The sequence below is a fragment of the Musa acuminata genome, chromosome BXJ3-4 (genome assembly GCF_036884655.1).
Source record: "Musa acuminata AAA Group cultivar baxijiao chromosome BXJ3-4, Cavendish_Baxijiao_AAA, whole genome shotgun sequence".
NCBI classification, from domain to species: domain Eukaryota; kingdom Viridiplantae; phylum Streptophyta; class Magnoliopsida; order Zingiberales; family Musaceae; genus Musa; species Musa acuminata.
In genome coordinates, this window is record NC_088352.1 from 28005074 (window position 1) to 28075459 (window position 70386).

Here is a 70386-nt window from a genome sequence, read left to right on the forward strand (position 1 = left end):
GGTCCTAAGGAACATGGGAGGCTGACCTTTACGGACGGACACGCAAGGGTGCCGCATGATTTAGGCAAAATCAGCTAAGGACATGACAATATGTCCACTATTTTTTTTTTTTGTTAAAACTTAATATGAAGTACCACGAGATGATGCGGAGGTTCGGCTTGCAGCAGTTTGAAACAAGGGAAGGCTGCTTGATGAAGAACTGAGAAGGGGCACGGTGGCACAGCGCCCTTTTGCTTCTTCGTACTTATCAATATAGTGTTGTTCACAGGTTGTCACTGTAAGAGGAGAGAGCGGAGAAAGGGATAGCGTAAAACTCCGCCGAAGTCAGAATCACCGGAGGTAGCAGTTTGACATTGCCGGATTGACTAGATCTGTTGCGCTGCGTTGATGGCTGCAGATCTGTGAGCAATGTGAGAGATCGACAGCGTCAAGATGGGTCCGATGGCCAACTTCAGAATCAGGGAGAACTGCCCCATGGACGTCGCTCCACACACGTCCACCGCCTACTCAATCCCTACTATTGGGATGCGAGGTTAGCCGCTGAGGGCGAACAGGGAGATCAAGGTAGAGAGCGCTCGGAGCAGTGATATGCGACGGTTGATGAGGAAGAAGAGGGAGCACTTCGCTGGAGTGTGACTAGATCTGGGGTAGGGAATAGCGTCGGAGGAGGAGGAGGAGCAGATGGAAAGCAGCGCCGGTGAGCCCAGCACTAGAGGCGCCGCAGCTGGGAAATCGATCACAGTAGAGGAGGAGCAGCATCGGAAACTTTGACCTTACCGGGATTGCTGTCCATATCTTTGATACAATGTGATGAAGAAGATTGTATAATGAATAATATTTATATAGATTTAGAAAGAGTTAGAAAAGAAAGATTTCTTCTAATCATATCTTCTACCAAATCCTACGTCGACAGCCTTCCATATCTTCACCTATCTAGTGGGTCAAAAGATATGCAAGGGGTCAACAGTTTCTGGGGAAGATGACTAAGCAGAGCCAAGACACATCCTGCATGCAAAAACACTATGATTTGGGTCTGTGAAGAGAAGATGGGCACGAAGTCATCCAAAGGTACAAGAAATTAATATCTGAATTCAGTGTAACGTCGGAGGATCAATTGCTGGAAAGCAAACAAGCATAAAAAAAAAAGAGAGATGGATTATTTAGGGTTAGCGTAAGCTAGTCGAAGAGTTCCCAGTTGTTGGTAATCCAATCCCCTCCCTGGGAGACTTGGACGAGTTGTAACTGAGCGCTCGGGGCTTACCAAACCAGATTCAAACGTCTGCCGTTGAGTTGTAACTGAGATTTCTTCTTGCCTTCAGCAAGTCCAATGAGAAAGAATACGGCGAACCTGAGAAAGAATTTTCAAAGGTCAAATGAGACTTTTGCGCAACTCATATTAACCAAGAGAGATTTCGTATAGACTTCTTAAAAGGTATTATATTAGAGAAAATTTTCTTACTTACTACAAGTACAATACTAATTATGTTAGTTCCTGCAAGTAAATAGGCTATTTTCGTGTCTCATTTGAAATATCTATAATGGAACCTAAGCCGACGGGGTTCTCCTTCTCATCATGATCCAGGACATGGACAAAGAGACTTTGGAGATCTTAACCATTCCAGACTAAGCTCAGCGAAACCCAGCATTTTCTTGTCTTCACGGCCACAACTACTACTTTTTAGTAACTTCTTGTTATATTTAACACACTCTCGAGTTATTTAGGATAATCGTATCCACATTAATTATCGGTAGCTGTAATTATGAAGACCGCAAAAGACGTACCATCAACATGCTATATTATACGCAAAAACATGAAAGTTTGACTCCATAACTGCAATTGGAACTATATATTGATTTAATTGGAAGAAAAGCTCGAGAGGGATGTTTCATAATTCAAGAGTACCTCGAATCTCCTCCGCGTTCTCGCTTCCCCCTCTGCCTCGACGCTGTCTGATTTCAGCAGTTGCACCATAAGCAGCTCAGTCAAATCCGCCAACTCTTCGTCCGCAGCCTTCATGCTTGCGTGCACGCAAGTCTCCGAACTCGATACCTGCATTCTAATCCGATCGGTTCCGAGCAGCGACTGGAAAGTTTCGAGATGATCGCAGGGAACCCACCGACCTTTGCAGCGAGCTTGTCCACCGCAGCTCCGACAGCGGCGATCGTCTCAGGCGCCTGATGCCGATTCATACGCTCGAGCTTCCTCTCCTTGCTTGCCGGGTCCTCCAACAGGACCAGCTTGGACATTTCCACGATCCCAGCCATGTGCAGGCGCTCACCGTCGTCCTTTTCCTTTCCCCTGAACAACAGCCTCTGCTCTCCAGGCTGCAGAGCGGTGTCTTGTGCCAGAACCCTTTTCAATTCCCCTTCACATCATTAATCGTCAAAACGTCACCTTTATCGAAAGATCGGAGGAACAGAGAAGAACAAGAGTCCCAAGGGGGTCTACCGAAGGTGGAGTGGGCAGGGACGGAGAGCTGATGCTGGTAGGAGCCATGGGAGACCTTGATCTTGATGAGGGGCTCGGTCGGCATGCCAGCCACGTTGCTCCGCTTCTGTACCACCATCCCTCCGGGGCGGAGCTCCCACTCTGTCATCCGGCAGCTCTGGCTCTCCCTCCCACCCACCATGCCATTTGATCTCGATTTCCTCATCCTTGTATCGAACAGAGACGAAGCGAGCAGGAAAGGAAGGCACAGGGTGTTGGTCGAGCGAGTGCCACAGCTTGTGACAGCTTCGAAGTGCACAGCGGAGGAAGAGGGGACAGCCTTCAAAGATTTCATATGTTTGTGTTTGGTTAGTACGGAATCAATGGAATGGAAGGAGACGACGTTGGTGCTATATATATATATATATATATATATATATAAACGGTAAGTGAGGAGACGGATTCGAATCATAATGATCTGATGATGTTTTTTATTGGTCGGTGGTGACGGGTTGGATTCGGTGTTGAGAATATAGAAGATGCAATAAATAGGTGAGCCGTGTGGGTGTCCACATCACATGTTAGGAAGGGAGGTGGAAAAGGTAATTGCATGCATGGCCTTTCACATGCAAAGTGTGGACACCGCTTCTGAATTGACAAGTGGAAATTCATCTTATAAAACGGAAGCAGGAATCACAGCCATAGTTGCTGGTTGTCCTGATAGAGATTTAAAAAAAAAAAAAAATTCATAAATCTTCTTATTTAATTCTGATGCTAGTGGTCAAGTATTTCCTTTTGTCTGGTAGTGATCATGATTTTTTTTTTTTTTGCCCAATTGCCCCCATTTGGTGTCTGATAATGTGTCCCATCATGTGATGTGGATCCTTCCGTTTTTATCTTCTCCTCTTTTGATATCACACCATCATTTTCATTTTTTTTCCTGGACCATTAAAAATTGATCTGTTCACCTGTTTTTTAATTATTATTTTTTTTCATACATACTAAAGCAATGCCTGTACTTGCTGTCTTTTTTAATACATATTTTCTGTCATTTAATTCATGTTTATAATGCATATAATTTTATATGCTTTTTTCTTGCATGATTTTTAGAATTTGCGTTGGGAAAATTCGGTTGGTTTGCGAAGATTTAGGTATGAAAGTTTTAGCTCCCATTGGTTTAACATCAATCTCTTTGTATGGGAACATTCTTTGTGTCGTTAGCAATACGTTGCTTACGTGGAACATTCTCTCTACCCCTGCGAGGGAGGGAGAGGGGAGAAGGGTACAGATATATTTAGAAACAAAATATTTGTTAGATGAAACAATCAAATTGTACATACACAAGAGAGCAAGACATATATAATATTACATATGAACCAGACGCTATACACAATTGACGACAGAGTCGAATAAATTATTATGAATACATAATAAAATATAATAATATATATGTTATAGGGATGCACTATGGAAGACCACAGTAACAAATGAACTGTGTAAATGATATATGTTATAGAGAGATCGTAAGGAAGACTACAGTGACAAATGGACTGTACCCCTAACTCAAAAAGCTAACAGCTTGTTTATTGCTGTTTGTTCGCAACAATATTATAACGTAAATCATAAATCATAAAATTATAGTGGATTAATATACCACCAGGGAAATCTAACCACCGACGAGAGAGCAATATACCAATATATGAAGTTTGCAATTATGTGTTCAAGCAAAAAATGCAGTTCAACTGTTAAAAATTAAATTAAACTGATTAATAAAAAAAAATAATCAGTATAATTTGACTAGAAGACGAACTCATGCATATTTGGAAATAATAGAATTATGACATTGTGATCAAATAGAAGACAGCATATTATAAGAACACAAATCACATTATACATCAGAATGAAAGGAAAATATATATCTGCTATTATTTTAGCAGTGGTTATAATTGTCAATGCCCACCATTCAGTTTTCATACATAGTAAAGGACACTTATCTCTTCACGTTCTGCTTCCATTTCCTCATATGTTAAAGCTTGCTTCTTTTCGACATGCATTTTTGTTTGTTCGATAACCTGCCAGCAGGATAAGGAGAATAGGAAACCATTTGTTATTAACACTAGCGACAGAAGGTCAGAACTTCAGCATAGTCATGGTAGTACATTATGCATATTAATTTGGATATGTGATGCAGATACAGGAAGAACAAGCAGCATTTAGATTCTAAGTTGTATTTCTGAGTAAATATGATAGTTTCTAAGCATGGTTCCAATTCTGAAAAGTTTCATCCATGCTGTAAAGTCACCCTATGACCTCAGCACAGAACTAATGTTGTGCCAAAAGTATGCCCACAAGCCTGAATAAGCAATGGACCATGTGCCATAGAGCTCTGGTCAATGTCAAATCATGCCAATTTATAATTAGCATGGGGCATGCTGGCCAAATTAAAACAAAGTTTTATCATAATTGACCAGTGGATGGGCTGTCCCTTCTGATTGTGCAAACAGAAGTAGTAAATCATTATTCTACTAGAGCCAAAAGGTGGGATGATGCAGTTAGACCTCAGTCTGCCCATAATGAAATATAATACCACCCATGTAATTTCTTGACACCAAGAAATGTTCTTCATATAATGACTGGTATGCACCAGTACTGATCAAAGCTCAAGTTGTTAAAATGAGAAACTGAATGTCATCAACACCCATTTCCGATAGTAGCATGGCAATTGAAAATAGTGAACTTGTCAAGGCATGGTTAAAATGAGCATTTATTGTCGTCCTTCAAAACATAATCAAACATAAAGAAAAACAAAAATAATGAATTGCATAAATAAATATATTTTCACCAACCACACATGATTCAAGAGACCAACCTCTTTCAGCAACCCACATATCCGTTCCAACTTTGCCACCATTAGAGCTACTAGTTTCTTGGAATTCATCAGCTCTGCAGCACCATTTTGCTGTGTGCTACATGAGCCTCTGGCAAAATATTTTCCATCCAGTTGCTCCAAAGGTGTGTTCTACACAAGACGCAAGCAGGCATTGAATAAAGTTTTTAAAGCATCTATTCAAATGACACAAAAGACTACTCACATTCAAAAATACATACAGATAACATACACAGATCAGGATAAGGATACATACATCATCTTTAACAGATAAACATATGGAAAAGAAATCAAAATTTCATCACATCAGTCATTAATTCAAAATTTCGTCATCATGTATGTTAGGATCAACATGAATACTAAATGGCATTTGTAATCCTACAACCATGTACAGACAGTAAATTAACGTGAATTCACAATATTAGGAAATATGTTGTACGTCAACAATCTTAGACGGAGACAAAAATAGACAACTAGATTCTTTAAGGTCTTCATGGAACCTGCTAAGCTAAAAAATGTTATGGGTTCTCATTATGGAGAATAAGCTTAATGGATTGCTCCCTCTCGTTCCTCTTTTCTCACCTTTTCTTATTCCATGCCAGAATTAGCTGAAATCAAGTGACACTCAACTGGTGTCAACTGATCCAGCTGGTTTACAGGCAATTCCATCTGTTTTCTCTAGATACTAAAAACAAATTTGAGAGATCAGATTGCCCTTGGCCAATCTCAATCCAACTTGACCAGTAAAGATCCAACAGCAGAGTTCAAAAAGTATGAGTGACAGCGAAAGAGATACTATGAGAAAGAAAATGAACAACAAAAGCAGACGTATACAGAAATTATTCAAACACGGGAAAGATGCAAATATGAAAAGTACTTCAAGTGCAGAATGACTTAACATTGTATCATAATCATCTTTATGCCATACTTGGGATAATTGTCCAACCAAAAAGACCCACTTAGAAAGAAAGTTCTTTTAACATTATTCTGATCTTCTGAAATTTATCTCGTTTCAAGAGCAAGGAAACCAGAAACAAAACAATACCTGGTTTCTGCTTTATGCTAGTTATGAAGTATTTGTATAACCTCCAGCAAAGAGATTGCAAGATGCAGAAACAAACAAACAGAAAGAAAAGAAAGCAAATATAAGACGATAAACAACTTTAATGTTAATTGAGTTCATAATTGCTTATATATAACCAAAAAAAAGTGAGCAAACAATTAAAGGAATCACTCAAGAGAGTAATTGAGTTCCTGAGGCTTTAATGTTAATCATAGATCCTTATCTAGACCACTGGATGCCCCTAAGAAATGTATTATGACCCAAAGACCACTTGCTTATCATAGATCCCTAAGGTCTTTGTGTTACGGTATTCAAATAGATTTCTTGGTCAATTTAGAAATCTGGTTTACCTCAGTACTTTTATATCTTTTTTAAACAGAAAAATTTTGGTACTCACAAGATGACTAAAACAGGAAATCCCCAAAAGTTCAAACATCTCAATTTACCTAACATAACTCTGAATTCAGCGATGAATTTAAATCTAAACTATGATAAGGTAAGACCAATAAGGCATGCCTCACTATCTTATTCATAGACTGGCTGTTTACCCATAACGAATGACTTCCAAAACAAGAAATCTTATTCTTGTATTTTACCAACCAACAAATGTAAAATTTTGCCCTATCTTGGGACATCTCTGCACTTTATTTCAGCTATAAAAGAAAAGGGTAAAAACTATAACCCCACATAAATTGGAAAGCACCAAGACATTTTTGCAGCAGGATACTGGTATTACCACTAGAAACATCCTTAAGTCTTAATCAAATAGTACATATAAATGGGAGATAAACAAGAAGCAAAAGAGTTTCATGAACAGTTGTGCCACAAAAAATTAAAATAACAATTTTGAGTAAAAGTGTACAACCAGGACATAGATCTGTGCATAATAGTGAAGATGAGAAAAAAAAATCATTTACAATTTTACAGAAACCTTTGTCAAAAAAAACCGCTCTGCTCACTGCTGAAGTGTGCCACCAGTTTGCAATCCCCGAGCAGCCAAAGACTAAAACGTGAACTTTTTATTAGCATATCAAGTGATCAACCATTAATACGGAAGGGTCAAAAATATTTATTTTAAAATTGCTAAGATGATTACAAATATGCTACATAATATCAGAGAAGCTCAATCGTAAAAAGCATCACGAGTCTGTATCACAAATTGGCTTGACTGACCTACTAACAAAAACAGGATAAGATATGCCTATAGAGATTGACAAGGAGGTTGATCAACCTATTGCCGTAAACAAAACAGAAATTGACAAGGAGGTTGATCATTCCTATAGGGATTTAGAGACTCAAGAATTAACAAGGACATTGACCATTCTGCTTTGATTTCTGTATGGGAATTTAAATTAGACAAATCCACAAAACACTGAGAATGAGACACTATGGTTGCATTAGAAGCAACTCAAACAAGACCATATACAAGATTCAACTCTGCATAAATATACAGTAGGAACTTGTTAAACTTTTAAAAGTTCTAACCATGATATTAAAAACGGATTGTAAAAGACTGACAAATGAACCAACAAAAACTTTTCAGGATTGCTTTTCGGATTCAGAAAGATAATACAAATCCAGAGAACCGGTTTCTCTGCCTCAGGCAAACAGCATTTTCGTCTTAGAAATGAATGTGCTACTCTAACCTAAACCGTTATCACCAAATGTGAAAACCAGAGATATCTTTTTTCCCAGTCTCTTTCTCTTTTTTCCCTCCCCGTTTTTTTATTTTGGTTAGCAATAAGAGATGGCATCAGGGCCGCAGTCACTGCAACTGCAAAGATGCTCATCCTGGTTAGTAGCAATAACCAGCTGCTGATGGCCATTGCCGCCTCACCCCATGTTAGCAGCAGCAACTGATGCTGCTTCTCCATTAGTTACAAGCTATTGATGCCAGAGGCCTCAACAAGTTTAATAATGCCTGTCGCTAACAGTTTTGAATAGCTGAACAAATATATGTAACCACACTAGACATATGACTACCCTAGAGGATGTGTCTTCATATCATGGTATGCAATTTCGAATAGTACCGCCCGGTACAGGCAGTACGTACCGATCCGACGATATACCGGTACGCAGATCGCTCGTTACCGGACAGAACGTGCTACAGTGCTATACTGTAGTACTGCTACAATGCTACAGTAAGAGGAAGAAATATTTAAAACCACTCGGTACGCCCTGGTATACCGAGCGGTATATGGTACCATACCGTACCGTACCGAGCCAACCTTGAAACACCGATACGATACGGTATTACATACCTTGCTTCAAATAATGATAATATTGCTCCTTTGTGACCTAAAAAAAAAAATTGAGTCATGCAAATAGTCTCTCTAAATAAGACTGCGTACATTGACCCTCACACATTAGCAAGAGCTTCATATACTAGGAGATCAAAATTTGAGTCCCGCAAATAGCCTCTCTAAATAAGACTGCATACATTGACCCTCACGCATTAGCAGGAGCTTCATACATAGCAAGAGCTTCATACACTAGGTATGCCCCTTTTCTTTTCTTTAATAGAAATATCACACATTACACCTCTCAGTAAGGCATTCCTAGGACAGCTCCTAAATGTGCTCTGCACCTTTCACAATACCGGCTGACATATTTGATACAAATGTCCACTTAAACCTCTCACCAAAACACTGTGTTCATAATATCATAAGTAAGAGTGATTAAATATTTAAGGTGGATTTGCGTTATTCTCTACAACAATGATAATAAATGAGGTCCCAATTATTTGTGGCTGGTTAGAAAATTATCCATCTCCTCCTCATCCTCACCTCAGAGATTTTCTCACCACCCAGCTCCCTACTCAACCAAATTACTGCTTTTTTGTCTCCTCATTCCAACAAGGCATGCAGAAGAATGTCCAGTTATAAGGAGACCATAAGCTGCTTCTGAGTTTCATCTCACTCCATCTACCAAGACAAAAAGGTGGGCTGCCAGAAATATAGAAAAGGTACAATGGGATTTTGATCAGATTTAGTATGGATCATACATCATGGATGATCCTGCCACTGAGTTCTGCTGTGGACAACAGAGATACATGTTCATACAGTTGACAAAACCTTATAATGCCTATCAGCTGCCTAACTCAACACACTCCTTTATCAAGTCTTGGAATGGCGCTCAATGATCTAACAAAAGCTCAGTGCAGCAAAGTATTACCTTCTGGTGCATGTATCAGTAGACATTCCCAAGTCGATGCTGCTGCAAAAGGCAAGAGAAAAGCTTTTATGGATCATTCCCAGCACCCAACCTCTCTCTTAGAACTGCTATGGAGGTTGACGCTAGGAATTTTCACTATGCTATATAAAAAAGATAAACAATGAAAGAGCTATCTGAACAAACAGATAGGTCTAATTCACAATATCTATATTTGTAAATATATAAGCAATAACAAGGAATGACAATGTTTAGGAAAAAGACTACTGGAGTTAATCATTCTATGAATATCACATAGTTAAGAAGAATGCATTTGCCCATCAAATATATGCATCAATGTGACTTTTTATTGGGTAATGCAAGATGACATGAAAACTACAAAGATAACTCACATGCTAGAAAACCTGCTAAAATAGATAGGAAGGGGCCAACAAACTAACCTCTTTCAATTTCGCAGGACCAACTTCCATGAGCTCTTCATGGGTACTGCAATAATCAAGATCAATCACGGCCTCTTGCGACTGAATAAGACCATTTTCTATACCCTTGTTCTACCATTCCAGAACCTTTTCATCAGCCCGCTGCTGTTCAAACTCAGTTTCCACCTGTTGCAGCACAAAAAACATCAGTTTTCCAACACGAAAGAAAAATGGTAACAAGATTAGAGTATGCAACCAACAGATTTCCCTCTTTTCAGTTAGCAAGGTTGTCACCAATATCCTAAATCTCAAAAACAAAGCCAGAGGCTCAAGTGTATCCTCGCATGAGCACACAGTTAACAGCATATCTAGGACAATGGAAAAACATTGTCATTTATTCACAGTGCTCAACTGATCTAAAATGGCTTTTACTAAGTAATTGGATAAAAAAGGGATACAGATAAATAGACACCTAACACATATGAGGTGCAGTCGGTACTTATTCCAAAGTTGTACCCATACACTCAGCCCTCCAACATTGTAATCTCTTACTTAATTTGGCATCTCAAGCAGAGAAAAGATTTATCCAACTAATAAGAAACAGCAACTCAATGGGAGATGCAGCCCAGGTTAAAGAATGAAAAGTTATACTCCTTGTTTATGCATCCAAGTATACAGGTCAAACAGATAAATGAAGTCTGCAGATAAATGGATAACCTAGACATAGAGGACTTTGCATCATGTTAAATCCACTAGAATGTTCAACCGATTGATACCAGAAGTACAATCTGAATAAATTTATCTAGATCAGTTAGATCAGAATATAAGAAGAGACCTATGCAAATAGCTTATCCAGATGTTGAAGGGGTTGTGTGCATTCTAGAAATGATATTAGGCATTCCAGGACATGCTCCAAGTATTCTCTGAATTGTCTGCAGGACACAACAAGAATTACCATCAGATTTGTTGTAATCCATGTAACCATTTCAGCCACAGTTGAATCAATAATACCCCACAAGTTGTTTAGAGATTAGCTGGCCAACACCACAATTAACAAATTTTAATAAATCAAAGTGCCCCTCCAACCTTCCAGCACACATGACAACAAGATAGCAGGGATGCATAAATAACACAAGAAGAAACATGCAACATACTGGAGAACAGTGACTACCATGCAGTTCATTCTGTTAAGAATGTAGACCAGACTCTTACCTAGTGAATTTCAGATTGCAAGGAATTTTTTCAGTTTGAAAAAATGAATCCATGGGCTCCCCAAATTTTGAATTGATGTACTCATTCATGCATGTCTAGATACCGACCAAAAGCTTACTACAAATCAATCAAAATTGAGAAAAAAGGCTAAAATAAAGTGGCACTTGCAAAAAGATTATGACGTACATAAATTCCAAAAATATATAGGAAGGCACCATAGTTTCAACATGCATAACCAGGCATCCACCAATAGGACATAAAGAGTAACAAAAAGCTTTGTGAAATTACACATAAGACCAAAATCCAAAAATATTGTAAATGAAGGCATCAAATATGTAAATAAATGGATAAATAATTGCCTACATCTTACTATGCATGCCAGCATGATCCTGCATGCAAAATAATAAAATCCTGCAGAAATTAAAATACAAAAATCACAACAGAGATTCATCTCATTTCATGTTGTGATGTTTGCAAATATGAAAAAGAAATAACAAAATTGCTCCTCACAACAGTTTCATAGGCATTAACAGACAACAAGAAAAATAAAGCTATACATGAATTTAGCCTTTTCTTTGACATAAGTATAACTTGATGTATTGAAAATAAGTCAATTTTGAACTACCACATAAATTTTTACTCATGGGGACCAGTGAATATCAATAATCTTATACCTGAATTTTTCAACCAGAAGTTGAAGCAGAATTCAACCACATTTACAGACTTCTAACTTGCATAAAGTAACTTTAAAAACCTGGACTTGTACGAGATGACCATCGTGCCCATATTGGCTTGAGTAAAAAAAGGATTTCCAAACTGAAGAGTATTGCATGAACATTTCAATAAAACTGAAGAGTAATTCATGGACAGTACATAATGGGAAGAAACAAATGTAAGCAAATGAAGCCTAATCAAGAAGAACAGGTGTGTAAGATAGCACAGATCTCATAACAATAAACAGGAGGGTTATCAAAAGGTCCCCCTAATAATCGCCATGATAGTGAATTAGTTAAAAGAAAGGAATAGACATTTTGAATTCACCAAGAAGGCAACTATATAACAGCTATTAGAGCGGTATGGTAACTATATAATGGATGGTGTACCGACACATGCCATGTGGTATAACTAGAAAAATCAAAAAAATCAAAAAAATAAATACCAAAGGTACCAAAGTATATGTACCATCACTGGTTCCTAGTTAAAGCAATAAAAAACTCACCAAAATGTAATGGGCAGATCGATATTTTAAACCATGATCCAATTATTATCACATATTGCTACAAAAGTCCTGCAGTGGTTAATTCTTATTCCGAGGCATAGTTTATAGTTATCCCTCAGTTGTTCAGATAGGTAAGTTTAAGAATAGACCAGTAGATAACTTAAATCATGGAGCTGTCACCACATGAGTTTGCAATGGTACCCTAGCAAAGAAATGGAATCGAACCTAGGCATGTAGTATAGACATAGAGAAGCATATATTATAGAGCTAACAATATGATCTAAATACAAGCACAGATAATTTTGATACGAAATAAAGATATTAGAAAACCTCACCACTGAATTTAATTAGTGGGTCTTCCTTTGGTAGCTCTTCATACTCCTCAATCACATCAACCACACGAGCAGTCGAATGCCTCCTGTGATACTCACGAATCTGTGACGCAAAGGAAACTACATAAGGAGACATGCAATAAGTTCCAGACAAAAGCATGCTAAAACAAAACTATATTAAATCCAATGTCATTGGCCAAGAATCTCCCCAGCATAAATAAAAACATCGCACAACTGATTCAAATATAAGGTAAACTATCGTTGTTAGATGAAGTAATTTCAAGATGCCAAGAGATGTAAAATCTTGCAACGCAGAAGTGTATAGAAGGGGAACGTCACAAAGGACGCAGATGCCTTACGTTATCCACGGTTCCAAGAACTTCCTAAAGAGGAAAAAAACAAGAATCCTCCGTGAATCCACCACTTTCTTTCCAAGTTCTAGGGATTCGAAGAACTCCTAACTCCTTGATACGATCATAAAACGCACTGAAAAGATTGATCGTGCCGCTTGCTGTCTGTCCTCCAAGTGCCGCAATGTCATCCCTCCGTGCATTGTCCTTGTCCTCGTATTCGTCAATCTTTGGGAGAACAGATCCAAGATCGGGTCATTAAAAGAAAACACACAATCAAGAAACCAAAGAACGAGAAAGAAGCAAACGGAAGAGAGTCGCATCGAGGGGAACCAAAGGGACAGAGGCCAAAGAATTACGAGTACATCAGTGGTGCTAGTGATGAGATGGATAATGTGGCGGACGCGTTGGCTACGGAAGAGGCGATCGAGGTTGTTGACCGGCTCGCGCTGGAGCTCCCGCACGATGGGCCGCTCCACGTCCTCGTGGGCGGGGCGCGTCACCTCCAGGACAGTCGAAGACATCTCTTCCTTCCCGCTCGCCGGAGAAAGGAGGAGAGGGGCATCGCCCGGATGGTTTCTATGGCGGGTTTAGGGCGGGATTCTTGAATCGGCAGAACGGTGGACGAAATGTTTTAATGGAAAGGAGGAGGAAGGTCGGTTGCTGCGACAAGAAAATTAGTGGACAACGGACCCGATCCAATCCCGACAGCATCCGGATCGGATCCGATAGTGGGTCGAATTAAGTATTAAGAAATCCACTCCGTTAAACATCACCGGACGCGATGGCGGAAGGAAACCTCTTCGACTAAGCTCACGCATGCGTCTACGGTCAGTATGATTGATGATTAAAATTTATTTAAAGTGGTCACTAAAAAATAAAAAATAAAAAAAAAGCACGAGCGCCAAGTGCATGCGATAGATTAAACTAATAATAAATAATAACATATAATATATAATGAGGAGGAAGAACAATTGAATCAGGCATAATTTTGCATATGTTAGATGTGCAAGCCTACGTATCATATCATATGAATACCAATTTTAATATTGATATTTCTGATATATTTCATCCGTAAACAAATAGTTTCTTTTTCCCCCACCAAATGGTTCACTAAATATGTCCTCCAAAAAATAAAAATGTCAACGATTCTACTCACTTATTTTTTGGGAAAGGGCTCCAAACCTCATGGTGTTTGTGTGTGTGTATATATATATATATATATATTACACGCACCATCAGGAAGCCTCGTCCCTCTTAGCAAGAAGCCAAGTATCAAAAATTACAGTCAAAAGAAACCAAGGCACCAGCGTGATATAATTAGCCATGTTAATCACCTTAACGATCCACTAATACTTGATTGTAATTGAACATCACAATGTGGAGGAACATCTTATAATATATATAATGAGGTCATCCAATAAGTCTAATTAAGATCTAATCAACATAAAACAAGAATGGTTTACTCCGAGTCAAGAGAACCTATACAAAATCTCAATGGCAGTCAAACCACTGCTGCCAAAAGAATATGAAATGTATGAATCTTAACATTGACGACAAGAAGATGTAGTCTCCAACTGCTTTGATCCATTGCACCATCAGCGATATCAAAAACATCCTAACTTACCACACTACGTGCTACGCCAACCCCAAAATTTCTCAGTAATTTTCCATTGGAGGCATCCCAAATGGTGGCATTGGCGGCATTCCCATACCAGGCATTGGTGGTGGCGCACCATAAGGCCCGCCCATGTTTGATCCTCCCATACTAGGCATAGGTGGTGCTGGTAAGGCAAGAGGCAGCAACTGTGCATACATATTCTGCAGAAAAATACGACATATTTTTATTACTGTGCAACAAGAAGATTTCCACATTCCAAACCAGGAAAGATGCGAAAGAAATTAGTTACCTGCTGTGCAACCATATCCTTTTCTACCTTTTCCTTGGATTTCACTTCATTTTGTGCTTCAATTTTATCCTTTACAAGTTCATCAACTTTACTAGCATATTCCCGAATAAACTGCAGAGACACGATATATGCCATGATAATAGATTTTCAGTAGTAGACTTTTGAAATAATCATGGTTTAAAGGAAAAACAAACTAAAATCACCAGAAAAGGCAATGACAGATAACCTGCAAGAGATATGGGAAAGCAAAGTCAATCATATTGTTCATCCAGGCAAGTTCAAGGGCAACATCTGGACGGATCAAGTCATAACAAATGAAGAGACATGAAGCAAAGCATTCCTTCTTCCCCTGCAATACATATTCCAGAAATTCATCACATTTATCTTCTGGCTATTAAACATATATGGACTGACTAGTAACAGATATTACGTTCAGGCTATAATAGAAAATCAGACAGATCAAATTATGTTTCCTCTTAATTTTGTAAATTCAAACCATCTAAAAACTCCTAGAGGTAAAAATCATCATCCCTAGAAGAAATAAAAAAGACATTTATAATTATAATAGAATATAGTATGCAGTGTTGCTCATCTCACCTTTATAACTAGCCACATATGCAATGCAAAGTTATTAATGATTCAGGTTATGCTGAAGGTGAAAAACATAGAGACGAGAACCACTAACAAATAAGGTTTTTGACCTTGTTCTATAAACCATATAGGAGCTTTACAGCTTTCTGTTAAGTCTGAATAATGTGAATCATAGATAAAGATGAAGCTTTAGTTGGTGATGTCATTAAGAATCCACATGACTTTCACAGTTTGCTGCAAAATACAAATGTAGATTGTTCCAAACATTTTAAAGGTGTTGTCACTCGAAAATATTTGATGCGATTCAGATATGCTGTAAAAAAACGATAAGTTTTATCAAACTTCATGCATGGTATGTGAGAGTCAGATCTGTCTAGTAATTTGACCAGCTTACAACACCCATTTTGCCATATTATAATTTGTTCATGAATCTTGAAACTGAATTGTTATAGAATTATTAAATGTTACAGCATGATTTTAAAATAATAATATCATACATCACTTCAATTAACCAAAATGCACAGTTTGACAACACCGACCAATATCTTGGCCACTAAAGATGGGAGGTAATGCACTACTTTAATGAATAATTACCATAAACTAACATGCACCTATCATCATTTAGTGCATGCATAAAATAATAAAAGCAATTCATACTTCCAAACCAAGCATAAAAAACCTAAGTTGAACTACTAAAACATTTAGTACACAAAGTAATAAGCACATAGGAAAAACAACAAGCCACATCCGAGTTTCATTCCTAGGAATATGGTTTCAAATACCAACCAGCACCATACATACTGATCAATATTTAAGGGTCCGACCAAGGATTAGTATTGGACCTCATAATATTTTCACTATTTTTTCAGCAATATCAGGTGATACAGGTCAATGTATCACATACCAAGACAACTCAAAAAGATTTAACAATAAAATGTCAATTTCAGTTTGTAGCACCATTATTTCGAGCATCAAAGTATTCTTAAGAGATTCTACCTGAACATACTGTTATTTCGAGCATCAAAGTATCCATAAGAGATTCTACCTGAATATAAGCCCCCTAAATAGACCGAGATTTTAAACTGTGTCCAGGATAACTCGAAAGATTAGGATAAGAATATCACTGCTAGTTTATAATCATTTTCTAGTATGAAAGTACCATTAAAAGAGTTCTACCTGAACACAACTCCAATACAACAGAGAAGACCATATGATGATATTCATAGGTAATCAGTATGATCAAGCCCTTTACCTGTTCGATAAAATAAACCAGCAATTCTTCTGAAAGTTCACGATCACCAGACTGTGAACATGCCTCCATTGCATCTTTGTAAAGATTGTCCTTCTTGGATAATGCAATAGACTGCTTCCATCTCCCAGCTTTCTTATAGATATATGCAGCAATCCTCCGCATCTCAAGAAGCTCATGTTTTTCAATCTAGCAAAACAACGTACTCATAAGGAGAATAAAAATATCCATAATCATTTAACATAACATTAGCAACTACGACAACTTTACCCTCTGTGCAAGGCCTATCTGATCAAAGTTATCATGCAAGTCAACTGATTCCCGTAATCTATCATAGTCTTCCTCCTCAACATAGATTTCATTTAGTGCTTCATTAACAGCAGCTACATTGTTACTTTGAACTGCAACCATATATGGCTTTACAAGATGCAAGTGACCAGCCTGAAGCAAGAAAGTATTAGAAATCCAAAATATGTCTAACCTTATAGTAAGTTAGTAACAGAACAATTACATTCCAGAAAAAGCAAAACAACCTAGCTTTGTTTTCTCATAATAGAACAAAAAGAAAATAGGTGAACCAACAAAAAGTTCTGCAAGGACAAATTCGAACCTTTCGCATGATATCTACAACACGTGTGTGGTCCACACGAAGTGCAAGCACATGTAGAACATCGTTAATGAGGTCAGGATGTTCTTGCAAGTAGAAATGCACAGCCTTGTAGTAGAGCTCAACATTTGCTACTTTGACAACAACATCTTTGAATTGCATGTGATCCCATGCATCTGGAGAATGGTTCATGATAGTTGTGGCAGCATTGTCAAATTCATCATACTGTATGTACAAATAGGTTAGCTCTTTCCAGTGCTGTTGTTCATCACAAACACGTATAAGCTTGGGAATGTTCAAACGGGTTGAGAAAAGTTTAATGTGCTCCATTAGTTTTTCTGGTCTATATCTGGCATACAGAACTCCCAACTCTGTAAAGATGCCCATGTGTGCACGTTCCAAGCCAAGGCCACTCTCCATGAGGGAAATCAACTCATTAAAGCAACCCCTGTTCTGATAATACTCACTGACCTCTTCCAGGTCATCCACCTAAAAAACAAAATAAACAGATAACACACATTGAACCAGAATATGAGACCTTTTAAACAACCAAGTAAAAGCAATGGGTATAAAAAATGTTCCTTCATACGATAAAAATATTACCTGAATAATGATATTCAGACCACATATTTGTGCCAAGCGGAACTCCTCAGCATCGACACAAGCAAAACAAACTTCCTTCCATGTCTTTGTGCTATTTGCCTTGCGAGCTGCATCAACAGCACCTTGGAACTGCTTCAGCTTAACGAGTGTGCAAGCCAATTTTGCCCAGTTGGAAATGAAAGCAAATATGATTTTAGCAGCTTCGTAAAGAGCATCATCAAACAAACGATCCCCGACATTTTGAAGATTAGCAACATTTGGCATAAGAATGAACTCCTCAATTTCACCTAGTCTATCAATCTTAGCATATGCAAATATCAGTTCACCATCCACTTTCGGCTCTTTAATCTTCTGCCTCACCATCAACAAGTACTTCACCAGGTCATGGTAAACATTAGCATCTTCAGCAGCCCGAATAACATCAAGAAATTGGGTTTCATCATCAGCACGAATGAATGACTCAATTGCATCACTTACTAAACCTGCCCTTAATTGAGCTTTTGCAACCTGGCTCCATACAGCATCTTCTTCAACACGGAAGGCAAACTCTACAGCCCGCTCTATGCTTTGGATGTTGTCTAGGAGGACATTGACTGCCTGGACATTTAAGTTAAATTTCTTGAAGATGGCAAAGGCTTCTTCATAAAGTTGTGCTTCAACTGCCACCTCACCAACTGCTGGACCATCAAAATTATCTAATCTATTAATGTAATCCATGACCCTTGGTGGATCAGCTTTAATAGCCGTCAAAATTAGCAGGTTTTGCAGATTGAAGTTCCCACTAAAGGCAGAATTTTGTAGGACGATTTTCTCAAGTAGTTCAATAAGTTCATGTGGAAGATCAGCAGTCATGAAAGCTTTGACAGCTGCAGAGACTTGCTCTGGGCTCTTGCTCTCAGGCAATGCAGTAGAAACAACTTGATCAATAAGTTGTCTTCTGTATTCATTTTCAGGTTGAAGAACTTTCTCCCACAGATCAGCATCCATCCTTTCAACAACATATCTATCATCAAAGAAGATATAAAAGTCAGCAATGATGGTTAAAAAGAAAAGCCTCAAACAAGGTTTACTTTAAACAAACTCCAAGGCATACCTGGCTTGCAGTTTGAACAATGAATTTTTGTTAGTAACATTTATAAGTTCATCATCGCATTGACCTCTTCTGTATGCAACAACTGCAAGAGTAGGATCCCGTTTTTCACAATATTTACCAACAACACGCGAATCATAGTATGGGTTAGTAGTTAGAAAATGCTCTGGATTGTTATTGCTGTCTATGATAATCTTCCCCAGAGCATTATGGACATGCACATCTTGGCTACCCTCGCTAACAAGATGTTCCAAAAATTGTGTGAGCAAGCGTAACCGGTTCCTGTTTACCACAAGGTATTAGATGTAGAACACATTGGACCAACAATGTTGTTTCCAAGTGTATAATGAGGTGGTAACATCACATACCTCTTCTCACACTCAGCCACAAGAGGCTCAACTGGCAGGAGAGAACGGACAGAGAGAATCAGACCTTTAATAAAATCTTCAGGACATTCATCATCTAGCAACTGCCCAACAACCAAAGGAGCATTCCCTGGGTTTACCTATAAACAACAAAAACAACCAATTTAGCTACTTCAAAATCTCTAGAAAAATAAGTTGAATAATCCCATATTGCAGCAGACAAATTTGACCTGGATGTTCACTACAGAATGATAGTTCATTACCATACAAAAGACAAAATTAGCATCCAGTCAAGAAATATATCTTACTTTCTGAACATATCCTTCAATGTACCGGAGCATGTTGTTTGTATATAAATAGTGAGTCAAATCTGGAACAAAACCAAAACGATCACAAACATTGATCAGGGGCCTTGCATCTGGTAGTTTGGCTTCCATCAGAAAATTCTTTGTTTTCTCAGGGTCATAGAAGTTAGATTCTCTCGTTACACGCTCAACTTCTTTTAACTGTCCAGTTTTTGCTGCTGCCTCAATATACTTGAAGTGTATATCCGGGTCTTCACTGTTTCATTACAGTAAAAAGAAAAAAGAAAAAGATCAGCATTCTCATGTTCGCATAGAACCAATCCATAACATATTAGTCTGACCATATACCTGGAGCTCAAATAAGATCCCAAGAAGAAGTAAAGACCTTCATAGGACTTAAATTGCTCAAATAGTTTTATGCAAGCATCCACACCTAATTGATCAGAGTATTCTTTGGCAGTCTGAAAAAAGATGGATGTTATAAACTTACAGAAGTTGAACTCAAGACACATTCTGGAATAAGAAAAAATTACCTGCACAATTATCTGAAGGTTCCCTCTCAAGTTGACCAGTAAAAGGTCCTTCATGCACTCTAGTGCCCACTCCCTGGAAAGCGTCCCAAAGAACTCGACAAGTGCCTGTAGTGAAGTGGTTTTGATTTAGTATTTAATCTATTACCTATACAATCAGATGAAATAATATAACCAAAGATACCTGTGGCTCAATGGCATGAGTATTCACAATGACACGTTTAATATCAGGCAACTCTGTATAATGCTGCAGAATAAAGTACAATCAATTGACAATTTGCAACAGACAAACTTGCCTGCAAATAATTTCTGCAAAGTAATCTACCTGAAGGGCTCGCACATATAAACCAGCTTTTTCACAAAGCTGAGCAATTCGAGGACGATCATAGTGACTGAACATTCCATTGGCCAGTATGGCATCTGCGACATTTGGATATGTCACCAAATTAATCTCTAAAACCTGCAATAGTTTGGAAAGTCAGAAATGTGAACAAGAATAAAAATCGGATATCATACATTCTTTAAACTTTGAGAAAAATACCTTGGTCTGAAGAAAAGCATGTTCAGGTAGATTTGGCTTCAAGACATCTAACAAGAAAGCCGTTGCTTCACGAATCATATTTCTCTATCAAAATCATAACCAGGAAAAATCAAAAACTCATTAATCAATTTAAAGAGATTCCACAAGGGAAAAGTCAAGCAACAAAACTTGCCTATCAGGGTCCTGTAACTACATTACTGATAATTGAAAAAAAAAATCAGAAAGTTGTGCATTTATTATGGTCTACTCAAAACACCATATATAGAGAGGAAGTCTTTTAACCTGAAGAAAAAGATCAGTGATTGTATTGTAATCCACTGGACAGCCTCCCTCCATTTGTGACATCATAAGAGCAAAATTGACTGCTCCCTGAAAGAAAATTTTGTTGAACAAGAAAATTGTGTCACAAAAAGTAAAAAAGAATAAAACAGATGGATTTTCAAAAAGTGATCAATGGAGTTTCACAATGTAAGAAGTAAAGCAACTGTAAGAAAATTGATCAATCATTCAAATTTCAAAATACTGCAGTGGTGTGCTATATTATAGTACCATTTATGTACATGGTATCATATCACTACTAACAAAATATTACCTGAGGATCCGACCTCAGAATAGTCTGCAGAAGGAAAAGATAATCTGGTGTGTAGCCAACCTGAAATCAAGAACAAGATTGTTACAGTTGACTCCAGCATTTTCATTTGAAACTCTTGCTACAGTACTAGTCTTTGAATAGGACAATTTATATATGTGCCAAGTTGATGGATTTCTTTGGTGGAGCAAGGAGTGGAAGAGTAAGATTTAGTCCTGAAACAAAGAAAGTAAGAAACATCCCAACAAAAGAATAAAAAAAAATACAAAATTTTCTGGTTTAATTAGATAGCTTGTAGGACAACTTGAAAAAAAAAAGGTACCTGCTTTGAGTAAATAAGAATCTTGTCAAACTCCCTCCGTTCAGCGAAAGCAGCAACAACTTTTGGCGTAGCCCTTGCTTTTATATATATTTTCAGTGCAAGATCATTGTCCACAGTCTAGAGAAAACACAAATTATCAATGTTCATGATTACATAATTGTATCTTACGATATGCTACCGACTAATAAAGTATATTATGTAATATTGACTAATATTAACAGTTTTAAATATGTCAATGATACCTCTGAAGTGCTTATATAAGTTACATCATTTACCTTGACAAGATCCCCAAGTTCTTCACTGCACTCTAGCTTGTCTTCAGCCAACCAATTCTCAAGTAGATTCTTTTTGTTCTGGTTCACAACAAGACGAGATAACTCTAAAGATTCAAAACCATTAAGCTTTCCTCTTGTTAATAATGTTCCAAAGTACTGCAACAGTGGTGGTGTCTGCCCAGCTTGGACTGGAACACTCTGAAAAGCATTTAAAGACACCAAAGCAGATGTTGAGTCCCACAGAAGCAAGTAATTTGAAATTTTGAAGGAAAAATGAAAATACAGTTCCTTTTCTCTCAGCACAGAAGTGCTACATCCATTAGCTAACAGATAAAATTCAGTTCAAGAACCTTCTACAGCTCTAGATCATGCATTTCTATGACCTTAAAGCAGCACAAAAACTCTTAAGTATGCTGGAAACAAAAAGACAAAGGACTCCAATGAAATTTTCATTACCTGAAACTTTGCAACAGTCTCCGGAGTTCGAAGAATGCCTTGTGGAGATTCTGCAGCCAGTTCAGCAGCCTCCTTGTATTTGGTCTGGGAAAATAGTTCTTGGAACCTCTGCACAACCTGTAGGCACGAAAAGATGTCATGTTAAGGAAATATTTTGACTAAGTTTGGAAATGAGCACTGGTTAAATACTGACGCAATAGTTAAAAAGAGAAGGCAATGCTCATTCTCATTACCTCTCACTTCAGATCGTTATAAATAAGAAAAAAAACATTGCACTACGCCACTACCTATCAATGACAGACACAAGAACTTAAAATGCATATCAATTCTGCCAGTACATAAGAGCTTCTATCATAACAGAACTTTCGTTTCCATGGAAATTCTTGAATAAACACCAAAGAGAAGATGGCAAATTGGTAAAATGAAAGTATTCATCTATTACTTTTGTGTCAAGAGAAACATTTAATCTACAGCCAATGTTCCAGGTAGGATAAAAAAAATCTGTAACTGGGCTTTCCAAAATTACTACTGTAGATAGTACAACAAAGCAAATTGCATGTCATGATCTCATGTCATCCAAATTAAAGGATGAGTCAGTATGTGGCTATGTGCATCCTTTTTCAGCTGAAAAAAGTTCCAAAGTTAACATTGTAAACTTGTATAGAAAATGAAGCAAGGATATAATATATATATATATATATATATATATATACACACACACTCACACACACCAGTCCAATACTAGTGTGTACTGAAATAGCATGCAGTATGTAACCCGTACAACATGCTATTACTAGAAAAGAACATAAGAAAAAAACCAATAATGCAAGGTATACCATGGTACCAAGTTGTATGGTCTGTTACAAGTGGTTGCTCAGACTAGTAAATGCTAGTAGATATGTACAAGTCATACCAATATTCTAAACCATGAACGAATTATATAGTTGATTCAAGCCATTGAAATCCACAAAATAAAAAGAGCCTGACCTAGAACTTAAAAAATCTAATGATAAAAGACATGTTGGCCTCCACACAATAAAGTTTGTTAAACTATGCATCTTGCTAGATTGCATAAATTTATTTTGTGATAAAATATTAATGGTTGCTTGCAAGAAAGCATGGAGAAAATTAAACCTTCAATATTTTTACTAAAGAACAGGTACTACTTGCTTGCTTTTGATCAATAAAGGATCAGGAACTAACTCATTTTTTCATGGCATGATGTATAACTTTATTTATGCTGGTCTATACTATCTTTGTTGAATGGTATTGTACGGTTAATAGTCTCTCATTTTCTATTGAACATACAAAGACTCTCAATTGCTCAACAAAATATAAAAGGAAGATATGACATGCATAGTTGCAGATGAAGTAGTAAAAATATATTTGATATGATTTTGCAGGTGTTCAAATACTTCAAACACTCAGAAGGCATTAACTATCATAACCAATTCCTCTCCCAGAAAAGAGAGATTTAGTATGTGCATTATGATTATTGGTCTCAGCAAAACATAGCCATCATGAAATGATAAGCATGCGCAAAAAAAGATCAATGCGAAGCATTTTAGACATGTTAGAAAATAGCAAATTTATAAATTGTCAATTCATGAGTAAGCATTCAAACACCAATGAAAAAAATGTAATAAATAATGAAAAATTAATAGTTTACCAAATTTTCAGCTCCTGGAAGGTTTCCTCGTTTTGCAAGGTTAATGGCAAGCTCCAGGTTGTTCAACTTGTGAATGTCATGACACAGAATTATTCAATAATCATAAATCTAAACAAGTGCAAAAATCAGAAAGAGAAATGCTGAGGGAGTAACATACTTGCCCACTGACGAATGGCACAATTGCCGCTTCATTAACAGTGGCCAGCAGAACCTGGCCCTTCCTATTGATCGCATAAAAACCACCAACATTTGAAGCCTCAGTTGTGAGAAATATAGGATCTGCACTGATTCGATTTCTGTAAACTGCTGTTGCAGTTTCAAGATCATACACAAACAACAAACCAAGCTTTGTGATGACATATACCAAACTGTACTTTTGGGAGATCTGCCAAAATGAACAATAATGTTAATCAGTATTTTAACAAAAACAAATACGTTCATTAAGATTTAACTGAAGTAGCTTCACCATCACCTGCATTGCCACAGGGAAATCATCTGCGAAATCTGGTGGGAAGAATAAATCTGCTTGCTTCTTTGTGAAACCTGGCTTCCCTGATAAAATATTTACTTTTTACTTTCAGAAGGAAAAAAGGGACCAAAGGAGGGGAAAATGTGTCAAAAATCTGGATTGATAAGCAGAGACAATGTGTAGCATGTTATTCACTCAGTTTTCCAAGGAGTTTGATTGATAATGTTCATATTCCCATTTTATATCATTCATAACCGTTTTCTGCAAAAACAAACCATTTTAAATGTTGGAGAATTCCCAAAAACAAGGTTTAGAAGAAACAGCAGGCTTTTGTTTTATCTCACAATCACTATCACAATAAAAATAGGACTACTTTTCCATTGTGTTTCATACATTATGAAAATGCAGATGAAAATTAAGAAGCTTCTAGTTCTAGTCAATCTAAATATGTAATTTCTGACTTTTTTAATAGTAGCAGTAAAGACACTAATAGTTGCTCTGATTTTATCATGGAAAATGGTTTTCCCATTGAACACTTTGCAGATGACTAACAGTGAAACAAATAAAGAATAAGGTACCTGGTTGGGCTCCAAGTTCAATGACATGCAACTTTGAGGTAATTTGTCCAGCATTAAGTGTCTTTGAGGAAAAACAAATAAGAAGGGAGGGTTTCTCATTCCCAACCACCTAAGGAAGAGATGATCACAGAAACAATGGAGAAGAAAGAAAGGTATAAATGAATAGAACTTGTAGCAATCAATGTCCGATAATATCCAACAATGAAAAAGAAAAATCTAACCTTGAACGATGCAAAAGATGCAGCATGTGCTTCAAGTGCCTGACTACGCTGCTGATCCAGAGAAAACAGCTGCATATTTCCTTTCACCAGTTGTGGTCTCTACAACCAACATTCAATTACATAAAAAAAAGAATAATGGACTATTGAATTTCTCTACAACCAACAGTCAGTTACACAAGAAAAAAGAATAATGCATTATTAAATTCCACCTATTCTTGAAATAATAATTGAAACATTATTAGTTAACAGGATAAAGAACACCAAGAATATAACGAACAAAAGAATGTAAAAAAAAAGGCTGGAAAGAGTCCAGGAAAACAGATAGTCGACATCATAGTATTGTCGCTAAGATGATAATAAAGGAGCACAATAGCTTGTTCAAAATAGTTGTGAAAGAATAGAAATGAATGGGAAGATATTTTCCAGAACAAAATAAAAATAAGTTAAGACATAGCTGCTGACCAGTTCTCTAAACCACACATCAACAAAATTAAAGAAACAGAAAACAGAAATGAAGATGAAATAAACTTTGTAGTTCCCATAGAGATGCTAACTCTCACTACCATATCAGGGATTCATGGAGCAAATAATCAGTCCACCTCAAGGAGCTGGTCAAGCAAGCATCTTATTCTTCCAGGGAAGAAAACAAGCAACTCATCTGACTCCCTAAGTGAACTCCCTTTTATCTGTTGGGAACCTTAGATTAAACTCCTTTCCATACTATAACTTCTGTCTCTCATACCTTGCTGGCCAATTAAAAGTTTTTTCAATACAATTTTAATAATAGTTAATGATGATGAGGTCGGATTTGGTTGTCTTGCCAAGTAGGATTACAAGAGTCAATCTAGATCTATTCGCTATGTAAATATGTGACAGTAAGAGTGCTGCCAAGATGAGACGGACTTGAACTTCCAACGTGGCTAGAAAGTTGATTCAAGTAAGATCCTACATGAAGAGGGGCACTTGGAATGTGTTCGGCAAGATCTGCCTCTGAAGCCTAAGCATAAAAACTATGTAAGGTACAGAAGAAATTCTCAAGAGAGCTTAAAAGATACTGAGAGAATAATTAGAGAAGTAGATGAGTGAAGGGTCTAAAGAGACAATTTTCTTTTCCGAGGAGGTCCCTTTATGTAGTAGTCCCTGTGACAGCACAGATAGTTACCTAAATTGAGTTAGTATTATTCTGTTCAAATCTAGTTATTAATGAGTAGTTGGGTCTTGATTTAACTATCTTGTAATGGAATACAACTTAACAGCTTTAACCACATTTTTTTAAGGTAGTTTAACACTTTAACTGAAACTGCCTAAATGACCTGTAAGTTTGTTATACCTGTTATGGGTATGACATCTAAAATTGTTTGTTTTAATCCATGTGTCATGAGCTCAAAGAAGCAACCTTAAAGTTCATAAATGCCCCCACATTAAATCAAGGACTACTGTATCAATTGAAACGGTACAAAATGGGTGGTATGTACTGGTCCAAGCGTGGGCCGGTATGCAGACCACCCTCATCTCGAACAACCTGGTCCAATTGAATAAAAACCAAATCAAAAATCATGGTAGGACCTGTGCAACTCAGCTGAAAAAAATCTTAAAATAGAAATTAAGGCTCCTGTTTGCTAGCCCTCTTCTCGCATTCAGCGTCGCTGTCGCCGTTGCCACTACTTCACTGCTGCTGCTTCCCATGTACGCTGTCGCAGCTTCTCCTCCTCCTCTTCTTCCCTCTTCCTCCTCCACCGCTTCCTCTTCTTCATCCTTCGTTACTCCTCTCTCCTCTATTCCTCCACCGCCCCTTCATCTTCTCCCTCTTTTTCTTCCTCATCGAAACACCAATACATGCCGATGTGCCATGTGTCAGTACATTAGTACCGACCGATACATACCGATATGGCATATCACCGAAGCAGGTCTGGTACTCGAAACGACGATCCTTGCATCAAATGATTATAGTAAAATGTAAATATGTTTTTAGTTTTGTGCATTCCAAACATTTATATTATTTTTTGTTAAAAATGATAATTTCTACTTTCAAAAAAAGCACAGACAGAACTAATTCTTTTTGTGCTTTTAATGGAATGCTATTTCGTTTGGACATGAATTGGCACATCAACCCAACCCATTTCGAGCAATTCGATCTAATTCCATTAATATTATATTATATATATATAATCTTAATAAACCCTGATTATTTAATCTCGAGCCCTCTTTTCCTTCTCTATAATGCCATCACCCAACTGCACCTTTGCCCAACTGCCAAAGTTTGTCACCCATCCACTCATCATCCGTTTGTTGCAGGTAAGCCTTTCCTCCTACTCATCTTCCTCCTCCGCCTCTTCGTCCTTCTTCTTCCACTTCATTCATTCTTCTTCTTTCCTCTTCCTACCCTCCCCCCTCCCCTTAGCACATCGGTACTGTGATACACTCCGGCATATCATGTGTCAGTACACAGAATAGACCAGACTTGTACCAGTCTAGCATACCTGAAATAACAGTTCTTGCTTTTAAATAAGTTGAGAAGCATGTAGAACAAAAACATGTCCTGTTTTTATATTTTTCAGATGATATTAGTAACTATACCCTTCAACTCATTTATCACCCTTAGAAGCTTATGCTTCAACATAACAACCTCAATCTATGGCTATTTTCTTGCACATGCTCTAACAAAATTGCCAGATTTCTTTTGCATATTAAGATAATAGGTATACAAACCCTTAACTTATAAAGCAAAATCCTTTTAACTACAAAGATAACAAGTTATTTGAGTTGTAGGAACCAGGAGGAAACTGCGTCCCTTTTTTCCTGGTGATTGGAAAACAAGTAAAAAAACACATTTTTCTTCAGGAGTCGTATGATGATTAACCACATGAGGAAGGATTTGAAGTTTAGCAAATTGGAGATGTTTCCCTATTCTTTCTTCCTGTCCTTCAAAACTTCCTGTTCTTTCTCTATCCATTCGCATCTGTAGTTTATTAATAGTCATTAAAAACCAAATTTGCTGCAAAATGTACATGACATTGTCAGCCACATATTAGATATCTCCAGAAATATGGCAGTATGTTCTATATGAGAATCCAGAGATGCCCATCACAAAGTTCAGGTTGATATAATTCCAACAAAAAGCTTTCCAATAACTTTCAGCAAACTGATACAATAGATGTCATAACGTGTTTCATTAGGAAACCAGAATCCAGTTGATGTCATTGAACTTTTGAAAGGAAACTAATTTATAGTGTGTTCTGTAAGTTAATTGCACCTTATATTGTTTCAGTTTTGTGCCTTCTCCAGAACTGAAATCACGAAATAGTTTTCCCAGTAGATGTGAATTACTAACTCGCATCTTAAAAAATCAGTAGCAATTTTCCTCTTTCCCGTTTTTCATAAATTATTTTTCAATAAAGGAAATATAGATGGTGTGAGACTCGTCATTCTGCATGTCCAAGATTTCACATTTGAAGCAAAAATCTTTATATATGCAACAAAAGAAATTGCAGAAAAGCAAGAAACGACCAACTGCAAAAACAAAACTGCATAAGAACTTTAGCAACTTCTAGATGCTTTTTAACATTATTAAACAATTATCAACAAATGACCAAACATACCGACTAAATCCAAGGATAACAATTCAACGAACCTTGATAGTATAGGAAATGAATCATACCTCCGGAGCACCAGGTGCAATTCCAATAAGGACTAGCCATTTCTCTGTGGGATCACACTTGTAGTTGATGATCTGATTGTTTGTCAAATTAGCTGCCCTATCAAACATTTTAATAGGCTCGGTTTCACCTGCATTACACACATAATAAATAGCACATGTTTCTGCACCATAAAATCGACTACACAACCCTTGATGGATTCTTTGCAAAATAATAAAAACCCAGTTATTTCTGTAACAAGTGAATAACCTTCGATTGACCAATGATAGACAGAAGTTTGTGTAACTAGACCCAACATTTTTGGGGTGATCCACTTCCAAAAGACAACCTGCCAATATTCCAGCGTAGCAAAGAATTATCATTACAAAATAAAATTAACAATTCCAGCATCCAAATAAAAAGAATATTTTTCATTCATTAAAAATTTTACCTGCTCAGGCATCTGGTGAGATTTAATTTTAGTCTTTGCCTCAATATTGAAAATCTGCAAATGATCCTGAGTGGTTCCAGGTATTTGAGCTGCAGGTCCAACAGTACAGGTTAATAGTCTATCGGCAAAAAAAGGGTATAATCTGGAGAAATTCAGATAATCTCAGGAAAATGTCCATTAAATTCCATTTAAAAAGTTTTACAAGCTCAAAAATGTTAGAATTCCAATTTACTAAAATCAAATTGCTAACTTAACAGAACTACTTTATGCATTATTGTCCAAGTAATACAAAAAAACCAGCATAAAATGTACTACCAATAGTGCAGATCTCAGAAGAAGTTTGGCTCTACAAGAACTATAACTAGCTATAAGACAGATATTAAATGCATGTAATGTCAGCATTTATCAGTATTCAAATAATCATATAAAAATTCCATTTTTCATAGGAAAAAAGGTCCTTTTCTTTGTTATCAAACATCAAATAAGCAGCATGTATAGGATTTCATTTGATTTAGGAAAACATGTGCCAACGGCAGAACTGGAGTAACATGAACTTTAGATGCTGATTAATTAGCATGTTATCATACCTTGAATAATGTTATGCATGAATTACCACAAGAAATAAGGTGTAACATAAAGGCAATTCCAAATGGAAAAGTATTATAGAGACCTTAAAAAACTTGGTATAAGATAAAATGTTTCTCCAAAAAAAATGTCATAGTTTAGAATTGACAACTGCCTATTATGAACTTTAAAACTTTATATTATCCTTGGCCAACTAACTGGGTGTTCTATTGTTGTTTGGTCGAAAGACAAAAAATGCAAGGTAATTCTGAAGATTTATTGATAGCTACGTATAAAAGAAGCATGTGGTTCTGCTAAAAATGATATGGTAAAAAAAAAAACGAATTTGAGGAGTCAGCTAAGTATTAATATTCTAAAATAACTTGTGAAGTTACTAACTTCATGTCTTGAAAAGTAACGCATAGCTCACCCCATCATCAACCAGCAAAACATAATAACGTTTCAGCATATTTCATGCTAATGTATTCATAGTAACTACCTAACATAAATCAGTAAAAGTAGCAACTTCAACAAAAATATTCGAAACCTAGAAGACAGTTTAACATTACAATAGCTTATAGAGCAGTCTAAAATTTCCATTATGTAGTCAGTTGTGCACTAGTTATGATGACGCAAATAATTTGCACTGCAGCCTCCAAGAACTGATTTGACGGTACAGCAAAAGTTAATACTATTTCTTGGCTTCCATTCCAAGACGATCAACTGGACAGACTGAAAAGTGTGTTCGAAGAGATTAAAAGTGCAGCGGCGTCAGGTTAAAAAGAAAGCTCGTTTCGACAATAACAGGCAATTTGAACATGAAATGTGGCAGCTTATATAGATACCTTTAAGAGCAAGAATTCTGCTGTTAGGATTCATCAGAGCAGAGTCTGCGGTGATCGGCCTCCTCAGTGGCTGCATCGGCATGTTCATGTCAACGATAACAACACTATTCTGCGGGGACGTCTCCCTGACGCATATGTACTTGTCCGATTCCATAGTAACATGAGTGAACGTGATGAACTGAGGATTGATCCCAATGCTCGGAAGCTGAAGATCACACAAAAAACCATCACAACACGCAAAATGACTTTTTTTTTCCGCATCGTCAAGAATAATGCCAGTCCTCCCAAGCAATTTCAAGTGTACTCCCACGGATCCGAAATAAATCCAAGATCTCCAAGATGTCCTCCCAAAATTCATTATGCAACGTCAATTTTACCCCACCAATCGGATCGGATCCAAGAGAAGAACTGGGACGAAACAGGTAAGGGGGATCGGGAGGGCGAGGGGACTTACCGTCAAAGCCTCCCGCATCACTATCGGAGCGTTGGCCGCGGCCATGGCAGCTGGATCGGGCCTCGGCAAGGGTTCCGACGGGCGAGAAGGGATCTGAAGGCGCTCACTAAGATCTAGCGGAGAGGAACCCTACGGGCGATTCCAGAGAGAGGAAGTCGACATCAGAAACACGACGTCTCTTCTCCCACAAAGATATAAAGCCGAAACCATATTTTAATTTGCGCATTTGCCCCCGCCAATATTAAAATTTTGCATCGCCCAAACCATTGGAATATTAAATATAGATAGATAGATAGATAGATATTTATATTTAAATGTTCCTTCGGGAGATATATATATATATATATATATATATATATATATATATATATTTGTTGCATATTTTATTTTAAAATGAAAACCTTGGGATAGGAAAAGCTAATCGCTTCTGACGTTTTTCTCATTTCTTCCAAAAAAAAGATTTTTCACGATATCGTCCCTTCTGTAATGCTATCATCTCTCTTCGACTCATGAGACGCCATACGTTCCGTAAAGAAGGAATATTCATCTAAAGGATTGGATTCAACCACCAATAATAATTCATTATGAAGCTAGCTAATATGTGATTTCGAATAGTTTCTAAATCTTTTTAAAATTTATTAATCAAATAGGATTTAATTCTATGGATTCCGAGCGGTTTAGTTTTTATTTGTTATATTTTAAAAAAATTATCTTAGATTTCTTTTATTATTTAAAGATGTTTGATGTTCTCCTGTTTATTTTTCATTTATCATTTTCTTTGAGATATGTTAACACACGAAGACCGTCAATTGATGAGTCGGTACGATTGATTCTCTATTGAAAGTGTAGTTCTCTTCTGGTGACTCCTTTTGGCTAATGTGAAGAGCAGGCATTGCAGACAAATAAAACTGTAGAAAGAGTCGTTTGGCTAGGAGCTATTGAAAGAGAATAGAAGATATAGATTATGGAAAAAGTTACATTACATTGAAGCTGTTCTCTCCCTATTTATATAGGTTAGGAAGGAGGATTTCCCTCGTAGTAGAGAGATTTCCTCATACAGTTAGGAAAATTATATTTGTTATCATGCCCACGCAAGATGGTGCTCCTATCAAGGATACCAATCTTGGATCGATGCAATGCAAACAATTTACGAGCAAGAGGCTTCGTGAGTGAGTCGGCTAATTGATCAGTCGTATGTACATGAGAAACACGAAGTTAACAGTGAACAACTTGATCTCGCACAAAGTGAAAGTCGATAGCAATATGCTTCATGCAAGAGTAGAACACCAGAGTAGCAGATAGGTAGCTCTGACATTAACATAATATATTGAAGGAGAGGAACTGATGTTAAGTTCCTTGAGCAGATTTGTGACCCAATTGAGTTCTGTAGTGGCAATGGCGAGGACACAGTATTCAGCTTCAGTTATAGACCGCGTGATTATCTTTTGCTTCTTAGAACTCTAATTGATTGGATTAGTGCCAAGGAAAATAATATACCCTGATGTGGATGTTCGATCATCAAAGTTGCCTGCCCAATCGGCATCAGCAAAGGCATGAAGATGAAGTGGAGAGAGTTTACGAAGAAAGAGACCATGATTAAGGGTCCCCTTAAGATATCGCAGGACTTATTTGACCGTAGACTAATGCATAGTAGACGGCCTCTGCATAAACTATGATAATTTGTTGACTGCAAAGGAGATATATGGACGGGTGAGAGCTAAGTATTATAAGAAGCCAACGATTTGTCGGTATTGAGTGGGCTCGATAATAGGACTTCCATCAGATAATTTAAGAGAGCCACTAGTAGAGAGAGGAGTTGTAACCGCATCTGCATCCTGCATATTTATTTTTTATAATAAATCTTGAATGTACTTTCTTTGTGAGAGAAAGAAACCAAAAGAAGTGAATGTAACTTCTACCCCCAAAAAGTAGTTCAAAGGTCCTAGATCTTTAAGCGAGAATCGATCTATCAACTGTTTAATGAACGCTTGGATTATTATGGGATTGTTGCTTGTGACAATGATGTCATCCACATATATTAGAATATATATTGTGTCACTATGATGTTGTCGTAGAAATAACGAGGTATCAGATTTGGAGTTGAGAAAGCCAACTGAAGTCAGAAAAGAGTCAAGTTCTATGTACCAAGCTCTTGGAGCCTAACTAAATCCATAAATAGCTTTTCGCAGTTTATAAACATGTCTTGGGTACTGAGGATCAGTGAAATCAAGAGGTTGTTGCATAAAAATAATTTTAGTTAGAGTCTCCTATAGAAAGGCATTATTAACATCCAATTGTCGTAATTGCTAGCCCTTAGTGGTGGCCAAACTCAGGATAAGTCGGATTATAGTCGGCTTAACAATGAGACTAAATGGCTTAGTGAAATCAACTCTAGGTCTTTGATGAAACCCTTTGGTGATGAGACGTGCCTTATATCGGGCAACAAAGTCATTTGGGTTCCACTTAATTCGAAAGACTCACTTACACCCGATGATATTTTGTGTCTAATGAGAGGGTACTAGATCCCATGTTGAGTTATGGAGGAGGACATTATATTCCTCACACATGGTAGTATGCCAATGCGAAGATTTTTGGGCTTGAGTGAAGGTGGTGGGTTCAACGTTTGTGGATGAGGAATCCACGATAGCATGGAGGTCAAGGACTTGATGTGGTTTGAAAATATTGCTCTTAGAGCGTGTGGTCATAGGATGGTTAGAGACTACGGGATCGTAAGGTTGTATTGTTGGAATAAGTGGTTGAGAGTCATTGACACAGTCTGGGTCAGGTTGAGGTACGTCAGTGTCACTTGACCGAGAAGGAGGTAAAGATAACGGTTGTGTTTCTGAACTAATTACCCCAATATTTGGAGAAGAAAGAAATGGAGTAGGAATGGAGGGAATGGGCAATTGTTGAACTGAAGGAGTGATATAGTGTGGCTCATGAGGGAAGGAACTGGACGATGTCATGGGAGGCTCGTCTGGTTGGATCGGAGGTATATGCTAGTGAGGAATGGTTAATGAAGTAGTCCGCATAGTAGGATTGGTATGAGTTTGGAAAGGAAAGATAAACTCAACAAAAATAACATAATGTGATATAAAGACTTTGTGAGTGTGGAGATTATAGCAGCGGAAAGCATTATATTCAAGAGAGTAACCTATAAAAACTTAAGGATTAAATCGTGATGTTAACTTATGAGAGGCATAGGGACGTAACCATGGATAACATAGACAACTGAATACTCTGAGTTTACGAATGTTTGTGGTTTTATGAAATAGTGTATCAAAGGGGAACTGGTATTGGAGGACTAGCATAGGCATTCTATTAATAAGGTAGACGGTAGTTTGAAAGGTTGTTGTCCAAAAGTTTGAAGGCATGGAGGCCTGATGGAGAAGTGTAAGCCCAGTTTCTACTATATGTCGATGTTTGCGTTCGGCGGAGCCAACAAGTTGAGGAGTATGCAGGGGAGACTTGAGGTGTTGGATACTACAAGCTGAGAGATAGGATGCCAGGGCTTGATATTCACTGTCACCATCAGAGTACATCGTTTTGACTGTAGACTGTAAGTGGTTTTCGACCAACTTTCGAAAAGTGAGAAAGATGGTCGAAACGTCATATTTATGGTGAAGATGATAGAACCATGTATACTTAGTGAAGTAATCTACAAAAATAACATAAAATCTGAATTTATCAAAAGGCATGATTAGGGCAAGACCCCAAACATCTGTATAAATAATTTCAAATGGTTTAAAGGAGAAAATGGAAGATGAGCCAAAGGACTGTCGATGACTTTTATTACTAAGACATGCATCACAATGCCTTATAGAATTATGCGATTTAAAAATAGGAAGAGAGTAACGAGAAAGTAATTTCTACTAAATAAGGGAGGAGAGATGACCAAGACAACGATGCCACACATCAACTGGGGCCGCAACGGAAGAATGAACAGTGGGTTGGGTTATTTATGGAGCTGATGGTCATTTGTAAATGTTACCTCTATTCGAGCCCTAGACTAAGGATACCCCCGGTCTCAAGTCCTTAATAAGAAAGGAATCAAGAAAGAATTCAATAGAAGTATTGTTATATTTGTAAAATTAAGAAATAGAAATGAGGTCGCGTTTAATATGAGAAGCACATAAAACATCATCAAGTGTAAATGTGGTAGTATCAGAAGTAAGCGTTGTGGAACCAGTATGAGTTATAGGAAGTCTTTTACTGTCACCGATGATGATATCTTCATCGCCACCGTAGGTGTTGTGAAGAGACAAATTCTGAAGATCAACGGTAATGTGATGGGAGGCTCCAGAGTCGACAATCCAGTTGGGCTGGCTAGTCATCGGAGTAGTTATGAGATTTGCCTAAGGCCAATGGGATGAAGTAGAGAGGTGAGGTCGAGACCGACAAACTTTAGCGGAGTATCCGATTTTATCGCACAGTTAGCAAACGACCCGTCTTTGGTAGCTTGGTGGGGCTGGATGTCAAGACGGATGATTATTAGAGTTGTCACTTTGCAAGAAGGCATGATTAAGAGGATAAGGGGGGTTTCACATGGGATCCATAGGATCAAGATGTGTATTGGCCAAACCTCTAGAGATGTTCGGAGGGTACCAAGCATCTTTCCTCTTAGACTTGTGATTGACTTGAGCTGTGATAGTCGGTCCGGGCAGCTTATCCTCACGCTTCAAATACGTCTCATAATCAATCAACTTGTCATAGAGGTCTTCAAATGATACTGGTGTGTCACGTGCCCAAATTGCAACCGCCAACTCCTTGTAATCATCTCCGAGACCATTCAGGTATGGACGATGATCTCTTTGTCATATAGGGAATGATCTATCAAAGCCAAATCATCGATGATAATTTGATATTTTGTAGATAATCGATAATAGTACTTCTCTCTTGTTTGGTCACTATTAGCTTGGACATAAGACTGAGCTTGCGAGTACGCGAATGATTCGCCGAGGTTGTTTGCAGTTTACACCATGCTTCGACAGTAGTCCCATATGAGGATATCAATGAAGCGACAGATCCAGCAACTAAAGCATGAATAGCTTAGAGGATGAGACGATCTTGACGCAGCCATAATTTGTGAGCCGGATTTGGTACGGGACTAGGTTCTCCGAGGATGTTGATCATGGCTGGCGGACAATTGAAGGAGACGTTAACATAGCCGAGCAAGTCGTATCCAAATAAGATATTAGAAAATTAAGCCCGCCAAGATGCATAGTTACCACCTTTTGACAATTTGAAAGGAATTAGCATTGTAGTATTGATGGAGATAAGCCTTGGAGGAGAAGTACTATGATACCCGTAACTGGAATATCAGAAAAAGATAATGAAGACATCCCAAATTCTCTTTTTTTATGATTTTTTTGATGATTTTTTTTTTATTGAAGAATGATCTCACGGAAGGGAGAAGGAGGAAGGGTGAGACAGATGAGGGACGAGGCTTGTGAGAAGTTTAATCTTAGCTACTGCAACTTCTGTGGCAGAGGAAGCAAGCTGCTGCAGCAGATGGAAGCAAGCTGTTGTGGCGGATGGAAGCGACTGCGGCTACGGCAGAGAAGTAAGCTACTGCGGCAGATGGAAGCGGCTGCGGCTGCTATGGCAAAGAGGGCTGTTGTGGCAGAGAGGAGGAACTGCGGGCTGCTGCAATAGAGAGGAGAAACTGCAGGTTGTTGCTCGTCCGAGTTCCTTCGTTCCTGGAGGAGGATCGTTGAAGAAGAACTGCAATCGTTTCTGTTACCGCAGGAAGGCAGTGATGGCTGTGCGACAAGGATGATGGCAGCGACACTTCTTGCTCGAGCAAGATGCGGGAATGAGGAGGAGAGGTCGTTGGCCGGGGAGCAGTTGTGAAGTTACGGGGAGCAGATGGCTATGCTTCTGCAAGAAGAGGCAGAGGAAAGGCGGTAGTAAAGAATGCCGCTGGCATAGGGAGGAGAAGAGGGCGCGACGTGGTGGCCCTTGTTCAGCTTCGAAGGAGGCCGACGCAACGATCCTGGAGGACATCCGTGGAAAATGCTACAGTAATAAGAGCTCGACAAAGGAAGATGCTACTGTTGTTGCCGCCTCACCTAATGACGATGCCGGGTGTGGTCATGGTAGGAGCAGTGATAGAGGAGGGAGCGACTAAGATGGAGTCACGATCCACGAGGCAGTAGGAGAAGGAGCCGAGATTCGGTGGAGTCCGACGAGAAGACTAGCCTACTTCGAGATGTTTAGAAGTGGCCTTCATAGCGATGACTCTGATACCATGTTGAAAGAAGACAGTAGATACAGATTATGGAAGAAGTTGTATTGCATTGAAGATGTTCTCTCCCTATTTATACAGGTTAGGAGGGAGGATTTCCCTCAACATAGTAGAGAGATTTCCTCATACTGTTAGGAAAATTTTATTTGCTATCAAGAGCAACTCAGCCTTTGAGCAATGAAGCTTGATTTAAGAACTAGGAAATCTCCTCTGCTAGGTAGCCTTCTGACTGTGCCTCCAGGCTACGTCGATAACCTTACATAATAGGCTTGCGATAGATTATCCCGACTTGACCCCTCCGACACATAAGTTAGAAAAGCAAAACAAGAGAAAGATAATAGTATCAATAGTGAATTAAGAGAGTAAAGAATCTCTTTTGCTTGCTTGCCCAGCTTGGTCCGGGGCTTGATTTTTATACCTAAGCACCGAGTGATCTAAACATGTGTTTATCAATGTCTCCCTTGTTGAATCTCGGATTTTGATGATGAAGTCAATTGTCAATTGTTTGTCTAATCTGTGTATTGAGATAAGTGTGCAGGATTAACTATGATGAAAGTAAGACATGCAGCAGGAGTTGGGCCGGAGTCATGACAATGATCACGTTGGGAGTTCAAGAGCTCGACGGAAGTTCGGACAATCGTCGGAGGTTCTACGGGAACAAATCCGAGAAGTCCAGAAGCTTGCCAAAGGAGCTCGTCGGAACTTGCCAAGTGGATCGTCGCAAGTCCAGGAGTTTGCCGGAAGTCCGCAGGAGGATCACCGAGGGTTTGTCGGATGATCGACGGAAGTTCGCCGGAAACTCGCCGGAAGAAGCGATTGACGCACCGGAGCAAACTGCAGAATATGTCTTAGGAAATAATCATAGTTAGCACATTGATTAAGTTAGAAATGGGAGGTGATCCCATTAGCTTAATCTTGGGGCAATTGGGCCCCTGAAAGAATCAAATTGGGCCGAATGGATTAACCCATTCGTCATCTGTCGAAGATATTGGGATTCGAATGGACCGATTCGAACAAAGACAAGAACGGCTTGAACAACGACAAGATCAAATTCTAGCTGAGCTGCAGCAAATTCATCGACAATTTGACTCTTTATTTAGCCACTTTAACTTTCCACCTCATGAATGAGCTTGTATGAACATAATCATCCGCTGTTATTATAAACTCCTCATGATGGACTTTGTCTTTAATATGATATGTTGTAAACTCCGTATTTACCTTGATCTGTGAGCATATGCAAAGTTACAAACATCTCTTGTTGTTTATCTCAGATTTTACATTGAAACTAAATGTTTTGAAAACCTTGTGCCTTGATAAATATAAAGTAACATACCAATGTAGTTGATAAGTTAGTAATATGACATTGATACGAAACTTCAATTTTTTACAAAACCTCTAAGTGAAGAACAATTTGATTTTATAAGAAGAGAATTAGGAATGTTGATATGTCCGAATACTTAAACTAGTTAAAATTATTTTTCGGACTTTATTGAATGATCAAATCACTTGATTAGTATTACATGCCTTGGTATCACTTCATCAAATAACATGTTGGAAATTATGTCCGAATGCTTGGAAAAGTTTATTTCATTTTCGGATTTGCTTAACAATTTGAATGCTAAAAATCGGATTTTCCTGTACACTCTTATGTAAATTTTTTTTTGGAAAAATGAGTTTCCTCTTTCATGCACAAAGAATTATAACATACAAGGAGAAGAGGTATTCAAAGCATTATACGTGTCATGCCTTCCTTTATGTGCTTGATAACCTACTTATATTGTTCTCCTGGAATCACATCTACCATGCTTTTTGTTGATGACAAAGGGGGAGAAATATATTAATTGATATTTTTGCTATCACTGATGTTGATATGGTTGCTATCACTGATGCTGATATGTTTGCTATCACTGATGTTGATATGGTTGCTATCACTGATGCTGATATTTTTGCTATCACTGATGTTGATATGGTTGCTATCACTGATGCTGATATGTTTGCTATCACTGATGCTATGATTAGGCCATACTTGCATCACCAAGAAATATATGATTGCTATCATTGCTATGATTAGGCTATACTTGCATCACCAAGAAATATATGATTGCTATATGCCCTGTATCAAGATATCAAACAAAAATTTGCATCGTATGAACTGATATCTTACCATGTGATGCAATGCTACACTTGCTAAAATATTCGAAATGTGTATATCATGTAATGATATCAAAATCTTGCTTCACATCTTTACATGTCGATATCTTACAATATGATGAATTGCTACAATTACCATCATTCAAACTTGTTATATTTGAAAATGAATGTCAAGCCTTGACATCATCTTCAAATATATACATCTTGATATGAATCATGATGGGAATATGTCTCTTGAATTTATAAAGGTTTTAAATTCAAGAAGTATGACATATAGACAGGGGGAGTTAAGGTTAACTCCATTATCAATTGATTGTCATCATAAAAAAGAGGGAGATTGTTGAATATCAGATTTTGATGATGAAGTCAATTGTCAATTGTTTGTCTAATTTGTGTGTTGAGATAAGTGTGCAGGATTAACTACGATGAAAGTAAGACATGCAGCAGGAGTTGGGCTGGAGTCATGACAATGATCACGTTGGGAGTTCAAGAGCTCGACGGAAGTTCGGACAGTCGTCGGAGGTTCTGCGGGAACAAATCCGAGAAGTCCAGAAGCTTACCAAAGGAGCTCGTCGGAACTTGCCAAGTGGATCGTCGCAAGTCCAGGAGTTTGCCGGAAGTCCACAGGAGGATCACCGAGGGTTCGTCGGATGATCGACGGAAGTTCGCCGGAAACTCGCCGGAAGAAGCGATTGACGCACCGGAGCAAGCTGCAGAATATGTCTTAGGAAATAATCGTAGTTAGCTCATTGATTAAGTTAGAAATGGGAGGTGATCCCATTAGCTTAATCTTGGGGCAATTGGGCCCCTGAAAGAATCAAATTGGGCCGAATGGATTAACCCATTCGGACCCTGATTGCTGTGGGAGGTGCATCCGCCCAAGCCAGGAGGTAGCACCGCCCAGGCTATGTCTCCCAGCGAGACTGGGCGGTGCAACCGCCCCAGCCAAGAGGTGGCACCGCCCCGGGCTCACTCTCCGAGCGAGACTGGGCAGTGCAACCTCTTTTGTCAAGAGGTAGCACCGCCAGAGCTCAAGTTTCGAGCTCTGCCAGGAGGTGCAACCTCCCCAGTCAGGCGGTGCAACCGCCCCTGACAGAGGTGGCACCGCTCAGAGGCTCAGTATTTGAGCTCTGCCAGGCGATGCAACCGCCCCAGTCAGGAGGTGCAACCGCTTGATCCTGGAATTCCGGGAATTGACAGATTTGAGCTCCAAATTTGAACTGGGTTGGGGCCTATAAATACCCCACCCATTCAGCATTGATAGCACAGAACACACTCGAAATCTTGCTGTCTTTCTGTGGTTCTTAGAGCTCAAAACTGCTAGTTCTCCTCTTTTTGTTCTTCAAAGTTTGAGTTGTAAAGAGAGGAGAGAAAACTTCTGTAAGGGTTGTCTCCTAAGCCCGTCAAAAGGAGTGAATCTGTAAGAAGGTGGTTGGCCTTCGCCTATTAAAGGAAGGCCTCTAGTTGACGTCGGTGACCTCATCGGTGGAGGAAGCCAAAAGTGGAGTAGGTCAAGATTGACCGAACCACTCTAAATCCCGGTTTACATTTCCTTTGAGCATTTTACCTTCACTGCAAACTTCTCAATAGCTACTGCCCTCTGCGATTTTACGAATAAGTTTCAACGTTTAGACGTAAATCTGCGTTTAGACGTAAATCTGCGTTTTGACGTAAATCTACGTTTAGACGTAAATCTGCTTTTTCGTATGATCATCATATTGCAGATTGCATTTAAGTTTTGAGCTTTACCAATACTGCACACTGCCTTTATACTCCTGCTTAAACTACGTCTTATATAATCAAGTGAGTTACGAATCAGCATTTAGACGTAAATCAGTTTCTTCGTACGAACGTCGAATTTCAGTTTGTGCCGATATTCTGATTTTCATCATAGCTGCAAACTGCCTGCTTAGTTTGACTTTAACCTTGATTAGTATCAACTTTCATACAGAAATTATTTTTATCGTTCGAACGCAACTTTCGATTTTAATCGCAGAAAGTTTTCCACTGCACTAATTCACCCCCCCCTCTTAGTGCTCTCGATCCTAACATCCCTTACCATGTATGGCAGAGGCATTAATAAGGGCGACTTGCTGGCGTGTGTCCCCTAGTGCCTAAAATGAACTGTTGGAGGGATGCTTTTAGGTTGACTTATTTAGCGTTTTGGGTTAAGTAAAGAGTAGTCCCTTCATCGATCGTCGAGAAGAGAAGGCTAACGAAGACTGACCATGCCATCAATTATTAATGCAAAGATATGATTTTTGCTTATATATCAATCGGGAGTGGGTCATATGAGTCTATTTTTTAAAGTCGAGGCAAGCAGTGTGACCCTTGGTCCCCGTGCTTTGGTTTTATGCGGTCAGTCTTTTAACCGACGTGGTAAGGGAGAGATGGTGGTGCTTGCGATTGTCCCTATCAAGATATTTTTTAGTTTGTTATGCTTACACTTTGTGACATTGTTTATCCATATATTTCATGTCCTAGAATTTTAAATTAATTATTTTCCGCTTAGAACTTTTTAAGTGTGTTAGTTCACATCTTAAAACTCCAACCGGGGTGCGAGCCTACAATATTGATAAGGTGGAAGGAATGTTGAAAAGTAATTTATAGGATGTCAACTTGAGATAGTTTCTCTTGACGTGGTCCATGTTTTATTAACTCATAAGTAATAAAATGGTCCATGTTTTCTTGCAGTCGTATTCACCAAACCATAATTCCTATACCTAATGGTAGTCAGCACTATGTTGTATATATCATACTTGCGTTCATCAAACTTGATAACGTGAAATTTACTCGCTCGCTCCTCCACCCGACAAGGAAATATACTATCCACTTTAGCAGGGTAAATCTCCTGCAAATGCTCCGGCTGCCATCCCGCAAAGAATTGGATCACCGTGTTAAATCTCTGGATAAAGAAAATGAGAGAGAGAGAGAGAGAGAGAATCAAAGATCGTTTGGCGCCGGCAGCGGATGGGAGGGACCGGGAAGCCGCCGTCAATGCGTCCGGGAGCCGGCGGAGAGGATGTTGGCAAGGAGGATTTGGTTCCATACGTCGGGCAGGCCCGGCAAGCACCAGTGGATGCAGTCGGCGTAGGCCGCCGGGTTGGCCTTCTGCTCCGCCGTCATCACCGCCCCCTGACGCGTCGTGTGCACCGACGTGTGGGCGTCCTTGCGCAACTCCGACATGGCCGTGATGTCGACGAAGGTGACCGGCACCCGCGACGTTGATTCCGCCGCCTTCTTGGCTTGACGGAACATGCTCATGTCGGTACCCAAGGATACTCCGGTCATGTTCGTCAGTGGTAGCGTCTCCTTTGCGCATTTGATTCCGTCAGCGTTGCCCCAATCCGAGCTCCTGTTATGTACGAGATGGTAGTAGTCAACAGCTCCATACATATATGCTAATATATTACAAATCCACGCATTATGCACATGTGGGGAGGAAAGACTCATACCAAAAGTATAATTAAAAACAATAAAAATAATACATTATTTAATATGATCACATGAGGCAGGGAGACAAGTTTCAAGAGTTGGCAAATGGCTTAGTACGACAGATACCGGAGACAGCTGGGGGTAGCCTCTGCAAGTTGTTTGCGGGATGCTTGTAGTGGGCTGTGAGTTTGGAACGACTCATTGAACAGCTTGTGCGAGGACAAATTAAGACGTCGGATCCACCAAATGATATAAATAACTAGTTGCTAACTTGCTAGCCAGCAGTTTAACCCCGACGAATCTAAGGTGGGAGGGTGAGATCCACGTGTTACATGTTTTTTTTTTGTGGTTTTGTCAGATTACTCGATGCCCGATTCTAACGAGGAACATTGAACTATTGGCGTGGTTGCAGCACTTACAAATTACATCTCAGTTCTTCCGAGCTTCGAGAGGTGAGGACAAAAATGCAACTCACCTCGAATGAAGAGGAGACATGCTCATGAAGAACACTAACGTGCGCTTTGGATCTACGTTCTCGTCCAGCCATTTTGACCAAGTCCTCAGAACTCTCTCGTATGCTTGCGGCCTCGAAATCTCCTCATACTCTGTCCAATCTCTTGCCGAGGGTCTCCTGCTACCACAAAAACTCCATTACTGGTCCTACGGTAATCCAGCATCAACGAAACTCCCTTGTCACAGAAATTACTACTCACGAGACTTTGATTTTCTCTGTGTTCATCCACCAAATGTAGGTGTTGAAGACCAGGTAGTCCACCTCCTTCCACTGCACCGCGTGCTTCTCTATCGAATCCGCCTTGATAATCCGGTCCACAATGCTGTGAATGCGCGGATCGTCGGAGTTCGACTCCACCAGGAATGGCGCCCAGTAGAACTCGACCGTAGCGTTGTACTCCTGCAAGAAATTTGAGATCGGAACATTTGTGCCACTGCTATGCACACATATATATCTCCATGCTCCGGTACCTCTGCAATGAAGATGATACGTGAGTCGTCCCTTTTACGACCATTCTTGCCCGGTGGAGCGGCCGACTGCATCATGCACACCATGGACTCCCACTGGTTCCGATTCAGGGAGTCTCCGACGAACATTAGTCGCTTACCTCGCAGCCTCTCCAGCGGTAACCTCGCGTCAAACCTTGAACACAGATTCCAAACTTAGTTCATGAGCAACTGGGTAGAAGACCTGCGCGACGTTTGGATCATCAGTTGAACGGAAGGTACTACGCACTTGGGCAAGGTGCAGTCCTTAGGCTGCCACCTCCACTTCTGGTACATGTCTTCCTTCCGGCCGTTCTTCAAGCAGGCCACCTGTGCCGAGAGGAACTCGCACTGGTCCTCGCGGTAGAGCGGGTAGTTCACGTCGTCGTAGACCCAGTCGCCACGCGAGAGATCGCATGTATCCGGCACCGTAACAATCGGCTCATCTCCGATGATGAACGGCGGTGTGATGCCATGGCCGGCTTCCCTGGCCACCGTCACGTTAGTGACAGAGGTAGCTGCGTTGTCCACGGTGATGGGCAATTCTTGGACTTTTGGGGCCTTAGATCCGTCCTTACCCTCCTCCTGCTCTTGCTGCTGCTGCTGATTCGTTGTCTTAGTCTTGGGCAGGTTGGATTGGGAGTATTTGTGGGTAGCAGGTTGGCCTTGGTGTTCCACGACAGAGCTGGAGATCAAGATCTCAACAGGGGAAGCCTCGTCCGTCTTGCGTGGAAAGAGGGAGTGTCGGGCGAGGGACTCGATGTCCTCAACGTACATGAGAAAGGCAAAGACGACGATGGTTAGGACGACGACGAGGACCGGGAGGTTGCCGCGTTTCCTGACGTAGGATCCGACATGCTTCACGACCGGCGGTGGGTCCGACGCACCGAACGCAGGCTTCCGGCGGAGGGAATGCATGATGGTGGATGCTGTGGCTGTGGTTGTCTATGGCTTGATGAAGAGGAATCGGGCTATTTAACTGATAAGAAGAGGCGATTTGTTTACAGGATTATTGTGGCCGTGGTTGCCTGTGGTTATGTGCCTAATTATCTGTTTCTCTGTCACGGAGCTTGTCGTCTTCATATTAATTTTATGCAGACCGGAGATGGAAGTAACATGTTTTCCTGGATCCGTGCGACAGAGAACAGTAACGGGAGGTCAATTATATGTCGACATGAAGAGAGCAAGACCGCAGGTATCGTTTATATGGTAATAAGAATGCCGGAAAAAGGTACCTTGGAAGTGTCGAACAGTAACTCGGTGTTGTGTATCTTTTTTTCTCTTCTCCTTTCCTGTTTGCATGCAGAGGTGCATGAGGTGTAATTTCTTTTTTCGTAGTGAAGATTCGTAAGAGGTGATACGCTGCTCTGAAGTTTAAGAGAAGAGAGTGCAAGTTTTACGTTCTGGAAATTTTGATTTGCTTCGTAAGGAAGCCGATGGAAAGAAGAGGATAATATTATGGTAGATGCAATGTTGTAGACGTGAACTCCCGTTGCTCTAGATTTTGGGAATGTTGGAACGTAACATCAATTGTATAGTCGGAGATGAGATGGTTCACGAGTCTTTTGTTCGTTTAGGACGACGGTGGAATACTCCCATCGCTAGATCTCGTCGCGTTTCGATCGAATTCTTGTTTCATGGCTCTTGCTTTCTCAGGGACCGCAACAAGGTGTCTCTTCCTGGGTGGAGCCTTGCCTTTCCGTTGCTCTCCTCCTCGTAGTTCTCTGCCGAGCAATTTGGTGGATAGAGCATTGGATCGATGACTCGAGTTGACATATCATAAATTCAATCACACTCGAGGAAGAAGAGGAAAGAAATCGAAAGAAATTAAGAACAAGACGATTTTGTCAATCCATAATGACTCACAGCCATAAGAAACAAGAAGAAATAGATAAGCTAGATGATGGGATACATGTTCCAAGAATTTTACTGAATACACTCACGATATCAAGAATGGAATAATAAACGGATTCACTAAATAGTCTTAGTCAAACCAAGATTCATGATAGTTTTATTTGAATGAATTGGCATGCAAATAGAGAGAGAGAGAGAGAGAGAGAGTATTACTTCTTAAAAATTTCTTATCATCATGGTAGACTAAACATACGATCTGTTTGGTACAAAGTACATAAACATGCATAGTCCTATTGCACTGATGCTATTATATATAGTCGATTACACTAATGCTATTACTTGTCAATTTAAGCCCATGGCAGGCTTTCAGCCCAAGATTCATTCGAGAGTTCATTATTTGGGTCTCAACCCCTATCATCACATCAGGTTTGATGATGATTGACTAAGTCTATACTCCAAAATTACTTGGACTTTTGGTAAGATATAAATGGCCTCCAGTTGGTAAATCCACTCTACTTTGTTTTCTCCTCCATCCGACAATATGCGTGGAAGGGAGCTAATCACAGCAAAGAGGTTAACATTGCATGTCGGCACGCAGACAGATGGAGTGCGAGCACATGTAGTATCGTCTGTAAAGAACACAGCGTCGCCCGTGAGTGGGAAACTACTGATGTCGGAGAAGAAAGTGAACCTAAAATGCCGCGTGGGCCGTTCCTTCCTGGGAAAGGAGGACTCCGTGGTACCATCCATCCATCATCATGCGGATTACCAAAACACGCGACAGATCACTGAATCGCCAAGGAATCCTCAGTTTGTGTCGAAACACATATATCTTATCGCCCGCGTCTCGTAGTTTCCGCAGAACGGATTATGTGAAATCATCCAGAATAAGATCCTACGATCGATGCAAGTCAAATGGCATGGCGATAAGAAGTTTGGGGGGATGGGTAGGTCCACACGGCGACAAGAAGAAGAAGAAGAAGAAGAAGCCTGTTTTCTCGTATGTGCATGCGAAAATAAACGGTTGCTTTCCTGTGCCAAACAACGAGCCGCCTCTTCACCTACATTTTGACGAAACCCTGTGCGTTTAGGTCGGCGGTCACTTCCCTCTGACAGGGACTAGGAAACGCCTCAGCCCTCCGCCGTCGTAAAACCGTATGCTTTATTTATTAATGCAAATAGAGCTCGATGCTTATTGTTCTAACAAACAAATTTTAATTAATCAAAGCATTCTTCCCTCCCTTTCTATGACCGGTGACATATTAATGTCAAAACTAGTAGGTACATCAGCTGACTCCTTGGCACCAGAAATGTCTAACCCAATCAGCAGGGGATTCTTCCAGCATTAAGAGTACGAGTAGAAATTGCATGGGTCAATTAGTGACCATATTTTAAAGATCGATACACTCACTCCATCTGAAAACTTCAGAAAAGAAAATATTTTTCATGTGGGAGGCCACTAAATTAAGGTCATCTTTCTCACTAAATTACTTGGATTAGCCTGTCTTCTCGTTCCCGTCTCTGTCCTTTATATGTTCTCACTGGTTCATGACGCTCTCACCATTCTCTTTCTCTTATCCATGGACGCGAGTAACACCTTCTGCCGTTCGACTTCCTCTCCTTTCCCGTCTACCTCCCCTCTGCCCAAACCGCCGATCCATCCTCCCGTCGTCCACAGCCCTTGTGCAGCTTGCAAGATCCTCCGCCGGCGATGCTCCGGTGGCTGCGTGCTCGCGCCTTATTTTCCTCCCACCGAACCTCTCGAGTTCACCACCGCACATCGAGTGTTCGGCGCCAGCAACATCATCAAATTCTTGCAAGTAATTAATCCTCTTCGTTAGCTTTTCGTGCATTCCGCCTCTTGAGCTAGATACCATGTCCAACTCTAGCCGTAAACGCCCATTCCAATCCGGTTAATGATTCGATCGATGGTATCATGACACTACAGGAGCTTCCGGAGATCCAGAGAGCAGATGCTGCGAGCAGCCTGGTGTACGAGGCCAACGCGCGCGCCAGGGATCCCGTGTACGGGAGCGCTGGAATCATCTACCAGCTCCAGAGACAAGCGGAGGGGCTGCAGTCCCAACTGGCACGGGTGCGGGCCGAGCTGGTGGCCATGCAGGCACAGCATGAAAACCTCATATCCATCCTCTCCGTGAAACCGTGGCCATTTCCCGCTGGCTTCGAGGAACACTACAGTCCTTACATGTATCGTGGTGGTTTTTCTTCCTTAGACGATTACAGCCAGGCCTCCATGTGGGAGGAATCCCTGTGGGCATGAAGGGCGGGGGAGGCCTTGTAATTTCCTTGCTGCTTCTGCGTAGACTTTGGTGTGATTCCTTTCTCCAAGGAAGAAGAATTCCGTCCTTTCTCGAAAGACGACTCTGGTGTCTCATCTTGGTCTTTGACTTTCTTCTGTACCTTTCATGCCGGCAAGGGGATGATAAAATTCATCTCGTCTCTTCTTCTCGAAAAGAGTACGCGGTGATTGTGTGAATTAATCACGGTTGGATCTCTAAAACATTTTGTGAAAAATGCAGATGACGAGACCAACTTCGGTTCATTGCTGCCCACTCCATTGAAAATTTAAAAGTATGCATGTCCGACAAACTCCATACTATCTTACTATTCCTATCCAACGAATCTTCGCTGATGGTTAGGATAATCTTTATCTTAGTATTCTTGAAAAAAAAATTTAGTGTATAAGATGAGGAAAGTAATTTTAAGATGATAATTTTATAAATATTTCAACTCTTCCTGCAGATTTATTTATAGTGGATATCAGACTATTCTTAGATTTTTTCAGAAATATTATTATTGAATGCTTTGAGAATTTTCCTTGATGATGGGGATCTTAACGGTTTAACTGTGACCATTACTTCACTAATTTTACTATCGGAAGGGTTGGGTCGAAAATATCCCCCAACGCTGATCGCTTGTGCAAGGACTTTGGTGGGAGCATAGGCATACCTCGTAACAACACTTATCCTGCTCCAAGTGAACAGGAAGTATCTTGGGTCAATGCTAACTAAATCCTCTTCCTACTCTTCCACCATCCCCACATACCCTCTCGAAGACCTTCAGAATGATTTTATGCCTTCGGGATTAGATCAAACCGGAATATCCCCATCGATCGACGACATCCACACGTTAACACTTTCCTTATCTTTTATGATAAAAAAAAGTAATCATAAGTTTTCTTCTTGTTATTTATGACAAAAAAAGAATCATAAATTTCATTCTCATCATTTATAACGAGAAAACAATCGTAAACTTCATTCGTTGTTTATGATCTCATCTTTTTAGGAAGATGGAAAACTTCTTTTGACTATTTGCATATATGAATTATTAATTTGAACTTCTTTTGACTATTCGGATCTATGAATTATTAATTTGAACTTTGGAAGGATGAAGTTAGAAATATTTTTTTCGATCTCCATCTTTATATAGGTAACACATAAGAAACTCAACGTTTTCAGCTTAAATAATCCTACGCTTATAACGTTGGATTGATTAAAACGTTAATAATATTATTTTCTAACACCACTTAGACAAGTAGATGGCTTTTCTATGACTTCAAACCTCGTGAGAAATGGCAAAGAGCCTTCTCTCGATTTTTAGTGTTTAAGAAATGGCAAATGCCGTGGAATAGCACATAAAAAGCTGCTATTCCAACCCACGACCGTGACTTCAATAACACACCCCGAGGGATTCTGACCATTGCTTGAGATATTGACGGCTGTGATCGTCTGCCCCCCAGACCCCGTAGAAAACCAGTTATGGTCAACGCCAAACCTCCATTTCTAGTGTAATTTATCCTCAAATATCTCTCCTTTATACCGCCCCTGCAGCGTTTGTTTTGTTCACCGACAGACCCACAAACCATCATCACGGATCCGACGTCGGTTTCTTTCTCTAAATTGTTCCTCTGTCACAACATACCTCACAAAGACCCCTCAACTCCGTCTTCCACCTAGCCCAGAGACTCCCACCACCACCATCTTGACCACCCGCGCCGGAGCCATCGTTCACCATCCCCTGATCAGTCGCCGCCTCCTCCTCCATCGTCCGCGCGATCCACAGCCGTCGACTCCCCGTCGGAACGTATAATTTTTGTTGCCATGGCCGGATCCCTCCGTCTTCCTTTTTTCCGGTTCCACTTCCTCCTCCTCCTCCTTGCTTTGATCTATCCTTCAAAGGCGGAGATCAAGACCCTAGATATTTCCAGCGACTCCCGCCAGATCATCCTCTTCGAGAAGTTCGGGTTCAACCAGCGCGGCACCGTCTCAATTTCTCTCTCGGGCGTCTCCTCTTCCTCATCCTCCGCGGCCGCCCCTACAGTCGACCCTTCCCTCCTTGGATTCTTCCTCATCTCCGATGAGAGCATCATCCAGGCCGCCTACTACTCGCAGCAGAACGCTAACCCTAGCTCGTACCCCGACTGTGTCCTCATGAGCCCATACGTCCACGTCCTCTTCAACTTCAGAGATCTCTCCCCTCCGCTGCCCGCCGGCGCCTATAACCACTCTTTCAATGTCACCCAGCCAGATGAGTACAGCCTCTACTTCGCAAATTGCGCCTCTGATGCCGCCGCAGTCTCCATGTCGGTCCGCACCGAGATGTACAACGCCCGCTCTGACGGCTCGCCCGACTACCTTTCCGTGGGCCAGTCCCCCGTGCCCTCTCTCTACACCTTTTTCGCGGTCGCCTATGCCGTCTTCCTCGGCGTGTGGATCTACCTCACCCTGTTCCAGGACCGGCTCTCCGCACACCGGATCCACCATCTGATGTCCGGGCTTCTGCTCACCAAGGCCCTCTACCTCGTCTTCGCCGCCGAAGACCAGCACTACATCCGGAAGACCGGCACCCCGCACGGGTGGGACGTCCCCTTCTACCTCTTCCAGTTCCTGAAAGGCGTTCTCCTGTTCACTGTTATCGTCCTCATTGGCACCGGGTGGTCCTTCCTCAAGCCCTTCCTCCAAGAGCGTGAGAAGAAGGTGCTGATGATCGTGATCCCGCTCCAGATAATAGCTAACATTGCTTCCGTCGTGATCGGCGAGACTGGGCCATTCATTAAGGACTGGGTCACATGGAATCAGGTGTTCCTCCTCATCGACATCATCTGCTGCTGCGCCGTCCTGTTTCCGATCATCTGGTCCATCAGATCTCTGCGGGAGACATCGAAGACCGATGGGAAGGCTGCGAGGAACCTCAAGAAGCTCACACTTTTCCGACAGTTTTACATCATTGTGATTGGATATCTGTACTTCACGAGGATTGTTGTGTATGCATTGAAGACAATAGCATCGTACAAGTACCGCTGGGTGAGTGTGGCAGCTGAGGAAACTGTGAGCCTTTTGTTCTATATATTCATGTTCAATATGTTTCGGCCGGCAGAGAGGAACCAGTACTTTGTGCTCGATGATGAAGAAGAAGAAGCTGCAGAATTGGCACTTCGTGAGGAAGAGTTTGAGCTTTGATGGACATTGAGAAGGAGGTGAACTTATGTGGGAACTTCCTGGTGCGATCTTCACAGTGATTTCATATTCTTGCTATAGGATTAAAAAAAGGTTATAATGTATTGTACTCTATTTTGGTTTGATTGGCACTTTGATAATCTCTGAACGCTCTCTTTTGCTTTGACTTGATCTGTCATGGAGCTTAAGTTTAAAGTCTTCTATGTTTGAGGCTTTATAGTATGCATTGCATGGACAAATCAAGAATATTTAGATGGAATTTTAAATTTCTAATCGCATGTGTGTTCTTTTCTCTCATATATTTATTTCTTTAAATAGAAATATTTAGAGGAACAATATAAAATAACTCTTGTTTATTAAGATAGTCTATATTGTAGTGCTTGGCTAATTTACTTGACGAGGGCTATGGGATAGATTGATTAAGGTAAGTGAACTGTAAGAATATAGAGTTTGTTGATGCAGAGGGTAGGAGTTCTTATGACACATCTTAGTCTTTGGACAATTTAGATCACTTTAAAAGATTCAGATTCCTAATTTAGATCTCTTTTCTATTGAATCTAAGGTGCAAGGATCCATCTTGGTCTTCTGACATGGGGCTTAGTTGCTCCCTCTCTTTTGAATATTATACACATGATTATGTTTTGATGCTTTGGAATAAAAGTGGTTGTTAAAGATTTGTTGAAGCCCACAATATCTCTTTCAATGGTTACTCTTTTCTTATGCATCATGGATAATCTGTTTAGTACTGATGGGGATTGTGGTGAAGGAGGATGGTAAAATCCTTACAGGAGAATTGATGGGTGAAAATTTGAGCTCAAACAATGATATGACTAGAATAAGATTATTGAAACTCTTCTGTGTACTTGCTTTTCCGTTTATTAATGTCTTTCATACTGAAGTTCAATTGACGTTTTTTTCTGTTGATTCATTGGCATAATGGTTTGTTGATTTTGCAATCTTTTTTCTTTATATCCTAAATATATATGTAGTGATCCTTATTGTCCACAGAGCATGTGTATATAACCGAACAAGAAAATTTTTGTTCTTTAACCTTTGCTACGAGGGAACTTTTAAAATTCTTTACTAGAGGGAAATTTCCAAGCTACGGGACCAAGATTAGCCAAACTTTTTGTTGAACAAGTGATTGTCAAAAAAAAAAAAAAAAAGGAAATGAGATTGTGGAACGCAATTTATTTATATATTTGTTGGTCTCTTCTGATGCATAGAAGTTTTGGTATGCTTTTCCTTCTCTTTGTTGTGAATCTGTTGATAAATTTTCATTTTTTATCGTGAACAACTCTCTTCAAAGCTTACCAGAATGTCCTCAGAGAAAAAAATGCAAAGGTTATGAACTAACTAGTAGACACTGAGAGAAGAAGGCATAAAAGTCCATGAATTGTAAGTGCACTTGATAGTAATGTCATCCTTCTAATTCCATATTCTTCTTCTTTTTCAGTACTAAATGTTGCGGAACCAAGCAGAAGACATTAACAAAGCATAGTAGGATAACAATTACTGTTGGTCAACAAAGTTGTACTTCATTTAAATTCATCGAAGATAAGTCCGATGATCTTCGTTCGATACTAATCTATTGGTTCGCTTTCAGATTCTAAGTATGCTTTTTTCGGCATTCTTAGGTGTGTTTTTTATTTTCTAATTTTTTGTTGAAGAATTGATTTAAAAATTCTTAGAAGTTAGGCCTTCAATCTACCAGCTAGCTTGACACATTTTGTGGGGAAAACCCTTTTTGCCTTAATCTTCTTATTTTCTCACCAGAAATTTGGGTACTTTATATTAGAGAGTTGTGTTGGACACAGATTCAAATATGAAACTTTTATGGTACTCTCTTGATGTAGTCTGTAGTCTTGTATTTTGTGTTGTTACCTATATCAATGGGGCAAAGTGTCAGCAGACTCTTAAATTATTTCCTTCTATTAAAGTCCACATTAGCTCCTTGTGCTTAATGGATGTGCAGACACTTTATATTTCAGCGGATAAGGTAACCTATTCTGAACTTGGTGATTGGTCTTATTTTTGGCTTGTTTTAACTCTGCAATCTTTTCGTATAATGATAATAAGATAATCTTTAGGATCAGTCGCATGCTGTTGTATCCAGAAACAGTTTGGGTGTCACACCGGTTGCCTGCGATATCATCCACCGGTTTCATAGGATTTCTGGTGGTTTAAATTTTGACAGGTTGCCTACCCACTTCTTTCATTAGCAAGTCGTTGAAATTAGTGTAGTGGTCCGATCAAGTGTAATATGCCTGTGCATCAAAGTAGTTCTATTTCACTCAGATATGTCAGAATGTATTTGTTGCTATAGTTCTTTTCTTTGTTGATCCTATGATCCACATTTCTTTGTTTGGTTTGTTCTTTTAATAGTAGTATGATCTATCCTAGCACCGATTGCTTTCGGTTGCGTTTGAATCCTTTTTTATTCATTTTTCTTAATCAAATCTGGAACTAACTCATGGCTTTCAGAATGGATGCATGATATATACACCTAGCCTTGATATGTATGCATCTCATCTGGTTCGCAGACTTGTGTATTCATATGATATGTCGATGCCTTAGCAGCACGGTCTATAAATGTTGTTCTTTTAGATACTCGAAGGGGGGGGGAGAGAGATTAATGGTGTTTTTGTGGCTATTTTCTGGTTCTGTGAATTAAAATGTTCTGGCAGATGATGCAAAGGTGCACCTTACCTTGGGTCTAATAGCCAAGCTTTTAGTAATGTGTTGACTCAACCTTAAATTTTGGTCTTAATAGCCATTCGAAGTCATCAAGTCAGGGATTGAACAGCCCAGATATCGTTAGCATTAGATAGATGTCTCTCTTTTTGTCTTTTGCGTCGCCTCCATTTGGTTTTAAATACTCTCGTTATATTTCTCTTTGTTCCTTGTATTTTTTTTTTTTTTTTGTATTAATCTGTCTATCCCCGTAACACCAATTTTTAATTCGTAAGGCTGTGTGCTTACGAATTACAAATTAATACATTGTCATCGACGGTAGATATAAATTTGTAATCGTCAATGTATTAATTTTTAATTCGTAAGGCTGTGTGCGCACACGGAGAAACGCCTGCATCTAAAGGAGTTTGCGACTGCTCCAGGTGATCCGCTATTATGGACCCCCGACATGCGACATCCATCCGGATGTGTATTTATTTCAATGTACAAGTAGATGAGTGGGCGTCCAACGAAATGTACTCTGATCTACCCCATCGAAAATTGGCCTCGATCCTGCTCCCACTGCCGCGTGGTCAACCTTTTGTGCACGTCATTCTTGATCCTGGTTCATCGGGCCCCACACCACCGAGCCTTCGTCCTCCCAAAATCACGATAAAGCCCGGCCCTCGGACACCCCGAGATGCACCCCCTTCCAAGCCATGTTTCATTCCTCCTCCTCCTCCTCCTCCTCCTCTGCCTCCTTCGTGGACCTCGACCTTCTGCCTCAGAGCTGCTGCCCCGCCGCGTCGCATGCCAGCGACGCCGCCACCACCCGTGGCCACTTCGACGGGAATTCCCCCACCCACCCTCCTCTCCTCTCCCCATCTCCTCCCTACTCCTCCTCCGCCCCGTCTAATTACTGTCTCTCCAGAAGTAGCAGCTCTCGCTCGCTTCCTCTCCACCACCACCACGGCTTCGTTCACTTCCACCCGCTGCCCTTCTTCTCCTCTCTCCAGAATCACCACCGGCAGCAGCAGCCACCTTTGACGCTGCTCACCTCGTCGTCCCCGCCCCCCACCTCACGCAACTTCATCGACTCGGATGCAGGTCCAGTGAGGCACGTCTTGAGCACCGGGAACATCCAGGTGAGCGAACAAAATCTGTGCGTTACTCGAACAAAACACGAACTTTGATCCTCCTTCGCGAGTTTGATCAAAACAGGGGATGGGCGGTGTCCTGGCTTCAGGGGAGAAGTACAACCAGGACGGACGCGAAATTGTCGGGAGAGTGGGGCGGTACAGCGGCCAGGAGAGGAAGGAGAGGATCGAAAGGTACCGGAGCAAGCGAAACCAGAGGAATTTCCACAAGAAGATCACCGTGAGCACCGTTCCGTTCCATTTCTTCGTTATATATTATTTTTCACGTTACTCGATTACGACAACGTAATTTGTGAGGAAAATCGAATTTGTGACACTCACTTGTTTCCTTGCAGTACGCATGCAGGAAGACGTTTGCCGACAGCCGGCCACGAGTCAAGGGTAGGTTCGCGAGGAACGGCGATCGGGAAGCGGAGACGGAACCAGAGGCCTCGCAGAGCAGCTATGTGGGCAATGACAGTTGCGAGCAGGCCCAGGGCTGCAGCGGAGTGGGCGATGACAGTGACTGGTCGAGGGAAATGCAGGCGGAGCTGGCGGCGGACGAGGAGGCCAAGTTCTTCACTGACGAGGACCTGTGGGCCGTCTTTTCGGTGAATCTTCTCGAGTGAGGGACAGAGAAAGACAGAAATAGAAGACAATTGATGGTGGGGTTTGATGGCCACATAGTGGGAGCCGCAGTACAAGTAATATATGTTGTATGTGTGTGTTGCGTCCGGGTGCGGCAGCAGCTCACGGTTTGAATCATAGTGTCGTTTCTGACCTTCCTTTCTCTCCTTCTCGGTTACTTCCTCGAGTTCATGGCCTTCCCAACCAAGTCGACGTTATTTTAATGGACGTCTTTACGTCGCAATGGGTTTTGTTGGATTTAATATTCACAACCAAAAGAGAAAGAAGAATAGCGCAGGCAACAGAGGATTTGCTACGAAAAGGTCTGCTTTGCTTGCTTCATTGATGATGATAAAACCTTGCATTATAGATCGTATTAACAACAAACTGAAACATGCATACTTCATACTTCATGCATACTTCATACTTCATGCAAACTGAAACATTATAGATCGTATTAACAACAAACTGAAACATGCCTCTGAAGTTTCAGAAAATACAAATGATACATTTGTAAGAAAATCGAATGAAAGATGAAGGATTTGTCTATCTAAGTTACATAGATAACAAAAAACAAATTACAGATAGCCTATCTTACCAAATGGCTCAAATTAAATTGGCTACAAAATATATTTGCAAGAAAAATAAGAAATTAGGTTGCAATTTTAGACCCAATTTCATCGTATTAACATAATTCAATCCACTGGAAGCGTGAGGAGTTTTGATCGATCGACGATAAAAACAAATATTTCGTGTTCTCTTTTTCTCATTACGAGAAAATACGATGGAGCAAAAGGTAAAACTTTTCATCAATTCAAAATGATACGAGCGTGTCGAAAGAGAAGTGTTGTTTGTAGGTACCGTTGTTCATCTTTAATGAAAGATTGAAGAAGAACAAAGTTGATAGGGGATTTATCGAACTATTAATAATGTCTAGCGCTGATGAGGAACTTTTTTTTTTTGTTGTTAAATAAATAGAAACTCACTTAAAATTCCGTAATAGCTTGCTTATCACATCATCTTATTATAATTATATTCTCATATGAGTGGATAACTTGGCATCTTCCTCAGCCACCTTAGACACCATATTATCAACTGCATGTTCCAATTAATTAAGTAAAAAATTATGATAAAAATCCTACGATAAAGTTTATATTAGATCCAAATAAAAATCATCGAGGAACAATGTGTACGAAATAAAAATTTAAGAAAAAAAGGTGGACGGGCACATTGACCAAAGACTGAATAATTATAGGCTGTCAAACCAAATAATAATAATAATCATAATTATGGAAAGTGAATCTATGTAACTATTGGAAATATATAAGTCGAAATATTTTTCGAGGTCGAGGTGAAGACGATGAGCATACGAAGAAAGAAGACGAGAGAGATTTTTATCATTTTCTAAGTCAATAATTATAAGTACATGGAGGATCCTCGTATGCTCATCGTATTGATGACTTTGCAAAGAAGGTATCTATCTGCATATTTTGTTAATCATAAGAGTAATATTTTTAATAAATTTTAAATATTAAAAATATGATGAATAAACAAATTGAGAGATATGTTTGGGTATTTGTGACCAACAATATCATACAATTTTACAACGATGAATTTAATAATTATTGTGCAAAGAAATGAATAATTTGTCACCATAACTTCGCACTCCAAGACAGAATAGGGTAACATAGAGAATGAATCGTACCATGGTACGTTGCATGATCTCAAACATTGAACTTCTAAAGTCATTTTGGGCCAAGGCAACATCATCTGCATGCTACTTAATAAATAGATTGTCATCATCTGCTATTGAGTTTAAGACCCTAGATGAAAAGTGGAGTGGATCCCCTACCTCTTATTTACATTTAAGAATTTTTTAATTATAAAGTATATATAAGGGTAAATGATGGTAAAGTAGAACCTAGGTAAAAAATGATGCATTTTTTTAGGTTATCTATTAGGAGTAAAAAGTTTAAAAATATGATGCTTATTTTTTATGAATATGTGCTTTTGTGAAAGGATAAGTAAGAGGTTGTGAAAGATATAGATAGGATTGTATACGGAGTTTTGATTCTAAAATCATCTATCACCCTAACAACTTGTCACCACTCATACATCTTTGGAAAATAAAAAAGAGAAAGAACCATAATCAGCTGAGGAGTAACCTTATAGCATTGCTCTCGACCAACCACATCATAGACAACATCTAAATCCAAAGTACACGAATGTCATCATCTACGCACTAGCTATTGCTAAGGAGTTGCAAAGTGTAGAAAAACTAACTTTTTCGTAGTTTAGACTCAAAGAAGTGGTATTAAGCAATGATAGAGTAGTTTTAATCGATATTGAAAAAATATACGTGGGAATTAGTGAAGTCTATGTAGAAAAATCTAGGGGCGACATCATATACACAGTAAAAAAATATAAAATAAAAATTTCAGATTTACAAAAAGATTTCATCGTAGTGTATGTAAAAATCTATATGCATATAAGAAAAATGTATTACCTAGGAAGATCGTATATCCTTGAAAACCTATAGATTTATGAGAGAGAATGAATAGGGTCAATTGCTCTTTAGTAGTAATCCACATGATAGGGGCTGCAAAGATGCTTTTGAATTGCTGCTTGAATCTCCACACTTATTGGCTAAGGAGGAGAAGGGGAGAGGAGAATAGGAGGAGACAACTAAGAAGACTCAACCTATGGCTCTTTGGTTCCCTCCTATTTATAGATGTCCCCTATCAACTTAACATAATGGATCTTGCTCTATCGGATATTGGATCTCTATCCAACTACTCAAGTCTTTTAGATTAATGGGTCTTTACCCAATGATCACTCATTGGCTCTTATTGGATCTCGTCCATATGATCCAATAATTCAAAGACTTATTGAATATCTAATAATATAGGAGCTTTAACGGATATCTCATATTCGACCCTCGTCGTAATACCTACCATATGTGTATGACCCTCTAGGCTCAATATCGAGCTGACTGTGAGTCATACATATTAGAACTCATTTTGGCTTAGTAAACTATTACCTCAATAATAATTCACTCAATTCATCGACTACGGACATACTATGTCACTACGCTGTAGTCTCCGAACGATACAGAAGAATCCAATCTATTGGACCTGTTTATCCTTAATTACCATGTACATATAGTCCATCTTTTATCTAATATCCTAGAGACTGTATACCGGGTATGATGCTATTAGACCAATACAGTTTTTGCTCGAGTCTCTTTCTCTCGCAATCCAAATGATCTTGACCAGAGATTTGTCTGAGTAAAAACACATGAGATATTCCTTTTATGATACCAAGATTATATGATCCTTTATCGATACTTAAATAGTTTTTATAAGGTTGGCTGTCACTCTTAATGACTGATTGTGCTAGATCTAAAACTTCCAAGCCAATAAGTTTGATATCAAAGAGTGAAATCCTCATATAAGACATCCTTGATGTCTTAAGTCTAAGGACCAGATACATTATTATGACGACGGAATAATTGCCTGATAATAATATATCATTAATTATCTAGCATTCTGTGAGCGAATCAATCAGTGAACTCATTCTATAATGAGTAGCTATGAGATTAGTCAACTCCATCATATAGATAAGTGTACAATACACAAATTTGTCCGGTTATCTCGATATCGAAAATATAATAATAATAAAAAATAAAAGTACGTACTATTAATCAGTGAACTCATTCTATAATGAGTAGCTATGAGATTAGTCAGCTCCATCTGTGAGCGAATTAATCAGTGAACTCATTCTATAATGAGTAGCTATGAGATTAGTCAACTCCATCATATTCTGTGAGCGAATTAATCAGTGAACTTATTCTATAATGAGTAGCTATGAGATTAGTCAGCTCTATCATATAAATGAGCGTACAATACAATACATAAATTTATCCGATTATCTCGATATCGAAAATATAATAATAATAAAAAATAAAAGTACTTACTATGTCATACGTGTTATTACTAACGTGATTGACTTTTATGGCATCTATAAACTTTCGCAAGTTGATTGAGTGCAAGTAAATCTGGAAGATAAAAGGAAAGGAGCAACTATTATGCTAGCTTGTTGACCATAGTTAAAGGTGATAAGAGAAGATGAGAGGAGAAAGCTATGAAGCGAGGAAGTCGTGAAAGAGAGAACTCACACTTCTCTGGCCTAGATCTGACCAATAACTGCTTCCTCCTCGTCTCCGACGTCCGGTCGTCGATCTCCGTCGTCGGTCGGCCAGTGTGATCGTGGCAGCTACCGTAGAGAAGAGGTAGTTGAGTGGTCAACCCTGATCAACTCGGATCAATAGGTCAACTTTGATCGGTAGGCGTGATTCTGTAATTTCACGTATTGTTATTTTTAGGTAAATTTATAGATTTTTTCTGGGGCAGTCGTCGTCACGACTTTTAAGATTCAAATTTTTTCTGGTCAACTCCCATCTCACTGTATGATTCAAATTTTTTAATAAGATTTTTTTTATCATCCGATTTTTTGACGACTCGATGTATATCATTCCACGTGCATGGCAGGTGGGGCAACTATATAATCGGCAGCGGCTGGGTGGGATTGATCCGAGGGGCGACGACTGTAGTTTCTCTGGCGCAAACCATGGCGGCCCAGGGTTTCGTCTCAACCATCGAGCACAAGGCGTACGCCCGCATCGGACTCCTGGGAAACCCTAGCGATGTCTACTACGGTCGCACTATCTCCCTCTCGATCGGCAATTTCTGCGCCAACGTCCGCCTCGAGCCGTCCGCCGACCTCGTCATCCGCCCGCACCTCACTCATGATCTCGTTTCCTTTTCCTCGATCCATCATCTTGTACTCCTCCTCTTCCTCATCTCGTGTTTTCGGTCTTATTATATCTATAGATCTGTATTCGCGTCCTCTTTGTTTGCCAATCATTAAGATCCTCTTTCTTCAACTATGCGGTCAGTATGGTGCTCCCCGGTCTTGTGAATCTTTTTCACCAATAACCAAATTTGTCAACGAAAACGGAAAATGGAAGTATGGATTATTAACGAACTTTTTTTTTTTTTTCATTCGCTCAAACTTAAAAAGTATAGATAAATTCAATGAACTTTTTTTTGACTGTTGTGGCATCTGACTTCTATAACCTTTACATGTTATGTTTCATAGCACGTGCAATGTCTCTCGAGGATTCGGTTGCTCGGAGCCTCTGTGATGATGTTGGAAGTTGTAGAGGATGCTTCGGGTGCTTTTTTTCCTTGTGTTTCTTGGAATCGCTTGCCACAAGATTCTTACCGGGGGCTTTTTGTCCTTTTCATGCAAGATTCTTTCTATAGTTAAATCTTGGTTTATGTCAATTTCCAGAGACCAGCCTTTTCTATGCCATGTATAAAGATTTGGATAATGGGGATGATGAGGATCGTTACCATCAATCAAGTTTCTTAATTCTTGGTTTACGCCACTGCTAATTGAATTTATCAAAGGATAATTTTTTGTTAAAATAAACTGTATTTTTTCTCAAGTTTGTCGAGCAAGAACTCTCCTTTTGCATCATATCATTGTGCAGATATTGTTTCTAATTTTCACCTGGATACAGACTCGTGATGGTATGTTCATTTCAGGTATGTCGTTTACAAAGTGAAGGTTACTATGGAGGGATGAGATTGCTGATGGCTATCTGTAAGGTTTTCTACAACTATTGCTCTGACAATAAAATTGAGCTAAAAGGAGGAAACTTCACTCTGTCTTATGAAACAAACATCCCTCGTCAGGTGAAGTTTTGGGGCCAATTTACATTTTGTAGGCCGTTCATACATATGGAATTGCTTAGTTTATATGGCTTTGTATTTTGATAATCTATTGAACTTTTCAAGGAATTGGAGCATCTAACACTTTTTCTTCTTACACTTGAATGTAGAATTTTTAATATACATGTTGATCATCTCGTATCCTACATCATCCCAGTTATTGGCAAAACTCTCCATCAATAGAACAATCAATGCGATGGGGTGTATGCTTAATTCTTAAGGACTGACCAATGCAACTCTTATGTACAAGGATTGTTGTTTCGGGTACCGGACTCGTTTTGGAGATCTGTTGGACCGGTATGTACCGGTGTACCGACATATGGTATACTAGTACATACTAGTGTTTCAGAGTGGAAGAAAAAAGGGAGAAAAGGAAGGGGCGATGGGGGAAGAAGGAAGAAAGAAGAAGAGGAAGCGGTAGAGGAGGAAGAAGAAGGAAGAATAGGAAGAGGAGAAGAGGTGGGAGCGTACTTAGGAAGAAGAAGGAACGCAGTGGCAATGTCAAGTTAACAGCGGTGAAGCAGTCGCGAAGCAGCGGCAGCAGCGAAGAACGTGAGAAGAGGGCTCATGTTTGCAAGCCCTAATTTCTATTTTAAGTTATTTTCTTATTTTAATGTCAAGTTGGATGGGCCCCGTTGCTTTTTTTTTATTTTTTAATTACTTTCACTGAACTAGATCGGGCTGCCCAAAACAAGGTGATACATGTACCGACCCATGCCTGTACCAGTACATACCACCCATTTTGTACCGTTTTGAGTGTACAACAATCATTGCTTAGGTATACATACAATCAAGGTTTGAAATATCGTACCGTACCGGCATTTCGACATTCGCTCGGTACGATACGATATAGTATACCGAGCGGTATACTGTTCGGTATGTATATATATATATATACAAGGTATGCAGTTTTGAATAATACCGCCCGTACCGGGCGGTACGTACCGGTCCGTCAGTTGACCGGTACACGGACTGTCTGTTACCGGATGGTGTGTGTGTGTGTGTATATATATATATATATTAAGGCGACATCGCCTTTTATAAAAATATTTTATATGTAAAAAAATCTTTTATATATATATATATATATATATATATATATACATGGTTCGTCTTATCGGTTCATATCGGTGTACCAATTAACTATTGGTATGGTACATATCGAGCTGTACCGAGTCATACCGAGTGTACCGATACATAGTACATGGAGATGTACTGATGTATCGCCCATACTGGTCCCTTGTCGGACCAGTACATACCGCCGTACCAAGCGGTATGCTTTGGTATGGCGAACCTTGATTTTACATTAAATATTTGATATTCTGTCAACTAGTATACTTTCAGGCATTATCAGCTCATGATTATTAAACTCCTGGTTCATAAGCAACCTACAAGGTTTGGCATTGTTCCTATCAATGATCAAAATTCTAGTCATACTGATATATGGTCCGGCTCGTTTTTACTGGTCCAACCTCTAGGCAGTAAGCTGCATTACTGCCTACAGTGGTACCAGGTTTTATTGATTTGACTGGTTTTATCATTGGGTGGTTAGAGGAATCAGCTATACTGCCTGGTTTGTTATATACCTGCTGAATAAGCAGTTTTGGTTCAAAAACATATTTTACCTCTTGATTTCAGCAAAACCGCCCAGAAATCAGGTGATATTCTGACCTCTTGTATGGTTCAGCTTTGAAACAGCTTAACCCAATCAGTTAACATCAAAAAGCAAGCATGATAGCAAGTTGCAGCCTGCCCGATATCTACAATTGTTGTGTTCATTGATCATTGAGCAACATGATGTTTTGAAAGGAAGACAAAAAGAAGATAAGAAGATGAGAAAGAGTAGGATCAAGAAAAAGTAGCTGATAGCAATCTGTAGTATGTTACATTATTTCTTCTTCATTTAAATTATATTGTATTTTAACCAACCAGTAGAGGATGGTGTACTGGTTGGTACCACATGACCATGGTCTTGGTTCATATCACCTAATAAATTCATTTTTTTATGCAACAAAATAAACTTAGAATGAACCAAGATTAAAAATTAGGATTATGTGAGTGCAAGACTGCCATGTAAACTAGTTCCAGATGGCTATGGCCTGACAATTATATGATGGTTTCCACCAGATTCATTTCCTGACATGTGTTATGTTTGATTCATGTTTGGAACCTAGGTGGTTTAATACATGATTTAGATTACTAGCTCGGTAGAAATTGGTATTATAAATTATAATATTCACCTATTGGCTTAGGTGAAGATCAATGTTATTTTTGCCACTCTTCACAAAAGTTGAACCAATGTCTTTAGCACCAGACCCTAATTTTCTCCTTTAACTTTATCGTGGCTTGAATGAATTGTTGGAAGTCTGAAAAAGGTAAACTTTGAACAACTATTAAAAATTAGTAAGGAGTTTGCACAAACTAGATCAGTAAATATGTCCTACTCAATTAAGATTCAATGTTAAAGGGCAAAATACCTCGTGCTATGACCTGGGAAAACGTTAAAACCACTATGACTTTTGAAAGTTGAAAACCTTGTACGAAGAATTGCCAGTTCTTTCTGGGAGCTTCTTGTTCTCAAGTCACTTATCTGATAGAGGATATGCACTTTAGTTTCTTATGATGAGTATTTGGAATTTATGGTAATAAGGATCATACTCTGCAGTCTGGATCTTAAAATTATAGTCTGGATCACAGTGCAAACTGATCCATCCTACATATGATGTGCTGTATACTCTTACTGGAAGGTAGACCTTGGTGAAAGAATTTGAACTAAGAATTCTTTTGAAGATTGTTTCAGTATTGCTGCTTAGAATATGGAAAGGGGTGATTTTATTCACTTGAAGACATTATGCAAATAGAAAAATGTCTGACTTGCAGCTTTAGTTGGATATATTATTAGTAAGCCTTTTAGCACCCTACTTCCATAAAAAAATGCACTATTATCTTTCTAGTAGTAACATAATTAATGATCATCAGCTGACAAAAAAAATTTAACCGTCAGCTAGATTTTATGCTTTGATGTTTTTTTGGACTGGGTTCTAATCTTAAGTTTTGTTTTCTTTACAGACTGGGCTTTCTGGTTCAAGTGCAATAGTTTGTGCTGCCCTTAACTGCCTCCTTGACTTCTTCAAAGTTAGACATCTTGTAAAAGTTGACATCAGACCTGAATTGATTCTTAGTGCGGAAAAGGAACTTGGAATAGTTGCTGGTCTTCAAGATCGGGTTGTGCAGGTCTATGGAGGCCTTGTCTACATGGTATAGTAAATTTATGAACTTTTGTTAGATAAAAATCGTTTAAAAATTTAATGTATGTAAAGAATGGTTCCCTATTATCATGTACACATATTGTGACACCAATTTCTCTTTTCTTTTTGCCTATCTGCCCTAATATGTGCACATTTTTGGATCTCTGCTTGTCTTTGCGTATTCAATTGACAAATGAACTTTATTCTCACAATTAAATTGCCAGGACTTCAACAAGGAACATATGGATAAACTGGGACATGGTTTGTACGTTCCCATGGATATTGGTCTTCTTCCTCCTCTCCATGTAATATATGCTGAGAATCCAAGTGACTCTGGGAAGGTTTGTTCAGTATAATATGTTTTGGATCCCACACTAAGCTAGTTGTAGTTTATCTTGATATCTGCTGCTAGTAGATCTTAAGTGAGTGGAGCAGCTCTCTGTTAGATGAGATCTTTACAAAAATAAAAGTAAAAAATGCATAATTAATTTCAGTTTTTGACTTGTTACCTTATCCATTATATGCATATACTGAAGGAGCCATCATATTTTACAATTTTGCATCTCTATCAAAATAAGATGATATAGATGTATAGTGGAATTTTTTGTTTCTTGTGTTATGATATTTAGATCTATGATTAATGAACAGAATGTCCCCAGTAGAACAAATAAAATTCATAATTTTGTTCTTTGTCACCATCTTTACCTTGTCAGTCTTTCTTTTTTCATATAACTAAAATGACCTCAAATAATTTCAACTCAGAAGTGAACTTGTCAACTTTGCCTTGTCGAAAAGTTGAACACAAGGCAGAAGAATCATCACACTCAAAGTAAACCCCTTTAGGTGAGAGAACCCTCCAAATGAGAAGCCATAGAAGTTTAAAAATGAAAGAATGTTGTCTACAGTAAATAATTGTTCCTTTTATAGCATGATGTGGTATTTTGGCGGTACAACTGCAATGCTAAATGTTGCTGAATGTACATTCAGCAACATTATAACAAGATTAGTGAATATGCCAGTTATACACAGCTGAATTTCACTTCCAAATCTATATTATACCAATCAATACTTCGGTTTTTATCAGTTCAACGATTTGTTGTTATGCAGATCAGATAATTTTGTCCAGTCTGATCCAAAACCAAGCTAATTATCTCGTAATCTCATCACATCAGATTTATCAAGTAGTAACTTGATTGGTACCCAACTATATAGAGATATAAGCCTATTACCCACTACTGCTACCTCCATACTCCTTTCATTCTTTTTCTTCTCTTTTTTTTTACTCTTCTTCAACCACTCCATTTTGCCTTCTCCTTCACTGTTGGGCCACCATCTTCTTTGCTTTGCTGCTTCTCTTCCTTCAATACTCATTCCTTCACTATGTCACTATCTCTCCCCTGGTACACATTATTGCTCCACCTCTGCTACACATTTGCATCGCCATGTCACCATTTCTTTTGCAGCATGGCGCAACTCCTGCCTCCTTTTCCTCCTCTTCTTACTTTTCTCTCTCCCTCTCTCTGCTAATCCAATTAGTTTCAACCAGTACCGACACTTTCTAAACTATACAGTACTGGTACCAAATCAATCCAGCCAAATGTCATAAGAAGTTTAGTTTGGTGGAATGACTTGCTTGATTATAATATGTATGTCAGTTTGATTTTCTGGTACCAAAATTTTGTTGGTTGCATTTTTTTCTATTATTGGCTAGTCTTGGATCTTCAGCGTGTTTTTTGCTATATTATTCTTACATTCACTGTCTTTTCTGCCTTCTTTTAGGTAATATTATTTTAAAACTGTGATATTACAATCTCCTCATCTGAGCCTTATATGAAGTAGCGTTCAAGAGCTTTCAAGTTGCAGCTGCCATATCATGTTAAATAAGCTAACAACTAGCAATTTAATTTTTTATTTGTTGCAACGTAATCATGGAACTGTAATTATAATTGGTGATATAGGTGCACAGCACTGTTCGCCAAAAGTGGCTAGATGGTGACAAGTTCATAAGATCTTCAATGGAAGAAGTAGGAGGGCTAGCCCTAGAGGGTCGTGAAGTTTTACTCAAAAAGAATTTCAAAGAACTTGCAATGTTGATGAATCGCAACTTTGATCTTCGAAGGTATGTGACTATGATAAGGACTTTATTATTGGTTTGTTTGCTTAATGGATCTATATTGTCTTGCAAATCTTTCCTCTAAATTTTCTGACTGGCAACTATGTACTGTAGTGCACATTGTATGCCTAAGAATGCGAGGGGCAAAATTTCCTCAAAACGAACAAAATTGTAAGAAACAATGAATGGTAAAAATGATCAATTATCCCTAAACTAAATAGGAACAACTGAAAGTTCTCATTCAAGTCAAATTTACTACTTAAGGTAGCAACCAATATATATTTTCTAGGATTAAAGCTCCTAACTTTGCTACTTTAATATATGGGGAAGTAGAATCATCCACACAATATATATCGTAGTACTAAGCTACTAACCTGATATAGGGATTATAACACATCGACGGTTGTCAACATTTCATCTTCATCTGGTCAGCACCTAGTCACCTTCATGCAGCTAACATGTCTCTACCATCTGGCCCACATCCCGACCCAATTCAACCAACAAGTCATATAAGGCCAAAGATACCTTTGCATTATCGAGGGGTTCGACTCAACTTCACACAATTGGCCACACAACACCTACGGAAAGCTGACTCAGTAAGTCGTTACCCCGCATTCCTCAGGTTTGACGAATTACTTCATGATCCCATTCATGACTGGATAATGCGCTTACCCACATTAATCATGATCTCAGACTCAATAATTGTCTACCACACTATAAAGCCGCCCCCCAAGTGTATCATCGGAAATCTGAGAGATTATGATACAAATTATGCCTTATTGATTCGGTATTTAATTGAATCCAAACTAACATAAGCATCGGAGGGTTTTTGTTGGACACGTCCCCCATCATAGTTTTGCAAGTTTCATCCCGAACATTCTCATCCAAAATCATTGCAACAAGACAGTCTCGGAAGTGGACTTCGGTTGGCATCAAATCTCCATCCACATCGGACAATCAAAATCTGACTTAACTTAAACTAATTTAATTACATGAATTAGAGAAAATGAACAAGGATGCCTTCAGGGCTGACCATGTTATAGATATGTTATTAACACCTCCAGTACTACTAAAACACTCTTTTGTTTGTTTGTTATAATAATTATGAGAATGAATCCAAACTTTCCCGGTTAAATAACTGGTCATTCCATCATCGTTAGGAAGATCAATTGTTGTGTCACTCATCATTATTAGTGTTATACCTCTTAGGTACTACCTAGAATAATCTATCAATTTGTGTGAAGAAAATTAAATAGAAAACCCATTTGAGCTAATGGTATTTTTGTTAAACACTGTTCCAGGTTTTCTTTCAGTCTTAGTTGAACTTAACTCCTTAACGGAGCTCTGGGGTTGGATACCCTAATAAGTGGAAGGGTGGCTGCTTCAGCATTGTCAGTCTTAATCAAACATAGACTGTGGCTACGTTGTGCTTAAATGGCAATTGTCAACTCTCCTGTCTTTGGATTTTTGTGTTCTCGAAGGATTTCAAGGTTGATCGTGCTTTTGTTTCTTTACAAATTGTACAATGGTTGCTGGATCTCTTCTACGAACATCCCTAAGATCTGCTAGACTTATCCTCCATTTAGGGGAATTCTCATTTTGAGTCCTCATATATTTCCTTCCAATCTTCATCAATTTTTCAAACATGCATCTCAAGCCTTGAAATAGCCTTCTTTGGCATTACACTTGGCTATGCACTCCATAACAGGTCTCGCTCACTTCAGTTCCCATTTGGTTCCAAATTATCGAGTCAAATTTGTAGTTGTAAGCTTGAGACAAGCCGTGAAGGTTATTTTTCATGGTTTGAGTTGGCTGCTCCAATTGGACCTTCACTAGTCCATCATTCTTCTCACCGTTACTGAGCATGACTTTAATGTTTCAGAGTTTCTTTGTAAACCACTTCTAACTTAGGACAAAATCAATACAATGACATCAATGCAGTAGAGAGTGAGAGAGATGGTCCTCACAGGAACTAATGAAAATGTTGATACATCTTGTAGCTACTCAATTACCATAAATATATTAAACCTGTTTAAGTAATGCATTCTTAAAATTGATTTTTCTTGAAAGTTTTTTATTCTGTTGCATATTTCCAGGACAGCTATTATTGTCTAGTCATCCCTTCATCACACTCTCTCACTTCATATATCTGCCTGTTGAACTCTGGATGCTTACTTGCAGACATGTACTATTATACTTTGCAGTGATTCACCTTTACTGTTCCATAAGGAGTTATCCAGAGGGGAATATAATAAAGAAAATTAGAAATATATGTTATGTAGATCCACATTAGTTAGGATTGGACTATCTCAATGTTCTTTGTTTATGAAAGATGGTTATTAGGGGTTGTACATCTTTTCGTTCAATGCTGCTAATGGAATACGACCTTGCCTTTGTCTTTGTGATCTGACCCAGGCAAATGTTCGGAGACAATGTTCTAGGTTCTCTCAACATCAAGATGGTTGAGGTAGCTCGGAGTGTCGGGGCTGCATGTAAATTTACAGGTAGTGGAGGAGCCGTGGTGGCTTTCTGCCCTGAAGGGCCTGCTCAAATAAAAAATCTGGAGGAGGCTTGCACGAAGGCTGGGCTTAAGATGCAACAGGTTGTAGTTGTACCTTCTGTTCTTCAAGATGAAGATTTGAAAAACTGGTCCCAGTGATTGGAGCCCCGAAGCTGCAACCATTGGAGGAGTCTTGCACGAAGGCTGGGTTTAAGATGCAACAGGTTGTATCCCATCTCAACATGATGAAGATTTGCAAACTTGGTCCCAGTGATTGGAGCCTGGAAACTGCAGTCTTTTCAAGTCGTGTTATGAAGAGATAAATATGAAGTAGGATACAACTATGAAGAGATGGGATATGCGTGTTGTTTCGTTTTCGTTTCATAATTGATGCTTACCAGAGGAGAAAAGCTATTCGCGAGCTATGTTCTGTCAGGTTGCATATCAACCGGTCACTTTAATCCTCGATTTATTTTCTTCGTCCAAGCGTAAATTGCCTATTGATCTCTCTTCATCATTGTAAATTATTCTGACACTATGATTACCCATGATGAAATTTGAGCACTTAACCAGTTCAACTACATATTGAGTAAAGACGGGATTGGTCTGAAAGAATTTACTCTAAAGGAAGCTGTAGAAGGTCAACCGGATAAAGAACATTTATTTCCACATTTGTGGTCCCAAGCACAAAGCTTCCGGTCCTCCATTACAGCATTTGATACATTCAT

The 70386-nt window shown here is 39.2% G+C and overlaps 7 protein-coding genes and 1 pseudogene across 9 annotated transcripts in view; 4 read left to right on the forward strand and 4 right to left on the reverse strand.

Moving 5' to 3' along the window:
- Positions 1-2805, reverse strand: part of LOC103981842 (BAG family molecular chaperone regulator 4) — a 25373-nt gene extending 22568 nt beyond the window's left edge. The window contains exons 1-4 of one of the 2 annotated variants that reach the window (XR_671444.3): positions 2450-2805; positions 2122-2366; positions 1904-2050; positions 1262-1348 (exon numbers count right to left, since the gene is read on the reverse strand). Coding sequence is in view for 1 of the 2 variants with exons in the window: in XM_009398593.3 (XP_009396868.2) it covers positions 1316-1348; positions 1904-2050; positions 2122-2366; positions 2450-2783 (759 nt within the window). In the remaining variant the exon portion in view is untranslated. Of the gene's footprint in view, positions 1-185; positions 1349-1903; positions 2051-2121; positions 2367-2449 lie in introns of those variants that run through there. The other variant, XM_009398593.3, reaches the window with a different exon arrangement.
- Positions 2806-4277: 1472 nt separating this feature from the next.
- LOC135636066 (splicing factor SF3a60 homolog) lies at positions 4278-13980 on the reverse strand (annotated as a pseudogene).
- A 482-nt stretch (positions 13981-14462) lies between these two features.
- LOC103981841 (clathrin heavy chain 1) lies at positions 14463-31564 on the reverse strand. Of its 2 annotated transcripts, XM_009398592.3 has the most exons (30): positions 31401-31563; positions 30947-31151; positions 29538-29626; positions 29357-29435; positions 29110-29237; positions 25452-25550; positions 25231-25339; positions 24656-24735; positions 24341-24568; positions 24184-24249; positions 22515-22631; positions 22059-22256; positions 21784-21900; positions 21465-21524; positions 21155-21241; positions 20873-20956; positions 20657-20791; positions 20516-20578; positions 20335-20439; positions 20150-20262; positions 19805-20057; positions 19500-19636; positions 19135-19413; positions 18042-19044; positions 17442-17927; positions 17102-17272; positions 16835-17020; positions 15218-15340; positions 14992-15102; positions 14463-14902 (listed from the first exon to the last, which is right to left on the reverse strand). In XM_009398592.3, the coding sequence occupies exons 1-30, from the start codon at positions 31443-31445 to the stop codon at positions 14741-14743; spliced, it is 5118 nt and encodes a 1705-aa protein (XP_009396867.2). In that variant the 5' UTR covers positions 31446-31563; the 3' UTR covers positions 14463-14740. The 2 variants fall into 2 exon arrangements, with proteins under 2 accessions (XP_009396867.2, XP_009396866.2); XM_009398591.3 differs by having other exon boundaries at positions 20150-20439; positions 31401-31564.
- Positions 31565-42670: 11106 nt separating this feature from the next.
- LOC135635809 (protein trichome birefringence-like 28) lies at positions 42671-45191 on the reverse strand. The gene is made up of 5 exons (XM_065147164.1): positions 44483-45191; positions 44218-44389; positions 43947-44146; positions 43709-43864; positions 42671-43153 (listed from the first exon to the last, which is right to left on the reverse strand). Exons 1-5 carry the CDS (start codon positions 45148-45150, stop codon positions 42793-42795), a joined length of 1557 nt encoding a protein of 518 aa, XP_065003236.1. The 5' UTR covers positions 45151-45191; the 3' UTR covers positions 42671-42792.
- A 2394-nt stretch (positions 45192-47585) lies between these two features.
- Positions 47586-48617, forward strand: LOC135635343 (LOB domain-containing protein 1-like). The gene is made up of 2 exons (XM_065146359.1): positions 47586-47906; positions 48035-48617. The coding sequence occupies exons 1-2, from the start codon at positions 47619-47621 to the stop codon at positions 48365-48367; spliced, it is 621 nt and encodes a 206-aa protein (XP_065002431.1). The 5' UTR covers positions 47586-47618; the 3' UTR covers positions 48368-48617.
- Positions 48618-50001: 1384 nt separating this feature from the next.
- On the forward strand, positions 50002-51729 carry LOC135636852 (protein CANDIDATE G-PROTEIN COUPLED RECEPTOR 7-like). Its single transcript, XM_065148950.1, has one exon. The coding sequence runs from the start codon at positions 50208-50210 to the stop codon at positions 51564-51566; it is 1359 nt and encodes a 452-aa protein (XP_065005022.1). The 5' UTR covers positions 50002-50207; the 3' UTR covers positions 51567-51729.
- Positions 51730-54955: 3226 nt separating this feature from the next.
- Positions 54956-56162, forward strand: LOC103981869 (uncharacterized). The gene is made up of 3 exons (XM_009398626.3): positions 54956-55381; positions 55458-55613; positions 55729-56162. The coding sequence occupies exons 1-3, from the start codon at positions 54956-54958 to the stop codon at positions 55999-56001; spliced, it is 855 nt and encodes a 284-aa protein (XP_009396901.2). The 3' UTR covers positions 56002-56162.
- A 4422-nt stretch (positions 56163-60584) lies between these two features.
- LOC135637291 (glucuronokinase 1-like) lies at positions 60585-70239 on the forward strand. Its single transcript, XM_065149930.1, has 6 exons — positions 60585-60841; positions 61612-61761; positions 64867-65055; positions 65270-65386; positions 67004-67164; positions 69574-70239. The coding sequence occupies exons 1-6, from the start codon at positions 60629-60631 to the stop codon at positions 69815-69817; spliced, it is 1074 nt and encodes a 357-aa protein (XP_065006002.1). The 5' UTR covers positions 60585-60628; the 3' UTR covers positions 69818-70239.
- The last annotated feature ends 147 nt before the right edge of the window (positions 70240-70386 follow it).

Coding starts and splice junctions, on each gene's coding strand:
- LOC135637291 (XM_065149930.1), top strand. CDS start 60,629: ATGGCGGCCCAGGGTTTCGTCTCAACCATCGAGCACAAGGCGTACGCC. Junction 60,842..61,611: donor TTTCCTCGATCCATCATCTT/GTACTCCTCCTC, acceptor TGTTCATTTCAG/GTATGTCGTTTACAAAGTGA. Junction 61,762..64,866: donor AAACAAACATCCCTCGTCAG/GTGAAGTTTTGG, acceptor TTTTCTTTACAG/ACTGGGCTTTCTGGTTCAAG.
- LOC135635343 (XM_065146359.1), top strand. CDS start 47,619: ATGTTCTCACTGGTTCATGACGCTCTCACCATTCTCTTTCTCTTATCC. Junction 47,907..48,034: donor ACATCATCAAATTCTTGCAA/GTAATTAATCCT, acceptor ATGACACTACAG/GAGCTTCCGGAGATCCAGAG.
- LOC135635809 (XM_065147164.1), bottom strand. CDS start 45,150: ATGCATTCCCTCCGCCGGAAGCCTGCGTTCGGTGCGTCGGACCCACCG. Junction 44,390..44,482: donor AAGGACTGCACCTTGCCCAA/GTGCGTAGTACC, acceptor TCTGTGTTCAAG/GTTTGACGCGAGGTTACCGC. Junction 43,865..43,946: donor ACAGAGAAAATCAAAGTCTC/GTGAGTAGTAAT, acceptor TTGTGGTAGCAG/GAGACCCTCGGCAAGAGATT.
- LOC103981841 (XM_009398591.3), bottom strand. CDS start 31,445: ATGGCCGCGGCCAACGCTCCGATAGTGATGCGGGAGGCTTTGACG. Junction 31,152..31,400: donor TGATGCGGGAGGCTTTGACG/GTAAGTCCCCTC, acceptor TGTGATCTTCAG/CTTCCGAGCATTGGGATCAA. Junction 20,792..20,872: donor ATGCTTTTCTTCAGACCAAG/GTATTTTTCTCA, acceptor AAACTATTGCAG/GTTTTAGAGATTAATTTGGT.
- LOC135636852 (XM_065148950.1), top strand. CDS start 50,208: ATGGCCGGATCCCTCCGTCTTCCTTTTTTCCGGTTCCACTTCCTCCTC.
- LOC103981869 (XM_009398626.3), top strand. CDS start 54,956: ATGTTTCATTCCTCCTCCTCCTCCTCCTCCTCCTCTGCCTCCTTCGTG. Junction 55,382..55,457: donor TGAGCACCGGGAACATCCAG/GTGAGCGAACAA, acceptor TGATCAAAACAG/GGGATGGGCGGTGTCCTGGC. Junction 55,614..55,728: donor ATTTCCACAAGAAGATCACC/GTGAGCACCGTT, acceptor GTTTCCTTGCAG/TACGCATGCAGGAAGACGTT.